Genomic DNA, 72089 nt, shown 5'->3' with positions numbered 1-72089 from the left:
GGAAAAAACGGGTGTTTTTCAAACCTTGGGTTGAACATTGCAGCATGAGGAGTTGATGGAGGGTATATATCTAATTAGGTTAATATTAGGTTTACTATGTAAATATTATTAGATTGAAGGGAATAGTTGTAATCTCATTTAATTTTATATAATTTTTTTTTAATAATAATTATGAGATGGAAGTCAAGATTTAATTGGTCAACACGAGTTAACATCCAGTCCAGGTACCAAGTCCTAATGTTGGACAAATGTTAGACCAAAACCTAGTATCGGACAAAACATGAGTACCAAAGTCTAGTTATCCCTATTTAAAAACTTCATTACATCTTTGAAAGCATATATCGTATTTTTGTGAGTTTTATGTATTTGGAAAAACCCTATGATTAATTTATGCAACGAGCATAAATAATAATATTAAAAAAATTATGTCTTAAAGTTTTGTATGTTTTTTCCTTAAAACTCAGACATGGTTTAAGAAAAATAAATTGAAAAAGTCATCAAAAAAGTTGATTCATTCATTAGTATATAACAAATAACATAATTAATTGTCGGATGAGATGTATAATATACAGTGTCAAAGAACCGCCAAACTATTTGCACGTAGGAAACAATAGTGTTGCCGACGTGTCACGCACGTGCCCACTACTTGTATAAGGTGATAATTGTTATCATCAATTGGATTATAGAATTTTTGGTTCTTTTTATTATAAGAATTGAGGAAAAAAACAGAGAACAAAAAAAAATCGAAACAGGAAAAGATGAGAGGATTAAGGTGTAAATGAAATGGTAAAACCGAAAACCGACCCATAAAACTATTTGCATCCCACCATAATTTTTCGCGCATCTTAATTTTCCGCCGCAAGCTGAATGTATCAAAACAAATCAAAAATCAAAAAAATAAAAAAATAATAATAATTTGCCGCACGTTTTTAGTTTTAACCGATTAGGAATGGTTATAAACGTTTTCTATGATAATTTAGGTACACAAACAACCAAAATAGACAATTGCATGAGTTCAGTCCACTAATAATCAAAATACATCGTTTCTCTGTTCAGTTAAATCGGACCATCACTCAATTAAACCGGGTGAAAGTCGGGCGAAGAAGACAACAACATTAGTCAGATACAACAACGCCAATTTTTATATGTTTATTACTAACGAATATAATTGTTGTTAATTTGTGACGACCAACAGTGGTTTATAACAAGAAACAGTTGTTTCACTCGGGATTTTTTTTCATTCGGCCCCACTGTTGCACTGGTCATCTGGTCACATCAGATTTTGGCACCACATTTGTTAGGTAGCATAAAGCGATATTTTTCTTTATTAAATCTTTATGCTAATTTTAGGGTAAACAGTATAGTAACTTCTTTTTTTTGAAAATAACCAGATATATTGAAAAAGAAGCAACTAATTTGTAGATTCAGACCCATTTGGAATCAACTCGTGATGAGTTGTTTGTCTGATGACTGGATCTGTATGATTAGTTTCTTCATCAAAGGAAACATAGTTGGAGTTCATATTACAGATCTCTTGAGCTTTCACAGAGTCAAAAGTTATTGTTGGAATTAAAAACAAAGGTACTTCAGTTAAGATCGTAAGTTGTTGAGATGATTTTCTTCCTTCTTTGGCTAGCTGTTCAGCTGCTTTGCTTGCCCTTCTATCCACAAAATGAAAACCTTCAAAAGAAATCAGCTTGTCTGCCAGCTTCTTAACTTCATCCAGAATTTCTATGCGTTGCCACTTGATTGAGTTATGTGTGCCTTGTAAATACTTGATGGTGTTTTGGTTGTATCCTTCTATTGCCATATTTTTTATATTGTTGATGATGGCCCATTGTGTGGTCTGTAACAGAGCTACAACTTCCGCTTCTTCTGCAGATTCAGTCCTGCAGCTTCCCATTCCTGCTGCCCTGAAGGTACCTGTCTAGTTGCGCAAGATAAAATCACAACCATCATTAGTATTAGCTGATTTCCATGAAGCATCACAATTCAGTTTATAAGAGTTTCTTGCTGGGAATATCCAATATGGTTGAAATTGAGGTTTATTATTGTGTTGCACTAAAGTAGAAGAAAGCAAAGAAGGATGCCAGTATTCATAATGTCTCATGATGTCCAGAGCTAGTTTTTCTGGGGTTCTGCATTCATAATTACTGATAACATATGTTCTTTGTTAGACATGTACAATGAATGGATTAAAGGAGACTTGAACTCCATATCCATGGCTTTGGCAACCACTAAATGCTGGTTCATATGGAAACAATATAGTAACTGGCAGACCAAAAACAGGTCTTCTATGGGATCATAAATCTGCATTTATCAGTCACAATTTTTGTCCCCATGTTTTTTATTTACTCTTTTTTAAAAAAAAGTTCTACAAATTCCAGTCATTTTTTCTTCAAATATATTTTTTTTTACAATTTCCCTTAATTTATCAATAGCTTAACTTCAATCTCACAACAATTTATACCAATTTCATCGAATTTGCATAAACTCTTAATCAAATCTACCTAATTACTATTAATTTGTACTTTATTTTTTGAGGATGACGAATTTAATGGAGCCTCACCAATTATATCTACTAATTAATCTAGTCTAATTTTGGGATCTCAATTTCAACAAAAAAAATTATTTCCACCTAATCTTTTACTCGACTCTTCAAGTTTCATTATAAATATTATTTTGTTCTTGTTCTGTTGCAGAAAAAAAAACCCAATCATTTGCATCATACCTAATCAAGACAAATTAGATTTAATTTAAGAAAAAACTTCGAAGAGAAAAGGTTAACATTTAAAAGTAAACTTTAATATTAACAAACAACAGTTTTTTAAAATTTGGTTAATTGATTTTTAGTACTTACATTTTGTCCAGAGTTGGTGTGTGGACTAACTTTTGTTATTAACATAAGTTAAAATTTAACCAAGTCAACATGGATCAACGTCAATTCCAAGTACCAACTCTTAATTAAGTTTGAAAAAAATTAGACCAAACACTAATTTCAAACAAAATGAAAGTACCAGGAATCAATTACAATCTTTGTGAAAAAGTTTGTTTGTTTTTATTTTTGCAAATTGGTAATATATTAAAAATAACTAACTTAAAGAGTTAGTAGCCTGATTACAAACGAAGTAGAGCCATCTAATATGGTAGGATCAAGAACCTGCCTAGCGTTAGATTTATCTACTGCAAGAGCACTGTTAATGCAAGAAAGAGGGGAAGAATCCCAATTTAAATTCCAACTGAAGTGTTAGCTTCCTTTGCTAAAAGTCTGCTACACTATTTGCCGATCTAGGTAAGAAAAAGAAACCTTAAATATTTGGACAGTCAACAGTTTCTTGTCTAGCTTCGTCCATGATAACTTGATTTTTCCAAGAGATGGATGATTGTTTTCCATTGAGATATTCAAAAATATTTGTGTTGTCTCTTTCAATACTAAAATTGGTGAGATGAAGCTCTTTTGCCCATTTCGTTATCTGAAACATCCCTATTCCCTCTTCTTCTTCTTCTTCTTCTTCTTCTTCTTCTTCTTCTTCCGGAGTTGCTTCACTAATTGGTCCTGCTCTTCATTGTTCAAAGTCACTTGCATCATCTCTAAGGATTAAACCAAAACCTAAGAACATGTTTAGTTCAAGGAATTGGATTCTTGGTAATCCAATTCCGGGGGAATGTCACCAATTCCTTGAACCAAACAGCCCAAATCAACTCCATGTAATTGAGAATTTTGATTCCTAGGAATCCAATTCCCCCCAAAATAATAGATTTCCATTGCATTGGTCTAGTAGTGCAATGAAATTGGATTCCAAGGTAAAAACAATAGTAATTGGATTACCTCAACCAAACACAAATTTATTGGATTTGAATTCAATTCCTAGAATTGGATTTCCCCATAATTGAATTCATAGAAATCCAATTCTTCGAACCAAACGAGGTGTAAGGGTTTACTAGGAGAAATCCAAGCTGCATCCACATTTATTTTATGAGGTTGTTTTTCAGGAAATTTCCATACTTCTTTATTTTTCTGAGTAAGACTTTCCTTATTCAGATTTTGAACTATATTCTTAGAACCATCCTGCCAAAACTAAATATGCCTCTGAATGTCTAAAGCTAATGGCTCAACTAGTCTGTGTTTTTCCAGGAAGGCTCTATTACATCTTTCTTTCCATGAGAACCAGATTTTAGTCAAAATGGTTTCTATGCTAATGAAACTGCTTGGTTCTTCTAACCAGGATTTATATGAAAGTGATATCATAATTAAAGGAGAACTACACTGGACTAGGTGCTAAAGCCCATATTGATTTGGAAAAATTACAACGAAAGAAACGGTGTTCTAGAGTCTCATCATCATCACAGCCAAAGATACATTTTGAGGAGAAATCCTTAAGAATCTTAACCAGTTTGATGTTAGTAGAAACTGCATTTTGTAGGCATTTCCATGTATGAATTTTTATTATCTAGGAGACATCTAAATTCCATAAGTGTTTCCAAAATTTATCAGACATATTAAGATTATTGGAATTGATTCTGTTTTCAGTCAATTTATCATAGTGAACACCCCTGAGTTAGTCAGAATCCATCTCAATCTATCAGAATTAGTTGAATTTACCTTACTCGGAGAGATCCTAACTTTACATATTTTTTCGGCAATATTCGAGTCAAACATAGAAGTGATCAAAAGAATGGTCCACTTTTTAGTAATTTGATCTGCGTGACCAATCACAAAGTGTTAAATGGTTGTTGTTATTTTCTTGTATTGTAACAAAGTTCTGCCTAGGTTTCGTATCCACTTATCCTCCCAAATACTTATACTTTTATTATCTCATACCTCCCAGATACTATTTTGTTCCACCAGAGCTATTCCTTTGCTAATACCTTTCCACATCCAAGAGCTGATTTGAGATGTTTTAGCCCAAAAAGAAGATTTTTTCCTAAAATATTTAGGTTTTAGTTGAGAAGCCCAGAGTGAGTTTGGTTCAGTTAGAAGACGCCAAGCTAGTTTAGCTGTCAGTGCTAGGTTACTGTTCGTGCACTTCTAAATCCCAATCCCACCTTTATGCATTGGTTTGCAAAGACAAATATAGGATTTAGGGTAGTATCCACTAGAATTGGTTTCTTTTCCCCACCAGAAGTCCTTTTGTATCACATAAATTTTATTAGCGATCTTTTTGGTAACACGAAACAACCTATTTGGAAATTCTCAATGCTTGTTAGGACTGATTTGTTTAGGACCATTTTAATAGTTTGTGGTACCTTACCTTTCCACCCTTGAGATCTATGTTTAATTTTATCCACTATTATTTCGAAAGTATTAATCTTGGTTTTTGTCTATAAAGAGTGGGGGTACCTTTAAGTCAATATTTTTTTTTTTTTTTTGGGAAGCTTGGACATCATTCTTTGGTGTTTTGCATGAACTTTCTTACCGAAAAAATTACCTGATTTATCGAAGTTGATAAGCTTCCCTGAAGCTTTACTAAAAATTTCAATAGTATTTAAAATGTTCTTACATTCATTTAAATTTGCTTTTATGAAAAGCAGGCAGTCATCTGCGAAAACGATGTCGGAAATGGGACTATTTTTAGGTGTTAATTTGACTGCATCTATTAGTTTTTTCAGATTCATAAGTAAAGAGAAGTCTGGAGAAAATCTCCATACAAATGATCTTCTTGTCTCAGGCCCTTTGTGGGTTTAAAATAATCCCCCGAAGATCCATTGCAATGGACGAGGTTGAGTTACATTGGTTAATGAGATTACAGAAATATGAATTAAAACCAAAGGCCTTCAGGGATGCTAGAAGAAAATCCCAATTGACCTTGTCAAAAGCTTTGGACATGTCGATTTTAATGCTAAACCTCATATTCTTGCTTTTTTGTTTTTGAAAGAATGGATAATCTCATGTGCTATCACAATGTTATTAGATATTTGTCTTTTGGAGAGGAAGACAACTTGGAATAGTGAGGTTATATTATCTAGGAGGAAAATCCCAATTGACCTTGTCAAAAGATTTGGACATGTCGATTTTTAATGCTAAACCTCATATTCTTGGTTTTTTGTTTTTGAAAGAATGGATAATCTCATGTGCTATCACAATGTTATTAGATATTTGTCTTTTGGAGAGGAAGACAACTTGGAATGGGGAGGTTATATTATCTAGGAGGATTTTATTCTATTAACTAGAATTTTTGCAATTAATTTATAAGTGGTGTTACCAAGCCCAATAGGTCTGAATTGAATAGGATTTTTAAGATGTCTAGTTTTTGGTATAAGAAATAGGAAAGTTTTGTTTATATATGGATGCATAGCTCCAAATTCAAAGAATTGTTGAATGATGAGGGTAACTTGGTCCCCCATAGTGTCCGAATTCTGTTTGAAAAACTTGTTCGAAATCCGTCTGGTCCTGGAGATTTATTTGGTTTTTTTAACATTCAAGATTTAATCTTTGGAGGGAGGAAGAATTGAAAAGGCGGGGGTACAACAACCTCAACCAATATTTCGATTATCAATCTGTATGGACTAACTCTAATATACTTTTAAGAGAATCAACTAGACAGTCAGACTCAATCTTAATAAAAAGTATATCAAGGAGTTAATATCTCTATCTCTCGATTTGATCTTTACTCAAGCAAATGGAAATATGCGAATCTTTATCAAATACTAGAGAGATAAACTTGGATGGTACCAAAGACCAATATCCAAGTGTCAATCAATGTAAATCAACAACCAAAGGTTGGATATTCTAATTGATTGATCTCAACGCACAACCTTGTGATATTTCAATTATATAACAAAATATAATGCGGAATAGAAATAACACAGACACCAGAAGTTTTGTTAACGAGGAAACCGCAAATCCAGAAAAACCCCTGGACCTAGTCCAGATTGAACACCACACTGTATTAAGCCGCTACAGACACTAGCCTACTACAAACTAACTTCAGTCTGGACTGTAGTTGAACCCCAATCAATCTCACACTGATTCAAGGTACAGTTGTGCTCCTTACGTCTCTAATACCAGCAGGATACTACGCACTTGATTCCCTTAGCTAATCTCACCCACAACTAAGAGTTGCTACGACCCAAAGTCGAAGACTTGATAGCCAAATCTGTCTCACACAGAAAAGTCTATAGGATTGAATAAATCTGTCTCCCACAAAAATACCCAAGATTTTTTGTTCCGTCTTTTGATAAATCAAGGTGAACAGGAACTAATTGATAACCATGACTTATATTCCCTAAGAATAACCTATTATTATCAATCACCTCACAATAATCTAAATCGTATGGTAGCGAAACTAGATAATGTGGAATCACAAACGATGAGACGAAGATATTTGTGATTTCTTTTTATCTTGCCCTATAGGAGATATAATCTCAAGTCAATTATTCAATTGAACTCCTACGATAGAAAATGGCAAGATCAGATCGATCAACTACAAGAAATTAGTTTCGTCTGGCTTCACAATCCCAATGAAGTCTTTCGGTCGTTAACCGACAGGGTCTCGAGAAGAAACCTACGGTTAAAGGAGAATCGAATCTAGCAAAACCGATCACACAGGAGGTGTGGGGATTAGTTTTTCCAGTTGCTAGATATCTCCTTTATATAGTTTTCAAATCAGGGTTTGCACTCCAAGTTACCTTGGTAAAAAAGCATTCAATATTCACCGTTAGATGAAAAACCTGATTTCTCCAAGCTAATATCTTTCAACCGTTGGATCGAAACTTAGCTTGTCACACACAAATGAAATGTATTCATTTAGGTTTGACTAACCGTACCTAAACGTGTACACTTAGTTGGTTCATAAATAGCTAACCAATGGTTAGCCATATGAGCACTTTCATATTAACCATATTCATATTTCTCATAACTAGTTCAAATGACTCATAAGAACTAGTTCAAGAGTTGTTCAATTGCTCAGGTCTTTATTCATAGACACAATTAAAACAAAATCGGTTTCATTTGAATCAATTCATGAACAATATAACCACGGTTTGCGAAGATTGCATTCCTTATAAATTATTGTTTAAGTTCATGAACAACCGATTTGAGAATTAACCAGCTCGGGTATGCGTACGGGTATGCGTACCTTAGCTACCGGATTTGAGTTTACAAACTCAACAAAAAATTTCGGTTCGAGAACTTTCGTGGGTACGCGTACGGGTATGCGTACCTAAGGTGACTGGTTTACTAGTTTGCAAACTTACAAACTCAACAAAATTTTTGGTATGAAAACTTCTGCAGGTACGCGTACTCAACCTGTCTCCTTCACCAATACCGTATGCACACATATGCATGCACTTGGTCTCCGACACATGGATTTATACACTAATGTGCGAACACACTATATATGCTTATATCCATAGTTGGTAATCTCAACTCTACATTTCAATCATTGAAACATTCTTCTATAATGTTATAACAATCGTTATTCACGACTATCATCATCAAAGCTATTTTCAAGATTGAAACATCTTCATGACTTGCGTCACGGGTAAAGATGAAAATGGTTAAAGCAAAAGCTCACTAACACATATTTCGAGAAAAAGATATGCGAGTAAACTCGGCTCGAAATAGAAAATGTGTATGTATGAAAACTATCATACTTATACGACTTTGTCTCAAGAGTAGGAGATAGAATATACTTTTGAGTGACAGAAAAGTTCAAGTCTCTACATACCTTTTTGTCGGATGAAGTTCCACTTATTCCTCGAGTAGTTTTTCGTCTTCGTAAGATGATCGCCATGGAGTCTGGAGCTCAACTGCACTTAACTATCCTAGACCGAGACTTAGTCATAAGTAAACTAGAAATCAAGACATATAGTTTTGATCACTAATATTGACAAACATGCTTGATATAGCAACGCATGCGAGTTCGACCGAGCAATGCTCTAACAAGAATCGATTTAGCATTTTCAGTATCAGTCTCACTAGAGTGAATGGAATTGAAGAGTTGATCATGATGAGAGCTATCAATTGTGCCAGCAGAAAATAAGTTTTGAAAATAATCATTTAGGATGACATGAATTTATTTATTGTTAAAAGTTACATCATCATTACTATCTTTTGGGCATTCTATAGCATTTCACTTCATTCTCTTTAGAGTTACAGTATGAAAGTATTTTCTGTTTTTTTCGCCTAGAGCTACGATATTGTCCCTAGGTTGTTGTTTAACTATTACTTCTTATGTGTCATAAACTTTTTCAAGTTGAGTTAGTTTATCCTGTAGTCGTTCCTCTTTTTTGTAAAGATGTTGAGATGCATTAATATTTTCAATCTTTCTAAGTAACTTTTTTATCTGTTTTGATGGAAGACCAATTTTTTTTCCAGTCTTGTAAATTTATCCCTAGTGTTTGAAAATTTAAAACTAAAGAATCTACAGGGTTATCCCTTATAATGTGGTTCCAAGATTCTCTGATTACTTGGACACAAGAAAGTTCCTTCTGCCAAGTATCATAAAATTTGAAAGTCCAATTTGTATTTTGGAAACTATTATCTAAAGACAAAGAAATAGGGTAATGATCAGAGCCCACAACCACTAAATGAGTGAGGTTGGATTTAGGATATTGCAGATTCCAATCTGCATTAGAAAAAGCTTTATCTAGTCTTTCTTAAATATTTCCTGCTCATTGTCTGTTCATCAAATAAGCTCTCTGGAAAATATTGTTATAATATTCACCAGTATTTTCTTTTATTAAAGGATAAGCCTCCCTGTTTTCTGGATTGGTCAAAAATGATATTTATGTCTCATATTAGAACCTAAGGAGATTTAGTCATATAAACATGTTCTGATATTTTTTTCTAAGAAGTCCCAAGCAATGTTCCTGTTGGAAGGGTATGAACTTCCATAGAAACATGTTAGGATCCATTGTTTGGCTTCGAAATTTGTTTGGACAATGATATTTTATCATGTTAATGTTTCATTGTATTATTTCAAAATGAAAACCGTCGCGACCCAAGCTATAGCTAGTCTTCTTGCTAGACCTATCGGGTCTACAATATGAACGTTGAGGCAAGAAGCTAAAATAGATTTTACTAAGAGCCTTTGGGACTTAGTTTTAGAGAGAAATAGAATTTCATATTTCTCAATCTCTATAATCTATTTTAGATGATTTTGTGTGAAAGGGCTACCACACCCTGGCACATTCCATGCTATCAATTTCATTTTTTACAGTTAAAAGTATAGAAAAAAAACAAATAAGCCCAAGAACAAGCAGGTTATACTAATGAACTAAAGCATACAAAGGAAGCAGCAAAGTAGGATAATATGAGCGAATGACTACAAATTAATTTAGATACTAAGAAATGGACCCGAATGGATGAGAAAGTAACCATTTTTAGTGGTCTATGATGTTTAGAAGGGGGAACTATGTTGTGATGATTAATGTGTTAACCCCGAAAGTAATCAATGCTTAAATTGTAGCTAAACTAAATGTTGAATTGAGATTAATACTATAATTTAACAACTAAATGTTGCAGTAAGGGGATTAAGTAATAAAATAAAGAAAATTAAGATTAAGGAGAAGGAGAAGGAGAAGGATAAGAATACCCGTGTCGCATCCTTCTGCATCGATTGAGGAGATAGAGAGAAGACAGGGGTAGATAGGGTTCTTTTCCTTTGTTATGTTCTTTCAAATTTGACTCATACTAATCTGTTGAGAGAGTTGATCCAATTTCATTTGAGATGGAGAGACGTTTCTCGGAAGAGGAAAAGAGATCGAAATCCGCTATGGAAATTTTAAAAGCGGGTTCAGAAAACAAATTGGGAGAGTTGAAAACTTTAAAGTTTTATCTTGAAATTGGGGTAGAGACGGTAGGGTTTGAAGATTTGATTAATGAAGAAATTTATGAGATTGAATGAGGCAATTCAAAAGATTCTATGGCATTTTCATAAGAAGAAATTGGGGATAAATTGGCATGAACAGGGGAAAAAGAGTCGGTTCAAACTTGAATTGGATTGATAATATCTTGAAGAAGACCTGATTCAAGAGTAGACTCACTGGTTCTGATTGTTTCGATGACTCGATACGTTTCCGAATTAACTGAATGATTGGACTCAGATACTGATTGAGTAGATAAGTTGAAATTTTCAGGTATATTGAATGAGAATGTACGCTTCCCTAATATTGAGTAAGAAACCAGAGGCATATCAGAATTTAAATCCTCTGAGTGATTTGGGTTCGAGATATTCTCCATTTCTTCATAGATAACATGATTATCTACAGGTAGGTCTTGTGCCGGGAAAAGAGTATGAAAAGTTTCAGAAACTCCGGAAGAGCAAGAAAGGCTTCAACAGACTCAGTTTTTCCATGATGGTTGCATTTTTCCTAAGGAGTCCAGATTTGAACATGTATATCATTCAGAAAGAAGAGATCATCACTCGGGAATGGAGAGTCAACAGAGATCTCATAGATATCCTTTAGAGGCATGTGTTGAAGAATCGCACAACAATCTTTTTTGTTCCCAAACCTAAGACAGTGGTCACATAATGGAAGGTTAAGGTAATTGATGAATAGCTCTGTAACTGGGTATATCTTCCTACCTTCACTAAAAGTTTATCAACCAGAGGATTTTTAATACTGACCCAAACTAACACTCTCGGGAAGAAATCGGGGAAGGATGAATTACTACCAACATAGACTTTTCTCGTCGAACTTAGTTTTGTTGTTATTAAACCTATCATCTCAATGCTTCTATGTTCTTATTTTGCATTTAGAATACAAGTCCAAATGAAAATTTCCTACACTGAATCATGCTTTATAAAAAAAGTTAAAATCAATAAAAGGTCATTCTATTTTTTTCGAATTAATAAAAATGTTACTAAAATTACGAATATTTTTTAATTTCTTATAGAATGAAAAAGAAAGAAAAACTTTTAACTTTTTTTCTAAAATTTATTTTAACTACTTTGCTTTACTAATATCTTATTTGACTCTGGGTCGCGCATGTTTCTTCATCAGCCCCTAACAGTGGCAGCGGCCCACTAGTGAAAGTAAATGTTTCCGGTTACCGGTTACCAGTTACCAGTTACAAATCCTTTGGGTAAAATCTAGGTCGATCCTACGCTAAAAGTAGATCATATTAAAGAAGTAGATTGCATGCGAAGCTCATAGTGCTGTTCTCATTTTAGTGAAAAAGCCATCCTGCAGTCCACCTGCAAACCTATACTACAGTTGTTACATAGTAGCTATACAGCAATTCTGCAAAAGGGATATCTCAACCGACTGACCATGTCTTGGCTGATCATCAATTACTCTGAGTATCTGTATATCTACATTCGTCCTAGATATTTATGAAATTAATGCTACCATTACTAAACCATGTCAACTTTGGTTAGATGTTATAAATGTAGGAGCTAAGTATATCAGAGAGAGGCAAGCTAGATGACCAATTGAAATGACTGATACATAGATCGATCCAAATTATGAAAGAGGGATAGCTAATGAATATTACCTCCGGCCGTATCATCATTATAGCTTAGTTAATTAGATGCATATCAAGTCATCATCAACACCACCAATATTTAGAGGAGCTTTTCTCCGTACTATGTTTACGTCAGTGAGACACTACTTAAATCTGCGCACACTCAACCCATATCTATCCATGTAAATGTAGTTTTGACTACAAAAGGTGATTCTTTGTAGTAATATTTAAGTCATCACATCAACCTGGATTTGTTAGCTCGTAATTATTCGGCAGGCACGTACGTACAAATACGAATACCATAGATGAATTAATTAAGTATTCAAGTGGGAATTAATATGTGAACTAGCTGAAAATCGATAACGAGGGAGGGATGGATTTCACAGTGTTGGTGGAATTTGTAATATTACTGGTTTCAAATGCTTCGTGTCGGCACATCTTCTTATAGTTCCTACCTTTTTCCATGGCCAGACAGATACTAACTACTATTTATTATTCTTTCAAATGGTTAATGTGGCACGTCGTCTAATGGGAAGATTGTTGCCTTCACAGCAGAATTTTCCCTTCAAATTTTAAAACCATATAACTACAAGTTCGTGGAGGCCCCTCACTTGTTTTTATGATCGGTAAGTAATAACGTGATGATGACAAGTCTTGAATTCAGATCGGTTACGTTACTGTTATGTTAGAAGGACATTTGATCACTTACCTATTTGACTAATTATTTTCAGTCGAAGAAATTCCATTAGATGACTTAAAATGTATACTGCTTATAAGTTTATGGTGATTACGTTAGCTATACTGTTAGTTGAGACCAGAATTATTGATCAACTTAGTTTGCATCCAAATATTCTTGTATATTGATCCTTATTTAGTGTTTCCGTTTCGGAAAATGGGTCATTTGTCCAAATATTTTTAAATCACGGTTCAAATGGACGAGTAAAAAATAGTTTGGGTGAAATGACCAATAAAAAATAGCAAGATGAAACCGGATTCTTCTTAGCTTAAAATTTAAAAATAGCAAGGATGAAACTGGATACATCCTGTGTAAATTAAAAATAAGAAAAAATATTTGGAAATGGGCACGATGAAACTGGTTACATCCTGCCTATTTTTATATTTTTGTCCATTTAAACAGTATCAAAATCTAACTGTCCATTTCACCCAGGAATTGTTGATTTTGATCTTTTTAACCAATTTTATGTTTCCCTTTCCCCTTTCTCTTATTAATAGTGTTTAAGCATGTTGTAATTAGGAGGAGTGTAAACACCTGCATTTCAGTAGCACACTTGCCCACTCTAAGCAATCACGTAATGGTGCACATATAATAACACCAAATAATATCAAATTCAATATAACAATTAAGAAGAAATAAAACAAGTAATAAATTTCGCATTTCTTCCATTGTAGTAGGGCTTAAATAGAAAGGTAGATGTAAGATCCACCAAATATTAGTTCATCGCAGATGCGATATTGCTAATAAATGCTTCCAGATATCCTAAAACAGACACTTCCTTGAGAACCTTACGTAAACAAGAACTGATTATAGTAAAAAAAAACACGACATAAAATGCAAAAGATAAAATTAACTACACCAACATCATCACATCAACCAAAACATGCGTGCAAATGTTACAGGTCGATACACCCATCCTTCCAAGTTTCAATCTCGCCGTCACACCTCGGGCAACCAAATTTTCTTACATCTGTAATTATTCCCAAATTAAATCCAATTAGTACAACACACGCATTAGCAAAGTGAAAAGAAAATAACCACAGAATAACTATTTTTATTTTAACTTTGCATGCATACTAACTTGTAATGCATTTATGCCGGATCATCTAAGACCGATAAAAGCTACCAAATCAAGAACAAATTAACCATGACTCCTTCCAAAATGAGAAAACACTATACTTCGCATTTCATAGTCCATTACAGATTCTCTTCTCCATTTTGAATATCAGGTAATAACTAGTGAATCAATGGATGAAAAGTGAATAATGGATGAAAAGTGAATATTGTTAAAAATATTATATAAAAAAAGAGACCGTGAAAAACACGTTTCACCTTTTTGTTTAAAAAAAGTGAATGCAAACGCTAAATCTCTCTAGTTTAACAAGTAACAATGAAACTAGCCAGGTCACAGAAATAAAAACCTTATGTTTATCGTGTTCGGTTTTCATATGAGCTGGTATTCATGAAAAAATGCGCACCAGATAATAGGAAGCGCCGGGTTGAAGAGATTGAAGGGTGAAACCCCATTCATTAGTGAACACAGGCTGACCCGAGGAATGGATTAGAACAGCGTCGTAACCAAATGCTTGTCTAACATTAAGTGGGCCCATTGATACCTCGAACTCAATGTCATTTATGAATACCGTCGATTTAGCCACAATACACGGACCTATATCACCTGATTCGCCAATGCCTCCTCCTCCTAGATAAAATTCACACGTAAGAATTGAAACTTTTATGAAAGTATCTAATCAAGAATTGCAGCCATGCAAGTATTCCTAGCAACACACGTACAGTGTCGACTATATGGAATAATAAATATATATTGTTGCTTTTCAATTGTAACGTTTCCTTAAATTAATCTAACTATGTATATCCATATAACAAACCTTATCAAAACTCAAAAGCATAATCAAATAGATGTGTTTTCAATGTCATTAATCACATTCTAATTGATCCAAAATTATGGTGCATACATCAAGAAGTGAAAGCATGAAAGCTCCGTATATAGGAATATAATGGTACGTTGCCAAGCATTCTTAGTACGTGTTGTTATATGCAGATGATCCATAATTCCATACCATCCGAAGGTCGAGTGATATATTATAATTACCATTGATCTGTGATGACAAGCAAATATTTGAAAAAGTAGAAGAAAAACATAAAGCAAATACCTTGTATATCATGGATCAAAGTAGAACCAGTTGTTGTTGATGTAATTGTGGAAGACGGTATGGTGTCAATAACGGTGGAAGGAATACTTGTTTTAGTAATACTAGTAGTAGTGTAGCTCAACTTTTTCCAGTCCTTCAATTTGTCAACTGCTTCGTCTTTCTTTAGAGTTGATCCATGATGCAACAGTTCACCAAGTAAAAGACTGGAACAATGCCCAATTCCCTGGTGATGATTCTGACTAGGATATTGGATAACATTCGGCAACTCCGAAAAACAAAACCCTTGAGTAAAACCAGTACTACTAATACCGGACTGTTGCACCGGCATTGTTGCGGAGAAAAAGAACGGATCAGGAGATGACGATATTAGTTCTCCTTGAGTAGTTTGAAAATATGTTTGATTAACAGAATCCGTTGGAGAATTCAAAGCATCCACAAAATTAACACCTGTTGTACCCATCGCAGCAATGTTTTTCTTGTTATTGCTAGTTTTCTTCGGAGAAGCTTTCTCGGAAGAAGAAGACGAGGAAGAAGATGGTGCCGTTAGGGTTTTAGGTGAGGGTTGATGATAAATATTATTAATTGATGATGATTTTGTACTGTGTCTTTGTTTGTGTTTGCTTCTGGATTTTCTGTTTTGGAACCAGTAAAACACATTAGCATCAGCAACTTGGCCATATTCTTGTAACTGAGCTCTGATTTTTCTGATCTCATCTCTTGGTGGGTTAACCATTCCGGCGTTGAATATGGCTTCAAGTATGCGTATTTGCTCTGGTTTAGGGTTCCAACGAGGCTTTGGCTCGAGAGTTCTCTCTTCATTTCCTGCAGGAGCTACAAAACCAAACTGGTATTAATTAGTTAATTGTAAATAGGCTTTTTGAAGCAAGCTAGGTAAATGAAAAAAAAAAGACTACTTCCTTTCAAACTTGATTCCTAGTTAACTAGGGTTTATGTATATATGTAATGAAACTTATGAATATTAACATAAAATATCACGAGAAACTAAGCAAGCGAATTCCACCTGATGGAGTGTATGAAGGTCTCTGGCAGGATGACATAAGAGATGATGGATTGATTTCATGTTGCCACTGAGGATGAGAATCACAAGGCTTGGATTTAAACATACTTGGCCAGTGTCTGTTAGATGATGCCATGACGGAGAAAAGCTGATACTGATGTAATATTTAAAGAAGGTTTAATTTATAGATTTGAGAGAAGGAGAAGAGTGAACCAAACAAAATGTGTGATTTGCTTTTGATTGTTCTAGTTAGCAGAAGCAAGCTAGTAGCCAATAATCAGATGAAGATAAACTTATAGGGTTTGTCTCTGAAACCTCAAGGTAGCAGTCAGAACACTTCTTCTCTCTTCTTATAGCCAGCCTTCTCACCTACCCCTGTACATGTTTGTTCAGTTCAATTGAATATATTAATAACACAATCATTCCCATCTCCCGAAGAAATTAGACCAAAAATAAAATAAAATCATAAATAAATAAATCCCACTACGGTGCAACAAAGATCTCATCTGAGAAGAGGAGAGAACGCGATGATGATGCTGATGAAAAATATATATTGATGATATACAAATGAAAAAGAAAAGTGTATCATCATGCATATGGAGTATTGAATTCCTTACACTTTGGCATTAAATCATAAACACTTTAGCCCATTACTCATAGTACAACTTAATTCCCCTGCATGCCAAGTTTGAAACCCATTGAAAACAACTCATGCTTGTGTTTTATTAGAATCCTATCATCATAATCATCATAGAAGGATAGATTCACAACAGAGAGAGAGAGGGGGATAGAGAGATGTGAACTGTGCAGAGAGCAGAGAGCAGAGAAGATTAAAAGCTTTTAAAAGGATGGGCTGTTTTGGTTATTTTTGAATTTATCTCTATTTTCTATAGAGAGGATTCGTTTTCTCTTCTCATTTGGTTTTATTTGCAGAGAGTATTAATGGGAGCTATAGGGTGAAGAGAGCTATTAAGTGCTAAAAAGATTATTCTAATGGTAGAGGTTGTTGCAGGAATAAATAGGGGGTGTAGTGTAGTACTAGTATATAGATTAGTCAACAGTGCTTTCGAAGTCAAGAGAAAAGTTAGGGTTTGAGTTGAAAGTGGCGGTGTAGTTGTACTGGTGTGTAGTAATTGCAACATTTGGGTTATTTTAGGCATGGGAGTTTGGATTGACTCGAGGGTTCTTTTTTCCAATACTTAACATAATCTCATCCCAATCCTGTGGAGAAAAGTTTCACCCAAAGTAAGAACTAATTAGTCAAATACTACTTAACTGAAAATATTCAATTAAGTGTTTCAATGAATAGTTAAGACTTATTGGTCATTTTGTAATCAGAAAGAATAATGGTTGGAATGGGAAGGATGTTTTTTAGCCTCTCATAATCAAGGTCATTCCCGAAGTATGTACTACTACCTAAGATAATGTAATGTGCTACAGTTTCATAAAACATGATTTCATATGGATGATGTTTAATTTAATTATCGATAATACTGATTATTATTAGTCGATTAAAGTAAGTTGTGGTTGTTATGCTACCTTTTTTTTTATAAGCAGTCGCTATGCTACTTACTAGTTACTACCGCTATATGTTTAAGGTGAAAAAAACAGTGGTTAAGAGAGAAATGTTTACTTAGTGCTGCATCAGCTAAGCCTAAGTTGTTGCTAACACTCTATTGTTAATTCTCTCCATCTAAGTTGTACTAGACTAAGTACTGGCCAATAACATGTCATACCAAAAAAAGTAAATAAAAAAGGGAACAAGATGATTTTTTATGCACAAAAATGTTCAACATTACAAATATATGAAAAAGCCGTCTAAATAAATTAGATTCTTTTTGTTTCAATACATACATGAAAATAGGTCTGAGATTTTAGTACTTGAACTTGAGAAGAAATTTATGGAAGCAGAAATCTAAACAAAGAAACTGAAAGGGCTAGAGTGAGAGTTATAGGTATGGAATTTAGTGAATAATGTGTAACAAATATTTACTTCACCTTACACACTTTACTTTATTCGTTTAACAGTAATAGTGTAGTACATCATTTATAAGAGATTAGATTTTATTTTATTTTTAAAAGAAATAAGGTCAAAGAAAATGTGGTTGGAGATGTTTGGAGAAGGTGCACGCCCATCAGTTTTGGCAGAGTGAGGCTGTTCAGTTTTTCACTTTGAGTTTGGACTTTGTCACTTTGAAGTGTTACATTCTTGGAGTTGGAGATGACCAAAGCAGCTAGCTGCAAATAAACTGTCTTTCTCTCTATATAACTCATGCAACGAAAATGGTTCTACAACTTCCCACACACACACACACAGAGAGAGAGCGGGGGGGGGGGGGGGGGGGGGGGGGGGGGGGGGGGGGGGGGGGGAGGAGGTTTTGGGATTAATGTTGAAGCTACGTGGTGTCGGTGCAAATCCGACATGCAAAACTCAAAGCCCTTATCTCGTGTGTGCAATCTCACCGGTCACTCAATTCTTTAAATTCACTTTGTCCACCCCATCTCCTGCGACTCCTTTATTGCTACTTCTCTCTTTCTCTCTCTCTCCAAAAGTCTTAGATCATTGGTTCTCCCAAGTTTTGTGATCTTTTAGAACTCAAACAGGAGTACGTTTAGTTTTTGGGCAAGTGACCGTGGGTTCACGACACGAGTCACAATAATTTACTTAGGTGTAAAGAGACATCATTCGGATATTGTAGTTTAAGGCTTTAAGCAATCCTCACATGGAGTGTATGTAATTCTATGCATGTCCAAAACCTGAAGCTACAATGGACTACGGAGGAGTAGGGTGGGATGTATTGATACGTCGATTGGATCTATCAAATGATTGTAAACCATCAAATCTATCAGTAACATTTACAGTATATAGCTTTTTAACTATCTAATCCATCAAATATATATGTATATAACAGGTTATAGCCACTTTTGATGAAATAACTATGTAACTTCTGGATGATAATAGTAGTACAAGAAAAGCATGGGATATGAAGTGTTTGAATAGGTAAAACAGACTGATAAAACATCCATCTTGTCTCCATATATGGTTATGGTTATATGACCATCTAATGACATTTGATGGAGTTGATAATTCATCAGTGGTACACTAATAATGGGACATTCTATAGCACTGTCTCTTCTTTTTATTTCCTGCGCGACATTGTGAAGTGATTTGTCAATGAGCCTCATTATATGGTTGTAGTTTTCCTTACAAAATGAGTCAAGTGACAGGTAATACTTTTTTCACACCCATTTCCTCAAGTAATCTTACTGACAACTCCAGTACATCAAAATGCCATCCGTGGTGTATGAATGTTGATCCAGTGCCTTCTAGTTTGGTTGCAGTTTTTTTACCACTCCCCAATTTCTGTCTCCATCTTTTGACCAAGTGCTTTAAAACATTTCAAATATGGTGTGGTATAAAGAAATTTTTACCATGGTCTGTTGAAGAATATGGTGTGGTATCACCCGATATGTATCTGTTGACAATGATTCAAGGTCTTAAGTTTGTTTCTATCTCCATGTATCGACTTTTTATCGGCTGATACGGACTGCATGTAGCGCAGCTGTATCGATCTATATACTAGTTTTCTTTTCTTTCTTTTTCTCTTCTTCAATCTTTTTATACGAGTCGATACATACAAATACCACCCCATGCTGATTGTTTAGGAGTACAGAGGGCATGTGAATTTTAGGGTTTGCATATGTAATAATTACCAATTTGCAAAGGTATGGATTGCTAATTGTTTTCAACATTCACTTCTTTTCTATTACTAATGGAATAATTTCTTCGAAACTTGATCGTTTAATCAGCTTTATTCCACGAGGGATGATCCATAGACAATCTTATATGTATACTATTTATAATCTTATATGTATACTATTTATACAAGATTGAATTAATTTTTATAAGAGTCTAAATGATAATGAATTTGTATGTTCCTCTTATTATATTCTGAATTTCTACCGAAAATGAGCACAATATGATACAGCAAGCCTCACCATTTACCGATTTTAATTTTGACCATTAATTTTTAATGGTTAATTTTCAAAATGGTAGATGGTGATGTTATATGTCTAGGATTGTGCTTATTTCTTGTGGGAATCTAGAGTTTTATAAGAGAAACATATCGGCAAAATGTTGGGCTCAAATTCATTTTCATTTTGATTCTTAAAATAATACGGTTCAATCTTGTCTGAACAGCATACATATAAGATTGTTCATGGATCCTCCTCTTTAACCTATCAATCATACGTGAAAGTGTTTTCGAACAATACTGATACCTACCTGGTATAGCCACCCATGAACCTTGCTCTTTTAAGCCATTCACTTTTCTATGCTGACTTTTATGTCTTATATATCAGCACTCATTGACCACGAGTGACACCTGCCCAAAATCTATATCTAGGAATTACCAATAGGTACCATTATAGTGTTTTTAGTTAGTGGCAGGTCCACCCATTAAAGCCCACTAATCAGAGGTCCATAATTAAAAGAAAACATGAAAATGGACCAAATTTTTTAAGCCCAGGTCCTGTACACGTGCGGGACCAAAGATGTGTATTTCAAAAATTCCTAAAATAACCTTCACCTAACAAATAACATTTTAAGTTTTCTATATTCTATCAAAAAAATTCAGATCGGTTTTCTTCTCTCCTTTCTCTTTCTTCTGCTGTTGTTGGTGCTGGTGAATTTAGACGTAGGGTTTCTGAAGGTCGCCCTCTTTTTGCAGGTATGTTATCTAATCTTTTCTATAATGTTTGTTTTTGTTTTCTGTTATGCTTTCAACTGAATCATAAAGATTAGATCGATTTCATGATTCTGGTAACTCGATTATAATGATGTTCTCTATGTTAGTGATTTCTGTGATTTACATTGTTTATATTTCTATTTGTGAATTGCTTTTTTTGTTTTTGTTTTTATAAATCTTCTTTGTGATTGTTCGATTCTGTTGTTTCTCATAGATTCTTAAAAAAAGTGAGAGATCTATGCTTTCGATTTCATTATCTTTCTGTTTTCGCTTCAAAATCAGGCTTGTTTATACTTTCAGATCGTATTATCCAGCAGTACATATACGGAATACTCATAGAGCTCGGTCGTTTTTGTTCTTTTTTTATGAATCTTGTTCATATTTATCTGTTATTTGGTTAGATTATCATGTTTTTAATGATTTTAGCTATCGATTTTATTATTTTTCTGTTTTCGATTTGTTTGTACTTTCAGATCGTATTATCCATCAGTACATATATGGAATACTCATAGAAACTGCTCTTAGATTCTGGTTCTTTCATAGATCTCTCATTTTTTTAGTTTGATCCATCAGTACGTATGTGAAATACCGTATTATGTGCTTCGATTCTATTGTTTCTCATAGATTCTTAATTATTCTTGTCATGAAGTTGATTTGTAGTTCATGAAACTGCAGTACATATATGACATACTCATAGAAACTTCTCTTAGATTTTGTTTCTTTCATAGATCTCTCACTTTTTTAGTTTGATCCATCATTACATATGTGAAATACCGCATTATGTGCTTCGATTCTGATGTTTCTCATAGATCCTTAATTATTCTTGTCATGCAGTTGATTTGTAGTTCATGAATCTGCAGTACATATATGGCATACTCATAGAAACTGCTCTTAGATTCTGTTTCTTTCATAGATCTCTCACCTTTTTTAGTTTGATCCATCATTACATATGTCAAATACCATATTATGTGCTTAGATTCTGCTATTTCTGATAGATCCTTAATTATTCTTGTCATGCAGTTTGATTTGTAGTTCATGAATCTGCAGTACATATATGGCATACTCATAGAAACTGCTCCTAGATTCTATTTTTTCATAGATCTCTCACTTGTTTTAGTATTGATCCATCAGTACATATGTGAAATACTGTGTATTAATACTGTTACATCTTTGTCACATTTACAGGTTCAAAACATGTCTGATGCTGAGTGATCCAATCCAAATACTTACTCATATGCATACATCTATTATAAGCATCATCATTTTGCCTTCCTTCTGGCAACCAGGCTATGTAATGCTGGTATAAATTGATAGTCCCGACAGTTCCTTCATAAATGCCTTTCTACATGGATCAGAGAGTGCACCAGCTCATTGTATACTGATGTCTACTTTCCGAATGATTCATACACAGGTTTGTACTCGCCATTTTCTTTGTGCTTTCTCTTTGTGTTTTCATGAATCTTCAGTACATATGTCACATACTGATAGGAAGTGCTCTTTGTTATGTTTGATTCAGTACGTATATGAAATACTGAAATAAATGATCTTTGTTACGTTTGATTCAGTACTGGAATTGGATATGGAGATGATCTGGAGCTGCAGTTCAGAACTTATTGCAAGAAATGACAGATTTTGAATGATAGGAACAAGAGTTGCTATTGGTTCAGATTTGCAAGCTTGTGAAATTGGTGGTGGTCTTGATAAAGTTACAAATTGGTTGTGATGTGTGTTTGAAAGAAGGTGTGCTGAAAATGGATTTGGAGGAACATAGAAGGTTGGGTTGCTGATGTAAACTGAAGATACATATGAGATAGAGGAGGAATTGTATGTGGTGATTACTGTGAACAAAATCAGTGGATGAGATGTTCGTCTCAATGGGTTTATGAAGATGGTAGTGTTGTGTAAACAGGGAAGAAGAACAAGTCTGTGTTGCAGCTGAATTGAAATGACAATGGTGTTGATGTAGCTGTTGCAGTTGTGGTTTAAGCTAAGAAGATTGTGATGCAGCAAGAGAGAAGATTACTGAGAAATAAAATAGTAGAAGTACTCAAATTTGTAAACAGTGTAGCAGATATGTACTCAAATTTGTAAACAGTGTAGCAGATATGTACTCAAATCTATGGTCCTTTATATGTTTTAATTAAATTTGGACCTCCAGATAAATAAAATCCTGATTTGGTAGAAGTATGTTATTTCACACGTACTTAAACAGTGGGGTATATTAGTCATTTCCATGTTTTCAAATAACTTTGGACCTTAGGATAAAAGTAAAATCCAGTTGGACCCTACTATAAATAACCTTATGGGCTTAGGACCAAACAAGAAATTTTCCAATCTATATACATTCAATTGTTAAGTTTAGATTCAGAACCACGAAAATACTACTAATTGTTTTCACCCATATAAAACAAATTTTCTTTCTTTCATAAGTTTTGTAACAAATTCGTATTTACTCGTGTAGGAATGAAGGCACGCTCTTCTTAGCTTGTACAGCTTCTTTCTCGCCACCCTCATCACTTACTCTGACACTCTTAGACTCTTAGTGAACATTTGCAGTCACACAAACTGTCTTTAAAATACAACCAAGAAAAGAAAAAAAATCCAAACCAGTCTAGCTATTGAATGAATGCTTTAAATTGAGATCCACTCATCTGTTTTGGCTTACTTTTGCATCTTACTCTTCAAAGAATATGACAATGTATTTCTCTATCTTGATCTCTCTTCATAATTCTAGAGAGAGAGAGAGAGTGATGGGGAAGAGTGGAGTCAGAAGCAGAAGTGCAGAACTCACTCAAAAAATGGAAGAGAGAGGCAGAAACAGAAAGAAAGCGGGGAATACGATCACATCAGAAAGTCTCCAGAACTTGATGTTGATTCCCCCCACACGTACGGGTTCGTAGAAGCTAGTAGCTACAGAAAAAAAAACACACTTAGGTTTCATTTTCACTTGTTCGCTCATGCAGATCAATCAGTATGAATCACACACACTTCCTCCAAAAAGTGTGCATCTCCTACTGTTTACTATTGCTCACACGGCTGCTCTAATTCGACAGTTTTGCACTTCTACTACAGGATTTTTGCCCTCTACCAGCAACCAAGTTCCTTCCTCCAAAACTTATACACCAAGCCTATGTGTCATCCCGTTATTGGCCACTAAAGTTGAACACCTGGACAGGAGACCTATTGGTGTATAAGCTGGGGGTTTGAGGGTTAGACCAGCAATATATAACCCATCAAATATTTGGATATCCAACTTGAAACCCTCGTGGAGGTGACTACTGTTCAGCCGCCAGCATCAGTCACCTAACTAAGTTTTAAATACATTGACAATGAAGACTTGCCCAGTGTATTTTGTGTTTGATCAAAATCAATTGTATTTACCATCATGCATATTTAAGTGAATTACACAGGTAACCAACCTAAAATCAACAGTAGGTCAGTTTTTTTGTGTGTGCTCTCAAGGCAATGCCAGATAAATTACAAAATGGTAACTGAGCAAAGCTCTACAAGACTTTTTCAGGTTAAGTTCTACAAGACGCTTTTAATTGAGAAATCCACCAAATGGGCAAAGTGGAGGGGTTTGAGGTGGAAATCGTGGGTTAGAGAGAAAATTTTCACCCAACCTTTTCTCATCTCCTGGTGAAAACAATTATACAATATGAAAGAATCTTTTAAAGCAGAATTTTACAACCAGACAGACCACAGGCAACACCGCAACAAAGCCTCTTCCAGCCGGGCAACAAAACTAGGTCTAGTAGTGGTTACATCTCAACACATTCCCTCAGCCAAGAGTAGCACCTTTTCTAGCAAGACAATCTGCTGAATCGAATCGGAAGGAGAGACTGACAAATGAAACTCCACCTATCAGAAAATCCAAGGTAACTTCCCTCTCATGAAGCCATGAATAATAGCCTTCGAATCTGACTGTATAATGATCCTGTGCTTGCGGGTCTTAACTGCCCTTTCCACACTCAACCGGTAGACTAGTGCAACCGTAGGGTGAAAATTCTGTCAACCAGTGGTAAACAGTATACTAGTCTCTGGAGTGTGGTAGAATTTTCACCAGTTTAGTGGGAAAACTCCACCATTTACAACTTGTCCCTAAAGAAAAGGTTAACTTTAGATTTTGTCTTTGTAGACTTGTTGTATGTATGAATGCCAACATAACCTTCCCCCACCTTTAATGCATTGATATATATTTTGAAACAGCCTTCAAACACATTCAACTCTTTTGCCTAATATCCTTCCAATAATGATATTCAATACCACTGCAACACTCCTTGAATAGTTGAATATGACATGAAATTAAAAGTAAGAAACCCTAGATAAGGGGTAAAGTATTATTGTTAGTATGATTTAATAAGGCACATGGACTACAATAAATGTGACTACTTCACATTTTGTGCAAATACATGTTGAGTGGTAGGTATGTGTGTTCTTGGTAGCTTGAAATGCGCTTACAACAGTTTTCCTGCTGAGTTAAATGCAAACGTGCATCCTATTTAATACCCCAACATGCTTCCTTGAATGCAATTCGTAAAAATAATTTTAGCTTCACATGCAGGCATGCAGCCACTTGCTTTAAATTTTGTCAAATCCCATACATAAACTAACTTCAAATATAAACAAAGAAAAAGATAAGTTTTTCTTTAGTTTTGTCGCAGAAAATTTGAAATATTAGAGAGGATTAGAATTAATTGGAATGTCTTTTGTAATCTTAACCCATCACTTTTTTTAGAAACCCTAATTATTATTATTCCTTTAAACTTGAACACTAAAAAAAGGGAAACTAAACTTAATGCAAAGAATCTATACTGTGGAGGTAACTTGAGTGTCTTAATTTACAAAGAAGACCTGAAAAACGAATCCTACAGCTTGTCTTTTCAAGCCCACTGGACAAGGGGCAAACAATGCATGCTAATCAGATACAGCATAATGTGCACCAATGTTTCTCAGCGTCTAGTCTAATCACTGGACACGGTAGCTGGCCAATTTTAAACATGATTCCTTGTAAGATTAGCCTGTCAGTTTATGACTTTCGATTAACTTCTTCCCTAATCCTATAACTTGAAAAACAGAAACTAACAGAAGAAACCATGCCCGAGTTACATTGGAAGACAAAAAAGTTTCAAAATCCTAAGAATGTTTCATCTTATCCTATTGTATCGAAGAGATCTAATAATCTTCTGTGCATAATACCTTAAGTCATATAGATGTAGTCGACTCACCATTTCACCAAACCAACAAGTTGTACAGATGTAGTTGGCTCCCCATATAACCAAGCCTACGGGTTGCACAAACTTTAAGTTGACTCAGATTTTTCTAGTTCATAATTTTGAACGGTAAAAGGCCCACAGAAAAATTTCAATGACCTCTGAATGTTCAAACAGGTCAGAACTTAGTTGTAGCAACTAGGTGACATAAACATGCATCCATTGATATCTCAATGCAATTTTCAGCTTTTATCGTCTCCCATAAGACATATTCAGTCAGACCAGTGCCACAGAGGTTTCTTTTCTTTTTTCCATCTAAATTCTAAGAACCCAAAATTCTACTAAGCATAATGTCTCCTTTCAATAAAAAGATCTATGTATAGATTAATCAAGCAAGAATAACTCTCTTGTTTTATTGTGTTTATTTCTTCTATAAAACATCAAAACTCAGCATCAGTGTCATTATTGTACTCTTCTAATACAACACTATTTTGTGCTTTTCTAATTTTATGTGTTTGACAGTAAAAAATGTCAAAACTTTTTGTATACAATGTTACAACTATAACCAATAGCCAACTGAAGTGGGAATAAATATGAAATCGGCACAAAGAGGTTATAAAGGCATATACTAACCAAAACATAATGATGGATTCAGCAGTCTCGATCAAAACTCTTTGGTCCTATTCCTCATTATTTTACGTTTGTTCGCATCCAAGTATCTCTTCCTCAATCTAATTGCTTTGGGTGTCACCTGTGGACCGCCACAAATCACATTAGATGCATGCTTTACAATTTTACATTGGAATTTTATGATAAAATTTAACATCCAAAATTCAAATATTAAAGAAGAAAACTAACCTCGATGAGCTCATCAGCCGCAACATAACCAATTGCTTCTTCAAGTGTAATCTGCAATTAAGGTTCTCAGTTTTAATACAGATACAGTCATTGACTGATGAATTGTAATGGCACACAAAGTAGTTGTTTCAGGGAATAATACATATAGAGGCTAAAGTGACAGGCTTGATAAACAAAAAAACGCAGGGCTTTTGTTTAAAGAAAACATACCAGACGAGGTGGAGACAACTTCACATTCTCATCCTTCCCAGCAGAGCGAATGTTATTTAATTCTTTCGCTCGGACAGGATTGACCTTTTGCACGGCAATCACTTCTATGGTTAGTAAAGTATTGCTTCTCTTTTTTATTTTTTCACTCATAAAAAATAACCTATATATAGAATTATAGGTACTTACATCAAGATCCGTGTCTCGTGAGTGTTCTCCAACAATCATGCCATCATACGCATCCATGCCAGGGTTTACAAATAGAGTTCCACGAGCTTCCAAACTCATGAGTGCATGTGCTGTGACGGGTCCATACCCCATTGACACCTGTAAGACGCAGCACATGAAGGTTAACCATGTATGATGCAATGGGAGGAAAAGTGCAAGAGCACAGCCTAGCCATGTATGATGCAATGGGGGGGAAATGCAAGAGCGCAACTTCCTATATGAGCTTCAAGGATAACCAGTCAAAGCAAAATACTTTGCATATTAGTTGGAACAATTTCCATTCAGTGTTTCTAATTTCAAACTTCGGCTCCCAGCAGATTATTGAATATTAATTTAATCCGGCACATTTGAAAGATTACAAGAAAGACCAAAAAAAAGGAGCAGCATACCAATACTCCTTTCCTGACGTTTCCCAATGCACCACGGTACTTCTCATATGCTGAGAAAACATTAAGACAACAATTGGTAATTCATTAAAGACCAAAACAATGTGTCTGTTGAAAATAAATCAGGCATATGTGAATATTCATCCAACTAAGGTACACAGAATAGTTTAACGAATCAAGCATACCAAGAAAAGCTCGATGCATAAATCCAGTGCCTCGTGTATCACTACTGAACACACTCCTATAGCCAACCAGGCCCCTGCGAGTATATAGGAAAGAAAATTTGATTACCTCAAAAAATAAATGAAGTGATTACATCACCATTGATGCCAATACTTCTGCTCCATCTGGTAATATATATATGACACTATTGTACCATTATCCATTAAAGTACAATTTCTTTGCAGCTTTGCTTCATTAGACAAGAACTGAAAGCTTTCCTTGTGAATTAAAAGAGTTTGCAATCTCATTTGAAGACGGAAGATCGCTTGTCCACAATAAACATGTGTTTTCCATGTGCATATCTTTTCATGACTGCATTTACTCCCCATGAAATGAACCGATATAAAGTACTTACACAGAATGGGAAAGCGCAAAATAAGGTATAAGTCAAAGGAGACAGAACATATATAACAAGTCACAAACCTCGACGGACATGTCAACGACATTCTAGTCCTGCCAACATGTCCTGGAACTGGACCCATGTCAAGAACCTCAGCACGTCTATGTGATAAAGCTTCCATTACAAGACCAACATGTTCTTCATTTATCTGAATATACATGTTGATTCAGAGATCTGCATGCATGTTAAGGAAGAAAAAATATAAGTCAACTGGATGCCCATACCTCAATTGTGACTTCTTCTAGTGGCTCAAGCCTCTGACCATTCTCAGTTTTATACCTAATTTCAAAGAACAAAAGCCAAAATTAGGACCCACAGAATCTACTAAATAATGAACATGCAAATGAAAGTCCACCCTGTACAAAAGCTATACCAACCGCCCTGGAAAATGTTAACAGTTTATACAGCATTTACATCCGTTGACAAACATGTTATAAACAATAAAAAGATAAAAAAAAATGTTACCAACACTATGTTATAGAACTCACATAACTTTAGGCGGTGAAACAGAGAGCTCAAAACCTTCTCGCCTCATATTCTCAATTAATATACCTATGTTTAAAAAAATTATCTTGTTAGTATGGTTAGGAAGAATCTAAGCTTTGAAAAGAAATGAAGCAGTTTATAGATTTTAAGTGTGAGTAGCAAAAGGGCGGCCTCTAGAAAAGCTGGAGATGCTGGGACTAACTACAAGGTCGAAGGAATGAGAAAGAGACCTAGTTGAAGTTCACCCCTTCCTTGCACTTCATATGACTCTCCCAATGCTGGAAGAACATTGATGGCAAGGTTTGTCTCTGCTTCTGCCATGAGACGGTCACCAATTTTTCCTCCAGTTAACTGTAAATTTATAGGTATTAGGAAATAATACATGAAACCATATAATGCAAGACATTTAGAATTGAAAGTTGTTATTGTCAGATAAACCTATATACAAATGCCAAATGCCAAAGCACATGAGGTAAGACCCTAAAATAGGGTATCAAGAAGGTAGGAACCATTGGTGAACAATATTGTAGGAACTAAACATGGGAGACAGTAGGCTATGTATGCATTCGTATTTGTGAACGTAAGCAACCATAGAACCTGGGAGTTTATTTGGCTCATGCTGGCTATAAAATGAGGTTCGGGACATTAAGATCTAAACCTAAGAATATATGAATGCACAGAAGATGTAACCAAAAAATGAGAGATTGACAAAAATAATTTAGAATCTATCTATAACATAAAAACAAAGGAAAGTGAAGGGGTTTCTTCTTACATGGGTGCCATCACGACCTGCCAAAGGTGAGTCATTGACTCCAAAAGTCATGGAAATTGTTGGGGGATCCAACTCCACAGTAGGTAGAGCAGTCATAACCTGGAGTTTGTTCATGAGACGTGTTAGAAAGAAACCAGATGGCAATGATAACTCCAACACTAAAATATTGTGTCGACAGTATACTAAAAACGAAAAATCTATAATCAAAAAGCAGGCAATACACTTCTTCAGGATATGTATACATCATGGACGACGTTTGAAGAGCTAATGGGAGGAACGACAGTTCATCAAAAAAGAAAAAGAGGGTGGGGGTGGGGTGGGGGTTTGAAAAGAATTCGCCACAAAACCAAATGATAACAACATGGTAGAACAATATTCATAATATGAAAGCTCGAAGAAGCATACCAGCAAAAAGTGTGAAAACAAGTAAAGGGAGAGTAAGAAAAAGGTTGTGAGCATGCTTAAAACGAACCTCCACACTTGCCACACTGTGGCCGATTGATGGAGTTGCCAACCCAGTCATAGAGACTATGTCACCAGCCCCTGCACCATCAACCAAAACCATGGCTGTTCCTTTCTTCTTCATAAGTTTTGTTACCTAATAATTTAGTTTCTTTAGATAAGCGTCAGCGAGAAAGGTTGTCTTTAAAGAGAAATATTCAAAGGTCGGATAAAGAAGTATTTAAGACCACCATGAACTAGCTATGTATAACAATGACAAACCTTTCCTTCCTCAAATTTCTCAACTCCGGAGTCTGTGATACGAAGCCCGTGTACTCTATCTCCGACATGAAGGACTCCTGAGGTGACACGCCCAGTCAATATTCGGCCAAGATAATCGTCTTTCTCCATCATGGAAACCTACAATGAACAGGCGGTCATTTTAACTACTGCTGGCAATTTTATTCTATGTTGATTGTCTCTCTAAAGGAATAACGAGGTGAATACAGAAGGATGGTAGAAAATCCGCTAATGCAGATGAGAAAAAATAGTAACAGAAGTGCATTCTTATTGTTTGGGTATTAGGCTTTGGGTAGATGAACAAGATGCAACTAAAAATACTCAAGCTATGTGGATAATGAACAAGGAAACCAGAGCAAACACCCAAAAGAATACCTCATCAATGGAAATCAATGTCTCTAAACAGATGCAGGCAAATAACGAATATCCATGCCAGTTAAAGAAAAGGCATCGACTAAATTAAATGTGTAGGAATTATGACCAGTGAAATATAGATACAAATGGGTACTGCAATCACTGTTCATAATGAGTATATATAATATTCGGAAGTCACCTTAAATTGAATATTATCACATACAAAATATAAAAACAGGGCCCAACCACTCTCCCCCCGTTTGTAGTTTAGAGTCTCTGGATTGCTGGGAACGGAAGCAAAGTTTGGGATAATCCTATGATGAAGGCAAGGCTATTTTATTAAACTGCTCAGTTAGAGAACCTAGTTAAAACTATTTACAATCTTTGTTTCGTATTCACCGAAACACCAGCTGTATCCAGTAAATAGCAACTAGACATGATATGTTCAGGCACAGAGAAAAATGAAAACCGCATACACAGTAAATGCAATTAAATGATCGTGGAAGAATTGAATGCCAAGACATTCTCGCTAAATAGGAATACCCACCAGCATCTGGAAAGGTGTGTCAAGGTTTGCTTTTGGGGCAAGAACATGTTTCACGACGGCATCGAGCAATTGTGACATATTTTTTGAATCTGCAGCAGGCTCCTTGGTGAATGTCGAAGAAGCCCATCCATGCTTAGCGGAAGCGTAGAGAACAGGGAAATCCAGTTGTTCCTCTGTGAAATGAAAAGATAGAAAAATAACCGACTCAATTAAAACTCTCACATAACAAAGAAGCATAAAAATCTACCCAAACTTGGTAAAAGTTTCAAGTCCCAATCATTACCAGTAGCACCAAGGTTTGCAAAAAGATCAAACACTAGGCTCTCCACTTCATCACATCTCTCCTCCGTAACTGCACATTCGAAAATCATGAGCACCTAAGCATTATAAGAGTACATGAAATCTGAAATGAGGAAGTTGAGCAATTATGTTTGCATTAACTGCACTGTTAACTTTTGTTGGTAAAACTATGTAATTCAAATTCCTAGTTCAGTTTCAAAGTAAGTTTCTCCATATATCCGGATTGCATGTAAGGGACCTTATTACTGAAAAAGAAATAAGAAAAGAAGAGAAACGGATTTAATTTACCAAACATACAGCAGGCTACAGAAACCAGAGAATGATGATAATGTACAATGTCAGAAATTATAAAAAACGAGTGGATGATATACAGCATACTAGTACATAATTTCAAGAAGAAAAAGGAGTAACTACAGATATAGAACCACTAAATTGAAACGAAAAGAAGAAATATATAGTTAACCAAGTATGAACAGGATGGGTAAATACAAGATAATAAATTGATTTCTATGTATAATAACATATGCTTCTTTTCAATGAACTTGATTGGATTCTTTAAGAATAATCCATGTGGAGAGAGGAGCTCGACTTTCCAAAATGCAAATATGAAGAGTAAAATAGTATCAAAAGAAAGCAGTACCTGAAGGTCTATCTACTTTGTTCAGGAGGAGAAGTGGACGAAGTCCGTATTTTAGAGCTTTTGCAAGAACAAACTTTGTTTGTGCAAGGGGACCTTCGCCGGCATCTACCACTAATATTGCTCCCTCAACCATGCCAACAACCCGTTCAACCTATACCCCGATGAAAATGTTGCACCAAGTTAAGAAGAAAAAGAAGAAGATCAATCTCACCTGCATTAAATAGAATGCAATCTGATCTGAGATATTCAAAGTAAGAAATGCAAAAGAACGACATACTTCACCACCAAAATCTGCATGTCCAGGAGTATCAACCATGTTGAGCTCATTTCCCTTCCAAGAAATGGACGTAACCTGCAAAAATAAGAAGATACATCAGTATCTCTGGTCTAAAGAAACCAATCCAGCATAAGAACAGTACTTATCTCCTTCTCTTCAAAGTTTTAACATAGCACATTGAGAAGCTTAAACATTTATTTACAGGTGAGGTGAAATCTCATCTAAAGTAATAAGTATAATAATTTGTATTTGCCACTTACTCCTAAAAGCATGTCCAGATAATGCAATTTACGTTAAAGAAACTCTCAAACATTCAATTTTAATGAATTATGGAGTTATGTTAAGGTATGTCTGTAGTGTGCAACACTGCAAATTCATAGAAAGTGGAAAACTGATATGTCAAACAGACGCGAAGGAGTCTCTTTTCCAGACATTACAAGACCTAAAAGCTGAAATCAAACAAAAATTCCAACTGGTTAAGCTAATCTGATATCAAACCCAATATCATTATCGAATGGTGGACCAAAGTGCAAGAGGAATCTGTTCTCAAACCACTACCTTAGCCTTTTACTCTACCAGAATCCAGGGGTTTACCACCTTGAAACATTACTTATTTCATCATAAAGTCGCTAAAAACGCAAAAACATGTGAATTGAAGCACTTACAAAACGCAGAAAACTTAATCCTTCTGAAGAATTTCCATAAAAATATAGTGCACACATTTCATGAGACTAAGATTTTGATCTTTCCTCGAAAAAATTGAAAACCCTAAACCCTTTATAACCAGAAAAAGAAACAAAAAAACATAATTTTTGAAAAATTGAAAAAGTAAATTTCTTATTAGTGATTAAAAAGAGAAATTAATACCTTCGAAGAGATGGTAATACCACGTTCCCGTTCAAGACTAATATTATCAAGAGCCCGTTCATGAGGAATATCAGCACCGCACTGTCTAAGAAGCCTATCCATGAGAGTTGTTTTACCATGATCAACATGAGCAATCACTGCTACGTTACGAATATTATTAGGGTTTATAACATTTACATGTGCATCTACTGTAGAAGCTGGTGATGCTGCTGCTGATGCTGAAAACTGACGACTAAAATTTGGGATTCTTTGAAGTACTGATGTTTTGAGAGGATGTTGAAATGATCGAGAAGAAGAAGAGACAGATCTTTTGGTTGTGGAATAAAGAGAACGAAGAAGCCATGGATTCGCCATTTCTTGATAGAAATGGCTCTACTTTCGCTACTTCTCAAGTTAGCCAAGACCTAGTTTGTTTAACAGAAACCCAAAATTAAACTGTGACAAGTTAAAAACATAACGTAACATACACTTCTCTTACACCCGAATATTGTCCTCCGCATTTCTTCCAGCACCCCAGATCCTAGTTAGTAAGTTCGCGAATGAGCGAATTTTTCCGTATCACGAATTTTACCGTCTTATTCGCGTACGTTTGCAACTTCGAACCCAAGTCGCGTATTATGTGGCATTCCCGGATTTTTCGCGAATCGTTCACGAATTTTACGTATCCCGAATGATACGTCCGCTTAATTCGCCATAAATTCTTTAGCTTTTACTTTTCAAAGACTCCATTTTTTGGGCTTTACTGCCTCCCGAGCATACACGACCGAATATTAGACGTGTTGTAATTTTTATAAAACAAAAACGACTGAAGAGATTTGAAGGTGAAGGTGAGAGAGATCTCAAACTCACTAACCAAGCATCTAAACCACCATACGACGTCCTTTTGGATAACTAATGTTGTATATATTATTAATATCATCATATTGAGTTTATTTTTCCTTAAATAACTCACACATATGCATAAAAATTGGTCTATGACCTTATAAATACAAATTATTTGTTATATATAGATACCGAATTTTCAGAGCCGAACTCACATTTATAAATCGAATTATACACGTACGTATGCCGTTCCGAATTAATGACGAATCACGTCCCGTTGACCGAATTTTGGACCGAATCTGGATTTTACAAAACCGTATAATACTCGTACGTTTGCCGTTCCGTACGTTTGCCGAATCCCGAATTGTTAACTAGGCCCCAGATAAGTTATCTTTGAAAGAAAAATTTAAGGAACTTGGAATCACAGCCATCTTTTTATGCTGTATTTAATTTCATTCAATTGCTCGGTGTTACTTTGGGTTTAGTCATTGCCTACTTTATTGGATCCATTCATTTTCATTGGATTGAGCATTTCAAATTTACAGTAGACCATTTCTCACAATTATGAAATATAAACATCAATACAACAAAATTTATAGTAGTACATTACTTTAGTCTAGAGGGAATAAGGGAATGAGTACATTTTACATTTGGAGGTAGCAATTGTTGGAAATATATGTTTTAAAACAAAATTAATTTTCATTTATTATTTTTGTTAAATTTGTTTTTGTTAATCTTAATGATCTTCATAAAAGAAATTTATTTCTGTTATTAATCCTTTGACCGTTTTATTTAGAGGAAGTTAATGGTATTAATTGTGATAATAAAGTGTCATTAACTATTGAATTTCTTTAGTACAAAAATCAGATTTTGGTAGGAAAATAATGTGAGAATTTTTCTTTAATTGTTTTGGAGTTTTAAAGAATAATAAGATTTTTGAGAGAAAGAAACTAGTGTATGATCATCACTTGTTTTCTACAAGTTTGATTTTGAGCAAGAATAGAAGTGTACAAGTATCACATACTCTCAAAGTGCAACAGTGATTGTGAAAGAGACTTACTCGGCAGTTTCATCCTGGGGACGACGCGACATGGAAGAACTGCTTGCACAATCTTGGGCAGAGCCGCGAAACGTCTTAAAGAGAGCGACCTGGTCGTGACTCAGCCATAACAATTTTGTATTTGTTTGGTTTATGATTGTTTTGCAGGCTATTTTCAGCAATTGTTCCAACAATTTTAAGACGATTTATTCTGCCATGGATATCAAAAGAAAACGATTGTTGAAATGCGATAAGTATCTCTGTTTTAATTTGTTTTATAGAATTATATGAATGGTATAATTTTTCTTTAACAATTTAATATGATGCTTGAAAATTTTAGGTTACTAGATACCTAAAGTTCAATTTTATTTGTGATTTTGATGGATTAGGGTTGTCATATGGATAATAGTTTTCATCGTGAATACCTAACATAGAAAAATGTTATTGATGATAAACAAATGTTTTTTAACATGATGTAGACTTTTATTTTTATCTCATACACGAAAATGAATTGGGTCTAGAAATTTTAACCATATATATTAGACATCATTAGGATCATCCATGTCAAATTTCAGAATTTTTGGAGCCCGAAAAATATTTTTAAAATATTTTAGAAAACTGCATAACGTATCTGAAAAATTCTGACGGACAGAAATTTAGTTATGATTGAATTCTTTTTCCTAATCTTTCTGTAGATAATTCGAATTCGTGTAACATGAAAAATATTATATAGATCAGGAATTTATCTTGAAACCCCATTTTGAAATTTTCCATTTGAATTTTTATTTTGAGAGATGTGGTGATTTCAAAATCGTTGTTTGTCTAAAAATATGAGATGTGATGCTTGAGTTTAGAGATGTAAGAACTTAGAATAAAAAATAATGTTTTATTTTATTACTTTACTTTTGTTTTTGGAATGAAAATATAAGATCATTATTGGAAATCAAACTAGTGCGCGACAAATGTTTGATAAAATGCTTAGTAGAAAGTTATAATCTATGACGTTATAACTATAAAACTTTACTTTGTTTGATACTTGGAGTTCTAATTTTTATTTGATTTTTAAGTACTTACATAAGTGCATACCTTACTTATTTTGGGTTACAAATGCTCACATTTAAATGATTGTGACATGTGATAATTTCACTTACTTGAGCAAGTTTTTTGTTTCCCAATGAAAACAAAATTTGCGAGTAAATACTAGAGATTAATCGACGTAAGGAGCAATGGTTTGCTGATTTCTTTGTTGGTGTGGAAAGAATGGACGTTGGTTTATGACCAGTTGAGATTTCAAAGCAAATGAGGTATGTTTGATGTACAATTTGTAGCTATTGTTAGGGCTGCACAAAACCGAACCAGAACCGAAAACCGAAACCGAAACCGAAGATTTTAAACCGAACCGAAACCATATTGCTATGGTTTATTAATGGTTGTCAGTTTCAGATAACCAAAAGTATTGGTTTCGGTTTAGGTTTTATCTCAAAACTGAACCAAAAACCAATTGGTTAACCGATTAATAGTGACCATAGCAGAATGAATCTTTTCACACTGATGAATTGTAGTTAATGAATGGTTAGGACTCTTAGGAGGATTATTCGAGTTAAAGCCTTTTGCTGTCATTTTAGTTGCTCGTCATTTATTCCTCTGATATGTTGCCAGTAAACTTTTCTGCCGCTTGTAGTATTGGGTGTACTGTTTGTGTAAACTATAAAGCACTGGCACATTATTGTTTATAAATCATTCGGTTAACCAAAAATCGTATGGTTTTTAACAAAACCGAGTAGAAACCGAAACCAATGAAACCGAATATGTTATATGGTTTCATTGGTTTTCATTATTGGAAAACCGAGTACTTTGATTTCGGTTTAGGTTTTGCCGAAAACCGATAAAAACCGAACCATGTGCAGCCCTAGCTATTGTAGTGATCAAATAGTTGCATTCTACATTGAGAATGAACTTCAATGTTAGAATGAGTTGTACGGAAACTATATATCGAGAATTATTGTTTATGAAAATAAATGAGTGACTCATACAAGTTTGGAACTTATGAGATAGAACTTGATACCAAACCAAAACCGAAAGAATAAGAAACCTAGTCAAAATAAATATGAATACCAAATCTCACCAAGAAATGAACATAATTTTAATTATGAAGTTATTTGCTACGCTTGCATTAAACCAAGTCTTACGACACAGCATTGCAAGAATATCAAATATTATTAACAATGTTTTTCAAGTTAAGTTGATGTGAATTGTGGATACGGTGAGAGGTCGGTATATATTGGTGTTTTACACCATGTTTGTTTTGATAGGTTATGGTTCAAAAGTTGAACGGAATCGTTCGAAAGAAAGTGGTGCTGAGTTATACTCACATCTCTAGGATTCTTGGTATTGGTATGGTCTGAAAAGTTTGCTTCCGATAGAACTATCTTGTTAAAGATGTTCATACCATCAAAATGAGAAAGAATCTAGTTTCCGCCTATCTTGTTTTTAACAAGATTGAGATTAAGATTTTTGTTGAACTTGATCATTGCACTACTAGAATAAATATGTTATCAATGGAATGTTTGAACCAAATATTGTATTATTTATCTGATATGACTGAAGCTTTGAAGTGCTTGAAATATGTGATTTTATCTTGCTTCTATGAAATTTTTTGAGTTAGTGAGCATGCTGCGTTTTCCTCTAAAATTTCTTAGAATTTTTAAGTGACATGTATCAAATTTCATCCAAGTCTTCAAAGCATGTAAACTCCCAATCTTACTAGTTTACAAAAGCATCAGATAAAATAATATGTTTGATAATTTTATAAGATTTTTTTGGTGTTTCACGAAGTCTAACTTGGTGACTAAAATTGATCTTTTGAGTAGTGAATAATGAAATGATATCTTCATGAAAAATGTTTGTTTGGTCGTCCTCTATATTGTGCCAAAAGGATTTTGAAATTGGATAATTAATTTATTAATAATGAGCAAGAACACATAACACGTCAAATATGAATTTAGAGAAATTATTTGCGATTAAAAAAATTATTTCTAATTTTTGTATGAATGAGGAAACTTTCTAGTTTTTGAATTGGTATTAAACACCAAAATATAACGTCTACCGTAGTCTATAGAAATTTTTGAATGAACGTGGCTAGAAATGCAATTTGCATAAGCAACTTCTCAATTTTATATTTTGGTGTTGATTTGAAGTTTCCTTTGGTCGAGAAATAGTGGGGGTACTCTACCCTATGTATGTTTGATTGCTAAACTTAGATTAAAGAGCTAGCTAGAAATGGAGATCACAAGATCATTAAGAATTGATGTGTAAGTAGTAAGACTAAAACAAACTTTAGTCATAATTATTATCTTGTTTGAAATACTTAGCTCCTCATAATTTTAATTTTTGGAAAAAGGTTTTAAGAACCGAATATTTTAATTTGAAAAATAAAGAAAGGGTAATTAATTTCAATACTTGCTTTCATGTCGCTTGATTTACATTCTTGATTGGTGATGTTGTTTCTACGATGCGTTATTTGTTATGTATCATATATAGAAAAATATATGGAATGTATAAAAGATGAGAATCTATGTATACCAAGCATGAAAAATTGTGTAGTTTCTACAAGAACAAAATGGATATAAGTTAGATAAGTCATCATCATATATATTCTGAAGCAAACTTTGAAACAATTGAATGAGACAAAATTAATTTTTTGATTAGTTTGAAGAATTTTAGAATTTTTGAAAATGAAATGCATAACGCTCGTTGTTGTATATGCATAAGTGATTTGTGGAATTTAAATTCTAACTTATATGATGTTAATGAAAATCAGAACATGCTTAGTTTACTACTTGACATGAAATACTCGAGGGAAGATAGTGTATATGCTTGAATTGAATTTGTTCTTCTCTTGAATATATTTAATACAATGGAAAGAAATAGAAATATATATAATTTAACTTAAACTAGTTTTCACTCATTTGATTTAGTGCCAATTGTTTTGAGATTTTGTGTGATTGCACTAGAAATTGAGTATGATAGCATGGCATTGCTTCTTGCTACGTGATAGACTATATGTATATTACTTCTGTAGTGGGGGTTACATATATGCAGATTTACTAATAATCCATGTATGGATAATTAGTAAAACATTGAGAAGGTTATGAGGTGTCTGAAAAGAACCTTAAACCTAGAAATACACTATCTAAAAATGTTCACCGCAATCCTTTAAGGATATTATTGCGATGCTGATTGAGATATCCTTTCAAATGAATCATCTAAGGGATGGAGTGATTCAGTCCTCTATTAGATAGAGGAAGAACAGACATATTAATCCAATGCGATAGTACCGCGGCTATTGCAAGAGTTGAGAACCGTTAATTACAACGGTAGAGTCGACATATAAGGTGATAGAAAGCATTTTTTATGCTATGAGAGTGGATTATATATGGTCTAAAAAGAGTTATCGTTGATCCTTTGACGAAAGGATTAATAACTATGAGAGTGGATTATATATGGTCTAAAAAGAGTTATCGTTGATCCTTTGACGAAAGGATTAATAAGAAGGTGTGAATACATCTTACGAGATGATGTTGATTCCCATTGAGAATTGAGTCATTTGTGATGGATACCCACCTAGAAATAGGTTCAAAGTGATTAACGATTCACAAATGATATGGACTTAGTTGTTCGTGATTGACACCCAACTATAACTCAAGATTTCAGAAGTAGGTTCAAAAGGTAATCCCTACCTATGAATGGAAATCCCAAAATGTAGGTTCAAATGGGACTAAGTCACGGATAATATGTAGACACAGAATCATGCTTTTGAGAATTCATCCCACGCATGATATCCTGAAGCGAGTTAAGGTTGAGTTTTTGTTTCTAAAACTCTTAATGATGTCTATATCTCTATTTAGAACGGGGTACTTAGCTACAAGAGTACTCTTGATAGACTCACCTATATGAATGTGAAAGTGTGGCCGCTTTCTATGAGAATATGGGCAGTTCTCTAGATCATTAATTAAACCGGGATTCAAGCACAGGGCCGTAATGTGCTGGCTTTAGAGTTTACACTAGCATAGTTTTGTGTGTGTTAGACAATCTTCTTATCTCCTAGAGTTCAAAGACTTACGTTCACTCTATGGTTAGATTTTTTGAGAGCCTAACACTATGTAAAAGTTCAAAATCGAAAGATACCTTTACTTATGCACATCACTATATAGATCTTGCTCAATGTTTTAAAAATATAAGTGGGGGATTGTTGGAAATATATGTTTTAAAACAAAATTAATTTTCATTTATTATTTTTGTTAAATTTATTTTTGTTAATCTTAATGATCTTCATAAAAGAAATTTATTTCTGTTATTAATCCTTTGACCGTTTTATTTAGAGGAAGTTAATGGTATTAATTGTGATAATAAAGTGTCATTAACTATTGAATTTCTTTAGTACAAAAGTCAGATTTTGGTAGGAAATAATGTGAGAATTTTTCTTTAATTGTTTTGGAGTTTTAAAGAAAAATAAGATTTTTGAGAGAAAGAAACTAGTGTGTGATCATCGTTTGTTTTCTACAAGTTTGATTTTGAGCAAGAATAGAAGTGTACAAGTATCACATACTCTCAAAGTGCAAGAGTGATTGTGAAAGAGACTTACTCGGCTGTTTTATCCTGGGGACGACGTGACATGGAAGAACTGCTTGCACAATCTTGGGCAGAGCCGCAAAACGTCTTAAAGAAAACGACCTGATCGTGACTCAGCCATAACAATTTTGTATTTGTTTGGTTTATGATTGTTTTGCAGGCTATTTTCAGCAATTATTCCAACAACAATACGTGTATATAGATACATAAAAAGCCATAACTAAAGAAAAATGACAAGTACTAATGCCGTAGAAATCGACAACAAATGTAATAGTACGTTTTTTGCATCATTAGGTAGAGTAATCGAGAGAGACGAAGAACCTTAGTAGGGACATTAAAATAGTAAGTGTGTTGTAAAAATATAAATCGACTTGAGGATTATGACAACTTCTATTCATAGAAATACACATGATCTTGATTTCTTTTGCCGTTTCTTTTGTTTAGGAGGCCATAAAACAACTTTGATTGCAGCATCAAATACAGTCTTCACATTCTGTAAACACACCAAAAGCAGCAAAGAAAGAGTTCCTTTAATCCCCCAATTATGCATTTCATTTGAACTGAGAACACATATTCTGGAAATTTTGCAGATATAACCACTACGTTTCCAGTGGCTTTATTGTTTACAAGTACTGGTACATTCATACCTGTTGAGTTTTGGAGCTACATTCGATATACATGGCTGCGCCGATCGCCTTCTTCAAATCCTCGCCCTATCCAAAAATCACAATATACAGTAAATAAAAGAAACCACAAAAACTCTGATTGGTTTTGTTGGATAAGCATATACCTGAGCACTTGATATTGGTGTTGCAACAGGATGGTCAATCAGAAACTGCTTATCCTCCCTCAAATCTGGCCATCAAAAAGCTTGAGATTAGAATTTGGGTATTCAAAATTAAATCTTATATACACAAAATTGAAGTAAGACATCTTATCTTACCAAGCTTAGTCCCAACTAGTACAATCGGAACTGTTGGTGCATAGTGCCTAAGTTCAGGGATCCACTGTGGGTTTCACAAAACAATCACAGGAGGTGTGTTAAAATATGGTGATCATCATTAAAAGATTAAAAAGGAGAAGAAAAATGAGCAACCTTTTTGGCAATATTTTCATAGCTCGCTTTGCTGATAAGAGAGAAAGCCAATAGAAACACATCAGCTCCTCTGTAACTTAAAGGCCTTAATCTGTTGTAATCCTCCTGCCCTGTTTTAATACACCAAATACAGCTTCATTAAAAAACAAATTCAAGCTCAATTTTGTACAAATTTCATTACATTGTAAAACTCCGTGCAGCTTAAGGTTGTTGTTTGGATGGAATTATAAGTAAACTCAAATTCCACCTCAATTTCAAATTATGCAGTTACAACAATCCATGCATTAACTTACCTGCAGTATCCCATAACCCAAGATTAACAGTACTCCCATCTACCACGACATTAGCACTGAAATTGTCAAACACGGTTGGAACATAGTCCTGCATATGTATACCAAAAACCCGAAAATATTATGGTTCCATAACATGTTATAATGAGTACTTATTTTCCTAATTGAACATCATGCATATGGATCCTACCGTCGGAAACGTGTTACTTGTGTATGAAATGAGCATACAAGTTTTTCCAACGGCCCCGTCCCCGACCGTCACACACTTGATGAATCTCGCTGTAGTCATTTTTCTAGCTTCTCGTTTTGTGATCCTGTCCTTCTTCTTAACAAAGCCTTATAATGTTTGTCACCTATACCATCTTTTCTATTGAGTGCTTAAAAACATGTCATAAAGAAAAGGATGATATTTTGTTATTTAAATTTGGTGAAGTGGTAATGAGTTTGAAATTTGAAAAGAAGTGGGGGGAGGAGAGGGGTAGCTTTTAACAACCTGTAGTATACATACACCCACTTTAGCTGCTGTACCCATTCATCTTTACAATGATTATCCGTTGTAGCTTTCTGTTTCTTTAAATGCAAGTCCAAAACCCCCCAAAAACCAAAACAAACAAATTAAAAGGGGGAGGGAGAGGGAAAAGGAAAAGTGATGGAAAATTTGCTGGTTAGGTAAGAGAGTTAGTTGGTTAAGTGCGTGAGAAGGGAGAAGTTGAATGATGGAAAAAAGAAAGGTAGAGATTGTTTGCTTAATTAACTAAACCATAATGATGGGTATATAATTAGTATAAATAAATTGACAATACACCAAAAACACTAATAAGAGTGTGTACATGAATATGCGGCACGAACCAGTATAACTAACAAATAATTTCAGGTAAAAAGAGCGACGTCATTTTAAATAGGGCCTGGCCTGATAGGCTAGCTCCACTTGCAGGCAACAAAGGTGCGCGGGCAACAAAAAGCCTTGTCATTAAAGATAAAAGAAGATAAGCTAGATTATATTATTTATATAAATTTGAGGGGTTGAAAATGACTTGTATAAATAGTTGAACTTTAATAGAAATTTTTTTCCTTTCTTTCGTTATATCTCTCTTTCGTCTTTTCGGGTCCTGGTCTCCTTTTTTTTCTTTCCCCCAACAAGCCATCATATGCTAGTCTACTAACTCACATCATCAGTGGATTTGTATTTTTATTTAAAAACAAAATAATATTTTTTTACCACTTCAATTATTTTCTCAAGACTACAAATTTTTTCCATGACCACCTTTGGTTATTGATTTTTCTTTTCATTTTAACTTCTATTTTTCTATTTATCTAGTAATTATCTTTTTATAAATCAAAATTACACACTAATTACGGGTTGGTTCAAAAACTTCGTCGCGACCTTCGACCGCCTCGCACATTAGTGGCATTCTAGCCATATCCAAGAAAATATCCTGGATGTCCCGGTACAGGGGCCAAAAAAATAGTTAGTTCATTCTGGGGCAAATTCTTTTCAGAAGCCGCCTTGTTCGTAGAAATACAGTTTTTGTAACAATTAAAAATCTATTGTCTAGTTGTACAACCAAATAAGATCTGATTGATCAAATGTAAACAATAAATTGAAGTATTAAAAGTAAAGAAAGAATGGGGTGAGAGATATCGAGGTATTGACACCAGATCTAACGTGGTTCGGCATACTCAGCCCACGTCTACGGGTTAATAGTTTTATCATGTGAGTGGAAGACTCCATTAATTAGGAGCTCCAAAAAAGTGAGAAGTTACAGATGAAGTCGAAGAAAAAGAAAAATCCCCCTCTCAACCCTAATATCTTTCCTTCTAAAAGGAAAGAGTTCAAAACATTTACGATATTAACCTTAGCATAATATGTAAGTTGTCTAGGAATGGTTATAGTGTATGATGTTGCAGTGTAGTATATTATTTTGGTCCCTATCATGCGCCGCGTATTTGCAGTTACAGTTTGCCCCTTTTCATAAGGTTTGTTTGAAGAACAATCTGTAAGAAAAAATCTTCATGCCTTACTCATATTGTGCTTTGGTGATTGATGTTGCTAATGCTTTGCGCTTAGTCTAGCTAGGTCTGATGCAGTTATCATCTTGTTGATGCTTCTTGACAATGGTTTGGTGCCTCTTGTTCTTAGATCATGTGGATCGTGTGCTACTGCCTCTGATGGTGGTATTTACCTTACCTTGCCATGTTAAGAGATTGATCCTGAAATATCCATGAAGTACAAAGTTTTGATACAAATTCTTACAAGCACGCGTTAGTATGGATAAAATGGGTTTATAAAGACCAAATGGATAAAGCAAGAGAGTTTGGAACTTAAATAAAAGGTTTTACTGAGAGTTTGAAACCATTTTAGACGAAAGTTCAGATCCAAAAGATATGAGTACTTAGCTTTTTTGCGAGGTCTGGATGGACATGGAATGAAAAGTGGTCTCATTCGTTTTGCGATGTGCGTGGAAGACTTCATTGCGGCTTTATCATCTAAGTAAGTGCGGCATGAGGGTTGCAATGATGGTAGAGAGAGATCTTTATTTTGTTGTGCAGCTTAGAAATATGAGAGTGTTACAGCGTACATAACATTCAGCTACTGATGTCTACGGATCTTTGTGCACTGAAGACTTGGTTATGTTTCTGAAACAAGGAGAGACAATATTGCTCAGTGACTAGAAATATGCAATCATAACTTGACCTATAGGTGGTTCGAGTTTGTCTCTATTTAATGAATTTGTCTTTGAATCCACAAAGAATTTTGATTGTGACCTCAGTAGTTCAAAGAATTTTGATTGTGCTGAAGGTTGGAAGTCGATGAGCTCCACAAAGAGAGTGACAAGTTACTGAGGCTGATCGTGTTGGTCACGACTAGCATGACTGTGCTAGCATGCCTTAGCTCCTAGGTGTGCTGTTTTTGGTTCCGGACTAATTCTGAAACAAGGAAAAACACCACTGCACATTGATTCAAATGAGTGTTGAATTGGTTTAAACTTGACCTTTAGATGACTTGTGTTATTTGCCTTTGCAAGAAAATCTAGAATTTTAAAATCCCACTAGAAACAATTGGGAAACATATTATATAATAAGTATATTAAACAATAATGGTTTAATAATTTAGCAGTCTAAAGATCAAGAATTGGAATAAAAAATATTAACGTTGGAGTAGCAAAATGATACCAAAAACCATGACAGAAAAATTCTAGAAAATAAATCCACATGCACTAATCAACTTCATGAATTGCATGATATTTACACTTACCTTTCACCTTGGGCTATAAGAAGAGTAAGAAATTCATGAATTTTTTATTGTTGTGGTTCGAGATAAATCAATCTAAGAAATGATAATCCTAACAATAAATGACTTGAGAAAAAAGAGTCTTTTGGCACAAATAATGAAGGTGTGCTTTCTAGAGTACTTATTGCTCGTCGACACTACTATACTTTTTGTGCAAAGCCAAGTAAGATATTTTAATGTATCAGTCCATTATTTTTATGAAATGGATCATACAATAATCATGCTTCTTCACTTCATCGAATACGTTCGACTCATCAATGGTCTTCAAATATCTCGTAGATGTAAATTCATATATGAGCTATAAAACTTTATGTTAACTTCTTGCCTAGAAAATATTAACAACATAACATGTACTCTTGTCCGCTTGAAAGATGGAACGTAGAATCGTAAAACCAGTGGAATTTTGTTCTGAAACACTTGCCGTAGATATTCGATATTGGGTTGGAGAAAAGCAGTAACTATTTATCCGCAGAACGGCTATCTGCAACTTGAGTTCCAACATGCGACTTTCATAGTCGTTTGATCTCTTCTGAATGTGTGCGTTGGTGATGCTAGTCAATAGACCAACTAACATCAAAGGATCACTTTGTTAAAATTGAAGGGTGTTAGATCATAGCTCGGTCGACCTCGCATGCGTTGCTATCTCAAGCATGTTTGTCAATGTTAGTGATCAAAACTATAAGTCTTGATTTCTAGCCTAAATAGCTAAGTCTCGGACTAGGATAGAAAAGTGTAGTTGAGCTCAAGGACTTCATGGAGATTCATCATACAACGACAAAGATCTATACAAGGAACCGTGGAACTTCATCGACAAAAAGGTATGTGGAGACTTGAACTTATCTATCACTCAAAAGTTTATCTCTTCTATCTCCTACTTCTTATGAGATAAAAGTCGTATGCTATATAGACTAGATCATATACATTTGACATTTCAAGTTGAGCATTCATTGCTTATCTTTTATCTCGCAATCGTGTGTTGGTAAAGCGTTTCGCTTTGATCAAGTTTATCTTCACCTAGTGACGAAAGTCATGAAAAGTTTCAATCACTTTGAGAATTGCTCTGACGTGAATCGGTCTGTGAATAACGGCTACATAGCCTCCTCTGAGAATGTCTCAATGATTGAAATGAGAGTTTAGATTACATAACCATGTATTCCTTGAACCGAATTTTTCGAACTTTGTTGATCAAGAGAAATCGGGAGGATTGTGGAATTGGCATGCCAAGTCCGCGAACTATCGGAAGTTCTCGACCGAGAATTTCTGCTGGGATTTTCCAAAACTCGTTTGTGTGCTAACTCCGCGAACCCAGTCCGCGAACTGGCGGAATTTCTCTTTCCGAGAATTTCTGCTGAGTTTGGAAAACTCAACCGGTTTACTTAAGTCCGCGAACTTTTTTGTGAACTTAAGAGGTTATGATCTAAAGATGTGCTCTGAACATGAAACATTAAATTACCAAGGAATGCTTTATGCAAACTGTGGATATAATGTTCATGAGCCGATTCAATCGAATCGAATCATCTGTGCTTCAATTATGTCTTGTGTAGTTACATAAGATCTCATAGAAATTGAACAACTCTTTAACTAGTTCATTTGAGTCAATTGAACTAGTTATGGTGAAGAAGAACAAGGTTAATATGAAATGCTCATATGGTTAACCTTTTGGGTTACTATGTTGAACCAACATACACGTACACGTTTGGGCATGGTTTTCACGAACCCAGTAGACGTCTACCCAAGTGTGTATGACAAGCTAAGTTTTCGATCTAACGTTTGATAAATATTAGCTTGAATCTAAATCAGTTTTTCATCTAACTGTGAATAAGGATTGCTTTGTAACTAAGGCAAAACCCTAATTTGAAGGCTATATAAAGGAGACATCTAGCATTGTGCAAAACTAATCCCCACACGTGTGTGTGCTACTAGTGCGCCCGCTAGAGTCGATCTCCATTAACCTTTGATTTTCTTCTATAAAATCAGGTTAACGACTTAATGACTTAATTGGGATTGTGAATCCAGACCGATACTACTTTTATCCTAGTTGTGTGATCTGATCTTGCATCTTCTATCGTACGAGTATAGTCGATTGATTGGATTTAGATCGTGAGAGTTCTCCGATAGGCAAGATAAAGAAGTCACAAACATCTTCGTCTCACTGTTTGTGATTCCTCGACAATCCGCTTGTGTAGTCAGGAAGGATTGTAGAGAGGTGATTGATTAATCTAGGTTGTTCTTCGGGAATATAAAACCGGATTATCAATTGGTTCCTGTTACCTTGATTTTATATCTAAAGACGAAACAAAACCTAGGGTTTATCTGTGGAAGACAGATTTATCCTTTTATAGACTTTTCTGTGTGAGACAGATCTGTTTATTATCAAGTATGTGATTTTGGGTTACAACAACTCTTGGTTGTGGGTGAGATCAGCTAAGGGAATCAAGTGCGCAGTATCCTGCTGGGATCAGAGGCGTAGGAGTACAACTGTACCTTGGATCGGTGGGAGACTGATTAGGGTTCAACTATAGTCCAGTCCGAAGTTAGCTTGGAGTAGCCTAGTGTCTGTAGAAGCTTAATACATTGTGTATTCAATCCGGACTAGGTCCCGAGGTTTTTCTGCATTTGCGGTTTCCTCGTTAACAAAATTACTGGTGTCTGTGTTATTTCTTTTCGCATTATATTTTATATAATTGAAATAATACAGGTTGTGCGTTCGTGATCATCAATTGGAAATCCAACCTTTGGTTGTTGATTGATATTGATTGATCCTTGGACATTGGTCTTTGGTACCGTCCAAGTATTCCTTGTATTTGATAAAGACTCGCTATTGTTTTTAGCTTGAGTGAAAATCAAATCAAGAGAGAGATATTAACTCCTTGAGATACTTTTATCTAGATGAGTCTGACTGTCTAGTTGATTCTCTAGCAAAGTATTTCGGAGTTAGTCCATACAGATTTCTAATCGAAATATTGGGTGGTGTTGTTAGACCCCCGCTTTTTCAATTGGTATCAGAGCAAGCAAACACATTAAAGACCTTATAAGTCTGTATTTGTAAGCAATCTGACTCTATGTACAGTAGCGCTATCTCAATAAATGCACCACCAGATCCAGGGATTTCAGAATTCTCTTCCATGAATGATTTAATTAAATTTGTAGAAGAAATTTTATCTAAACCTCCACCAGGTTTAAAATCCCTTGAAGTGTTTTCAGGGCTTGAAAAGAAGCTTGAGAGCTTATCTCTTGATGTTGAGTTATACCTCCAGAAAGAGCAAGAATCTCTTGACAGGCTAAATCAAGTTATGATGAATAATATTTATATTTATATTGAGGTTGATATTGATATTGATATTGATTTACTAATCAGTGAGACCAATGCTTCTCCTCTGCGTAATCCAATTAGTTGTAACAAACTAAACGAATTACAAGAGGAGTTTAAATCTCAGTCATCTGAGTGTATCACCTCAAAGCATGAATTGATTCGTTGCTCAATTCCTGATACTTCATATCAAGATAGTAGTATTACCTTCTTTTATGAAGAAGCTAGGATGTCTCTGTTTATCAAAAGAGTTTCCCCTCGCAGTATTAAAAACTATCTGCAGAAACTGTTTTTTATAAGTTAGAAATCAATAAATCAGAAACACAAATCATTTTGGGTTCTCTTGAAGTTCTTTGATAGACTTATAAAAACAGTTCCTTGGGTGTTTCTCAACACTACAAGATGTAAGAGTTTCCGGAAAGAAACTCTCTCTTGGTGCCATGGTGAGAAAGACAATGTTCATGTCAACACAACTTGTTTGTTTTGAAAGTGCATCCTCACCAAGGAATGCCCTGTTACGGTAAAGGAAGCACGAGAACTGGGGCACACAAATTGTGTTCAGTAAGGCTGTAGAATTCGATTGAATTCTTATAAAAAGTATGTCTATAAACTTGTGCATTATTTGTGTTTTTACTTGCTTAAGTACTTATTATGATCCATGTACCTTTCTTATCGTTCATTTCTGCCTAACTTGATATGTGTTTGAGGTTCTTATATGTTTAGGTTTGAAAATAGTTGTTCGGGATGTTTGGACTTCATGGTACACATTCCATGGATGCATACCATCATTTAAAATCAAAATCCAGGGGTTTAAGTTCGCAAACCCAGTCTGCAAACTTTTTTTGTCATGAAAATTCGTTTGCAAACCCATATGCATACTTGACGTCGATATTCGGTAAACTTGTGTTGGTCGTAACTTCTTCGTACGAACTCGGAATGAACTCATTCTTTTTGCATTCTCTTACTCTTTGAATTCGCTTCAAAATGGAGATGAGAATTATTGATTTTGGATGAGTTAAGATTGGTATTTGTCCTGTCTCTTGTTTTTGAGTGTTTTGCTCCATTTCGTCGCACTTGTTCCACTTCTCTTGGACTTGGGCACTTGGATTCTTGGAGTAATACTCTTGTAAGATAATTTGTAGCTTTTACTAGAATGTTGTTGGTGAATCACAAAGAAGGAAGTTCAAGAATGGAAATTACTACGCATTGCTATGGGATTCTTGAATGTTCACAATCATCCTTTGTGAACTATGGTGCATGGTCGTTCGCGACTTTGTATGTTCTTCTTTGTGAAAATATTTTTATACGCCTTTGGTAGATATTCTTGGTTTAAATCCAGGCGGAAAAGATTGATTCTACCCTCTAAGGACAAATCATCTTATATGTGCATTACGAGTTTGTCTTGATTCCTAGGAAACTTCTTATGAGAATTTATTCTTGTTTTTGAGAAGGATTACTAGAGTTTGGAATAGCCATTATTGTGATTACACATAGCTATATCCAACTTTTTCATCTTCATGTTTTTTAGGTTTATTGGTTTATAAATTCTAAAAATATTTGGAGGATGATGTTTATTGCAGTATTTTAATGGTTTGTGATATTGCAATATTTTTATGGGATATATATTTTTTACGTCCGTAAATTTGAAGGTCCCATATTGCTGTCAAAAGTAAAGTCGTTCATGAATCGGTATTCTTATTGATGAAAGGACGAATGGACTTTTGACATATACAAAAGTTAAGCCTATGTAATCATTAATTTGATGGAAAATAAGATAAAATCTTTTGTTCAACAAGGATAAAGTCTATTATGTCGTTATGATGGAAAATAGAATAGATCCTTATATGTTATCCACGGTATTGATCTTCATTGATCCATTTTATTATGTTTTACCGTGAAGGCTCCATTGCATGTCTTATGTTGAGCACCTTACAACTAAGTCGATTTACGTTGGCTTTGTTGGTTTTCCATAAGATGCTATATGTCGAGCATTAGGAACTAAATTAATCAACTAGTTTGGTTATTTAGTTAGTACTCCATAAGTCTTCTTTCTTATGTTGAGTACATGTACGGTTAAGGTTGTCATATTCTATGATGAACTTAGTCGGGGTTCCATAAGTTCTCTTATGTTGACCCCAAAATAATTAAATTGATTACTTCGGTGATTAGTTTGGTTATTTGTATTCCAATTAGATTAATTATAGGTTCTCTTTTAATTAATCTAGTTGAAGTTTTCATATATTCCACAGATTCTTGTGTTGAGTATATGAAAGGATACACTATCATGTTCTTTGGTTAATGTAGTCATATATTCTGTAAGGTTTTCCTTATGTTGAGTATTTGAACGGTTAAGGTAGTCATCTCCGTGTGATTGACTTAGTCGTAGCTCCGTGAGTTTACTTATGTTGAGCACTATCAATTAAATTGATCACTTTTGTGGTTTGATTTAGTTGCGTATTCCAATTGAATTAATCATGGGTTTACTTGTGATTAATTTGGTTGAGATTTGGATATAGAAAATCATTCTTATGGTTTTTGGTGTCCAATAAAAAATCCTTCTTTTCTTTCGAAATTAAGGTCGCTCTTGTTGTTCTCTCGGGAATGACATCAAATGGGGGAGAGTTCTTTTAAACTTGTGCTTAATGGTAATATCTTGCGGGGAGTGCGGCTGTGGAATTTTATAGGGGTTATCTTGTATCTTAAAACTCCTTGATGAATGTTGTTAGCTTCGGCTATTAGATTGCATCTAAATTAAGTTGGTATGTATTTTTCTTTTGGTAATGAAATGTCCCTTGTGGAAATTTCATTATGATCCCATTCTTGTACCTTTGCCAATTTTATAGACAAAAGCGGGGAGAAATATTGTAGTTCACACTACAAATACATATGGTTTTCGAATCATTGTGTAAGGGGGAGTGGTTTTCATGATCGAGATGGAGTATTGACTAAGGAGGAGTGATACATATCACCGTAGTATTATTGTTAAAGTCGTGATACAATTGGACTTTGATGTTATATAATAATACTATGACACTGTATAATAATGATCGAGAATCTCGATTTCTCTCATTGTTATAGCTACGGATCTTTAACAACGATGGTGCTAAACTTACAACCTTTGGGATCATTGGAGTACTTGGAAGGACGAAGATTTCAAGGAACATTAAAGATTAGACTATGAAATATGAGCCACTAAAGTTTATTTTTTTTGTATTCCATATGTATTAATAGTTTTGTCACTAAAATTGACAAAGGGGGAGATTGTTAGAGCATAGCTCGGTCGAAATCGCATGCGTTGCTATCTCAAGCAAGTTTGTCAATGTTAGTGATCAAAACTATAAGTCTTGATTTCTAGCCTACATAGCTAAGTCTCGGACTAGGATAGAAAAGTGTAGTTGAGCTCAAGGACTTCATGGAGATTCATCATACAACGACGAATATCTATACAAGGAACCGTGGAACTTCATCAACAAAAATATATGTGGAGACTTGAACTTATCTATCACTCAAAAGTCTATCTCTTCTATCTCCTACTTCTTATGAGACAAAAGTCGTATGCTATATAGACTAGATCATACACATTTGACATTTCGAGCTGAGCATTCATTGCTTATCTTTTATCTCGAAATCGTGTGTTGGTAAAGCGTTTCGCTTTGATCAAGTTTATCTTCACCTAGTGACGAAAGTCATGAAAAGATTCAATCACTTTGAGAATTGCTCTGACGGGAATCGCTCTGTGAATAACGGCTACATAGCGTCCTCTGAGAATGTCTCAATGATTGAAATGAGAGTTTAGATTACATAACCATGTATTCCTTGAACCGAAGTTTTCGAACTTTGTTGATCAAGAGAAATTGGGAGGATTGTGGAATTGGCTTGCCAAGTCCGCGAACTGTCGGAAGTTCTCGACCGAGAATTTCTGCTGGGATTTTCCAAAACTCATTTGTGTGCTAAGTCCGCGAACTCAGTCTGCGGACTGGCGTAAGTTCTCTTTCCGAGAATTTCTGCTGAGTTTGGAAAACTCAACCGGTTTACTTAAGTCCGCGAACTTGTTTGTGAACTTAAGAGGTTATGATCTAAAGATGTGCTCTGAACATGAAACATTAAATTACTAAGGAATGCTTTATGCAAAACATGGCTATAATGTTCATGAGCCGATTCAATCGAATCGAATCATCTTTGTTTCAATTGTGTCTTTGTAGTTACATAAGATCTCATAGCAATTGAACAACTATTTAACTAGATCATTTGAATCAATTGAACTAGTTATGGTGAAGAAGAACAAGGTTAATATGAAATGCTCATATGGTTAACCTTTTTGGTTACTATGTTGAACCAACATACACGTACACATTTGGGCATGGTTTTCACGAACCCAGTAAACGTCTACCCAAGTGTGTGTGACAAGCTAAGTTTTAGATCTAACGGTTGAGAAATATTATCTTGAATCTAAATCAGGTTTTCATCTAACGGTGAATAAGGATTGCTTTGTAACTAAGGCAAAACTATGATTTGAAGGCTATATAAAGGATACATCTAGCATTGTGCAAAACTAATCCCCACACGTCTGTGTGCTACTAGTGCGCCCGCTAGAGTCGATCTCCATTAACCTTTGATTTTCTTCTCTAAAATCAGGTTAACGACTTAAAGACTTCATTGGGATTGTGAAGCCAGACCGATACTACTTTTATCTTAGTTGTGTGATCTGATCTTGCATCTTCTATCGTACGAGTACAATCGATTGATTGGCTTGAGATCGTGAGAGATCTCCGATAGGCAAGATAAAGAAGTCACAAACATCTTCGTCTCACTGTTTGTGATTCCTCGACAACTCGCTTGTGTAGTCAGGAAGGATTGTAGAGAGGTGATTGATTAATCTAGGTTGTTCTTCGGGAATATAAGACCGGATTATCAATTGGTTCATGTTCACCTTGATTTCATATCAAAAGACGGAACAAAACCTAGGGTTTATCTGTGGGAGACAAATTTATCCTTTTATAGACTTTTCTGTATGAGACAGATCTGTTTATTATCAAGTCTGTGATTTTGGGTTACAGCAACTCTTGGTTGTGGGTGAGATCAGCTAAGGGAATCAAGTGCGCAGTATCCTGCTGGGAACAGAGGCGTAGGAGTACAACTGTACCTTGGATCGGTGGGAGACTGATTGGGGTTCAACTATAATCCAGTCCTAAGTTAGCTTGGAGTAGGCTAGTGTCTGTAGCGGCTTAATACAGTGTGTATTCAATCTGGACTAGGTCCCGGGGTTTTTCTTCATTTGCGGTTTCCTCATTAACAAAATTACTGGTGTCTGTGTTATTTCTTTTCCGCAATATATTTTATATAATTGAAATGATACAGGTTGTGCGTTCGTGATCATCAATTGGAAATCCAACCTTTGGTTGTTGATTGATATTGATTGATCCTTGGACATTGGTCTTTGGTACCGTCCAAGTATTCCTTGTATTTGATAAAGACTCGTTATTGTTTTTAGCTTGAGTAAAAATCAAATCAAGAGAGAGTTATTAACTCCTTGAGATACTTTTATCTAGATTGAGTCTGACTGTCTAGTTGATTCTCCAGCAAAATATTTCGGAGTTAGTCCATACAGATTGCTAATCGAAATATTGGGTGGTGTTGTTAGACCCCCGCTTTTTCAAAGGGAAAATATCATGCGCTAAACACATCCAATATATTAGTTTCAACGACCACTACTTGGAACCCCGCGAACCAATTAAAGAACATTTTTCTTAAAATATTATCCCATTACAAATACAAATTTATCAAAAAATCTTTTCTTTTGGAATTTTTTTGTGGGAATAGTTATATTTAAAAGAAGAAAAAGAATAATGGGGGCGGTGGTGGGGGGGGGGGACATTAATCCAAAAGCCTCCTACAAATGTTTTTTATATTTTAGAATCTCAACAAAAATCTATTTATATATATCAAAAACCTGACACTTCTCATTTCCAAATGTAAGAAAATTAATTAAGCAAATTATATAGAAAGCATATACGTCATAATGGAAACAGTTGATATTACTCCAAAGATTATCAAGTGATGGTTATGGATGACTAATTATTTGTATTTCGTGACTACAATATCCATGTTTTATTTTAACTATATCTCTCTTTTCTTACCTAAAAGAATACCATAAAAAGCATTAACATTCTCCACTACTATTCACCAACACACACCACCCTAGATGAATCACTGATACAGGTGTATCCCTACTCTTCTTAGGAACTTAGTAAACGTTAAACTAAGTTGAGGGAAGAATTATATATTAGGAAGGAAACCTAATTTGGGCAGAATTCCTAGTTAGGAAGAGTTTTGCTTTAGGCAACACTCTTAGTTTAGGAAATAGATTCCTAATAGAAGACCTGGTAGGCTGAGTACGATGAAGTCTATAAATAGGGTGGTTTGGTTGTTAACTGAACACACACAGACCTAGAAAAAGCTTGTTGAGAAATTCATGTGTTATTGTCAAAGACAAACTTTAGCAAACAGTTTAGGGTTAACTACTGTTTAGAGAGATTGTGAGCGTAACAAAGAGAGAATCGTAAATCGTTTTCTTATTCATAATCTAGAGAAGATATATTTCTTCGAATTACTACTTTGTGTTCTGTTTTCTAAGTTTCTGTCTATTATTATCCTGAATTCCGCCTCTATAATAATAGTTACAAAGGTATAGAAATCATACGTACCAAGTTGGGAAAAGGTAGCTGCGCTGCAAACGGACATGAAGTCAATTCAAGTCACCCTTAAGGAATTGGATGAATGTATTCGTTCGCATACGCCCAAATCAAAGACGAAGAAGAAGATTATATCTTCAAGTGAAGTTTCGGAAGAAGAAGAAGAAGATAAGGACAAAAAGAAGAAAAATGAGATTCTTAAAAGTCATACTTCAACTAAACTTCATGGTAAGAATCTGAAAATTGATTTCCGTGTTGATATTCCACTTTATGATGGAAGTGTTGACAAAGAAAAATTGGATGATTGGATTGAACGTCTAGAGACGTATTTTTCTTTCTTAGAATATGGTTCAAAAGAGAAAATTGCTTTCGCGGCATTGAAGCTACAAAGGCATGCTCTAACATGGTAGAAAGCTTATAAAAGACAAAACCAAGGTAAAGTAGCATTGCCGTGGAAAAGATTAAAGGAAGTTGTAAGGAAACAGTTTTATCTTGTTGGCTACCTTGAAGAGAGATGGTTCAAGTGGTACAACTTGAAGCAATCCTACAACCAAACCGTGCAAGAATATACTTCAGAATTTCAGAATCAAGCTATGGTTTTGGATTTAAAAAATATGACTCAAAGGGAAATACTAAGGGAAAATCTGGAGGTACCACTGTGAAAGGAGGTGAAAGGAGCAAAGAAGATGGGAAGTCTAGTGACAAGGAAGGTTTAACTTGCACCCATTGCAAACAAACGGGTCATGTTACCGACAAGTGTTGGGTAAAGAACCATCATCTAAAACCCAAGGGGTTGCAGAGAAAAGAAGCCAAGAAGGCAACCCTAATCGCGCAAACTCCAAAAGAAGTCTAAGGACTAACTGAACCCAACTCAAAGATCATTCTTATTACAGGGGTAAAGGAAAGACCTTTAAAAGATGATCCTAGGGAGCGACTCTTCATAATGAAGATGCAAGTCAAAACATCGATAGTTGATGTTGTTATTGACCCGGGAAGTCAGAAAAATTTACTTTCAAATTCTTTGGTGCAGAAGTTAGGATTGAAGACTTTCAAACATCCAAAACCATACCCTTTGGGATGGATTCAAAAAGAATGAGGCTTACAAGTTATACAGCAGTACACGTTCAAATTTGCTCTAGATGAGTCATACATTGGCGAAGTTACATGCGACGTAGTTCCCTTGGATGTCTATCAGGTTGTGTTAGGTAGTCCTTACCTATGGGATAGAGATGCAACTCTACACAGGAGGGAACAAAAGTATACCTTTACCAAATATGGGGAAAGTTTTGTGATTCGGGCTATAGATTCTCCTCTTGAGGGAGAAAGCTTGGTCACATCCACCCAGGCTAAGCGGTTGGTGAATTCTAGCACAAAGTTCATTCTCCTCATGATATGTTCTCTTGAGGAGAAGCCGAGTAGAGTTTGTTTAGCATCCTTGGCTGGACAACAAGAAGGCGACCTAGAAAGGTTAAAGTTGAAATACAAGGATTTATTTTCTGATGTCACAGGGTTACCGCCAGAGAGGAGTGTGGAGCATGAAATTATGTTGATCGGAGAGAGTTCTCTTCCTAATGTAGGTCTTTATCGCACATCCGTAGAGATGATGAGATCAAGAAACAAGTCCAAGAACTTCTATAATTAGGAACGAGAGTTCCAAGTGCTTCACCTTGTGGATCAGCGGTATTGTTGGTGCCAAAGAAAGATGGAGGATGGCATATCTTTATTGATTATAGAGCATTGAACAAGATCACTATCAAGAATCGTTACCCTTTACCTAGGATAAATGACATGATGGATCGGTTGGAAAAAACTCGAGTATTTACAAAGTTAGATTTCAAATTCGGATACCACCAAGTGAGAGTCCAAGAAGATGATACATGGAAGACTGCCTTCAAAACCAAACAAGGCTTGTTTGAATGGTTGGTGATGCCTTTTGTTTTGTGTAATGCTCCAGCGATGTTTATGCGTTTGATGAATGATTTGTTACGACCTTTTATGGAAGATTTTTTGATTGTTTACTTGGATGATATCCTAACGTACAACAGAATTTGGGAAGAGCATCTCGTTCACGTTGAGAAGGTGTTTAAAGTGTTACATGAAGGCCAGCTTAAATTGAACGGAAAGAAGTGTGAGTTTGGAAAGGAGGAGTTGGTGCATCTCGGATTCATTGTTGCTGGTGGACAACGGAAGATTGATCCAAGGAAGGTTGAAGTGATCACTACGCTAGTACTGCAACTGAAATCATGATTTTCTTAGGGGCTTGCACATATTTGGGTAAGTTTATCCGGCATTTTTCGACTGTTGCAGGACCATTACATGGTTTGACGGGAGCTAAGGCAAAGTTTGAATAGCAGCAAACCCATGAAGACGCTTTTCAGTTACTAAAAAGGAACATTTCAGAAGCACCGATGTTGGAATTTTCTAACTTACATCATACTTTTGAAGTTGAGACCGTCGCTTCTAACTATGCAATGACAGGAGTGTTGTTGCAAGATGGTAAACCAGTAGAGTACTATTCAGAATTGTTTGCATTTGCTACTAAGAACTACGCACCTTATGACAAAGGATTTTATGCTTTTTATCAATGTATCAATCATTGGCGAGTGTATCTCTTAGCTAAAGAAGTAGTGGTACATTTAGATCATAAACCATTGGAGTATCTACACGCACAGACGAAACTACAACAGGTCCCGCACATGAAGTGGATGTCTTACTTGATTACTTTCAAAATTCTCATTAAGTACAAGAAGGGAGTAACAAACAAGTTGACAGATATATTGTCTCGTCCACCAGTCTGAGCATTAATGGTGGCCATGATAATTCAGCCGATTGTTCCTCAAGAGTAATGCAGAGTCATGCACATTTAGAAAAGACTTAAAGAAGGTGTTATAAGGTGTAAAGAGTGGTTTGAAATGCGAATTTAAACCCCGGGATGGATTGTTATACAAGGGTCAGTTACTTTGCATTCCAGAAGATGGGGATCTGAGAGAGGCACACACATCCCGAGTTGCTGGACACTTTGGGATGAATAAGACTCTTCTTAACCTTCATCGTTATGTCTTTTGGCCAAAAATGCTAGATGATGTGGCTAAGTTAGTAAGAGGATGTAAGTTGTGTAGCACATCTAAACCTTCCAACAGGAAACGTGGGTTATATCTACCATTACCAGTACCATCAAGGCCTTGGGAGATTATTTCTATGGATTTTCTTGGTTGGTTACCAAAGACCAAGTTTGGTTATGATTACTTGTTTGTTGTGGTCGACCGGTTCAGCAAGATGATTGCATTAATTTCATGTACAAAGACGGTAACGGGAGCCGGTGTAGCGAAGCTCTTCTTTGAGCATGTGTGGAAGCATTTTGGTTTACCTACTTCGATTATTTCTGATAGGGATAGTCGATTCCTTAGTCATTTTTGGAATTCTTTATGGAAGATGATGAACACTAGGTTGAAGAAAAGTACATCTTTTCATTCGCAGACAGACGGACACACAGAAGTGATCAACATGACTATGGTTCACCTGTTAAGGGGATATAATTCCAAGCATCCTAAAACTTGGTATGAGAGTTTACCATATCTACAGTTTGCTTTCAATAGAGCAGTTCACAGTTCTTCGGGAAAATATCCTTTCGAGACGTGTTATGGTTACTTACCACGTAGCCCTTTCGATCTAGTATTTTCTAGTGACACCTCAACGGGGGGAAGAAAGGAAGTGAACGACAAAAGGAACAAAAATTCTTGGAGAAGATATCTCAGATTCACACGACTGTTGAAGCACAATTAAAGAAGTCACAAGCCAATTACAAAGCAAAACATGAAAAACATCTTGTGCCTTGTAATTTCGGTATTGGTGACTTGGTATGGTTAAAATTGGTACTTGGTATGGTTAAAATTAGGTAAGGAACGACTGGAGGGGGGAGGTAAGAAGTTGAAGCCATTGAGATATGAACCGTTTCGTATTCTCGATCAGATTAGTGACAATGCTTTTTGTATGGATTTACCACCTTATCTAGGAATGTACTCAGTTATAAATCTGAATACCTGAAGTTGTTTGAACCTCCATTACTAGATGATGACGGCGACGACACTATGATCTTACCACGAGTATAAGACTTATGGTTTGATAGAGAGGAACCACTCAAGGAAGACTGCATATTGGAACGAATACTAACCAAAACACGACAAGGAGATAAATAAGCTTTTCTAATTGGATGTAAAGTTCAAGTTCCTAGCAAGGCCAAGTGGTTTCACAAGGTAAAGGTACTCTCGAGTTCCCTAACCTTCATTTTTAACTTTCACGGGAGTTTAAATTCTTAAAAGGGGGACCCACGGTACATGTGTATCCCTACTCCTCTTAGGAACTTAGTAAACCTTAAACTAAGTTGAGAGAATAATTCTATATTAGGAAGGAAACCTAATTTGGGCAGAATTCCTACTTAGGAAGAGTTTTGTTTTAGAAAACACCCTTAGTTTAGGAAATAGATTCTTAACAGAAAACCTGGTCGGCTGAGTACGATGAAGTCTATAAATAGGGAGGGTTGGTTGTTAACTAAACACACATAGACCTAGAGAAATCTTGTAGACAAATTCATGTGTTATTGTCAAAGCCAAGCTTTAGCAAACAGTTTAAGGTTAACTATTGTTTAGAGAGACTGTGAGCGTAACGAAGAGAGAATTATAAATTGTTTTCTTGTTCATAATCTAGAGAAGATATATTTCTTCGAATTACTACTTTGTATTATGTTTTCTAAGTTTCTATTTATTATTATCCTGAATTCCGCCTCTATAATAATAGTTACCAAGGTATAAAGATCATACATACCAATCACTTACACTCACCACTTCTCCCACCAAGAGTAGAGTTAGGAATCTAGCTACGGATAGGCAAAAAAAAATCATGTTAAAAAGATAGTAAAAATGAGGTTTAGAGCATGTATTATCGGGAAAAAAAGGCTTGGTAATTAACCAGCCCATCAAGAACGCCTACACTTTCCATGAGCTGGCTCCGCCCCACTCTTCCGCCACCACCAATTAACGTTATCACTTTTGATCAAAAAAATATAAAACAAAAAGTTAACGTTATCACCTCCTCCACTGCCGACCAATATCCACCACCACTACATCAAGATATTTGACGAATTGGACACTCGAGGCGTCCGACGTGTAATGAATTAAACGTTCAAGTCATCAAATTCTCAATTTTATCGGTTTCAAACCAAAATAAATCCTTTAATAACGATTCCTAATCTCCGATCTGTTCAAAATCCAACAAAAATAAAAACTAGATAAAAACCTCCTATCTCTCCAATGTCTAAAGCGCTATCTTCATGCTCTGAAAAGCCGTTTTCACCAAATCCAATTCTTGGGTTAGCCTTGCAATCTTTGCTTCTGCTTCCACAAATGACAACAACGTCGCTGGAATGAGTCACACTTTCTGCTTGGATCTTCAATTCTCTGACGAAACCACTACACATTTAAGTCATAATGCTCAGCAGTATTCAAATTGTACTCCCAATCAAAGAGTACACCTGCAGTAATGATGTCTCTGGCTTCAGTACACATATCATTGATGACACGGGAATGATGAAACCACCAACTAGTTCGTGGTGGAAAGAGCTCACTCGATAGAGGATCAAAGACTACGTCGATTACCATAGTTTCAGTTCTTTTGGTCTCTGGAGCAACTCCAACTGCGGTTTCGGCATCAACAACGTCTTAGGAACAACATCCTCATGACCGTCTTCATCAGTATTATCCATTCTCTACAACCTAAGTCTGGAGGTGTTACTCAATGGATCAGACTTCTCCAAACACAAAGGATTCATATCAAGTCAAAGTCATCCCAAAGCTTCCATGATGGATGAGCACAAGTCAAAGTCTTCTACAAGATGTTATCACAACCTCTACAAATGGGATGCGACACACTTCAGGACATTGATACAAAAAAAAAATATCGATGGGTGACGAATGGGACAATGCTTCCTTAACGAAAGTTGTATGTCTATGTCTATTCTATAACATACCAAAAGGGCGCATAAATCGAACATACAAGCTGAGAGATATGACCTCTACACTCAGATCTATATAATCCGAAAATTCATACTAGATTACAAGTTACGAATTTGCACGCATTATAGACTGACCTACAACTACAAACTGAATGATTCCTTTTGAATATGATACCTTATTATCTTAGATTCAAAAGTTGGGGTCAAATGCCGAATTCCGATATCTTATGAAGTTTCCACAACATCCAGAATGAACGATGTGCAGACAGAAATTTCTGCACGAAATTCATAGCACTCACATTTGATCGACATCCACCTAGGTATTTCCACCAAGTCCTCAAGCCTCGATATTTTTACCTTTCTATAAATAAGAAAGAATAAAGGTAAGAACCCACCAGTACTTGGGATTGCCATTCTACCGTCCATGACTAGTCACGGTAAAGAGTCATGCGACCTGGTCACTCCCTAATCAAAGTTAATCATTTAACATACGTGATATTGCACGTCCCTCCATGATGGTTCTAGAAGTTTCAAAGAGGATATTTTCATGAATGGAAAATTCACGAACACAAGACTCATGCACCTATCATAAAAGTCATAGCATATGTAGATTGATAACATCAAGTCTCTTCATAAAGCATTCGAGATATGAGCAAATGGTCTAAAAACCTAAAAAGGACGTTATGCAACAAGCTCGTCTGACGCAATTTTACATTGTCCTTCACAAAGTGACGAGCTGGGAGAATTTTTTGAAAAATATAGATATGGGTCATATGTAATTGTCTTCATATGGATGTCCTATATAACATATCCAAAATTCACAGTAATTGGATGAACAAGCTAAGAGATGTGGGAAAAACACGATACTATATGACAATTGAAAAGTCCCTAAAAACTTCCGAAAAGTTTATTTTTCATCAATTTCGACCACTAAACATGCTCAAAACTCAAAAATATTCTTTGAAACATCTAGAATTTCCTAGGCATCAAAAAATTGGGGTAGATCATCAAAAACGGACGTTGTATGAATATTCTACACGATTTTCAACAAATACCTAATTTCTGAATTTTCTGATGACGAATTATGACAAAATTCCTCATTCACCCACATGAATCTTCATCCATTCAACCATTAAGTGAAAATTTCATGTAGCTATTAAGATTATGAAGACTTATTTGGGTGCTCCACAAACCATTTGGGGAGCTAGAGCAACAACAAAAGAAATTTCACTGCAATTGGTGATTCATAATTTTTGCTTCGAAGACCAACCACTTGGTGGAACAAGGATTTACTATTTCGAGCAACAGGCCCATGAGTGCTAGACAAACCAAATTGGTCCTTCCGTCATCCAACTCAGTCGTGCTTCATCAATTTATGCTCTCCAGATGATGCTTTGTCATATTGCCAGGATCTTCATTCAAATCATTACTCGTATGTGACATTAGTGGAGCGAGTCGAGGTTCTGGTAACATTTCCAACGACTAATTTCAATTACTTATTTCGTTTATAATTAGTAAAATCACTTGAAGTGCTTACTTCGGAACATGACTGTCCCTCACTAAGCAGGGGACTAATATTGATGATGGATTTTTGACGAATGTTAAAATTTAAAATTATTATTTCATAAATTTCTGATCTAGCTCCATACGAATATATGAAATTTAAATTCTATGATTTAGGCATAAAAGCTTATGTTTCGATGATCTCTGATTGATCATGTAGCATCTTCAGAGCATGGATACGTAATTAATGAAGTCTCGCAGCTGAGATTTCAATATTTCGCGTATTTCATCATTTTATACTTTGCAATTACAGTATCCACTTTTGTATAGAATCGAGAAGGATTAGACGGCTCCTGAATTGACCACTAGTATAGAGCGATAACATCTTCAGGATGTCACAATGTTCCTCGACTATACGGAATAAATGTTCAGAACGAGTATGACATTTCTACCATCTCATACCTCGATTCTCGAATAAATATAATGCTCATATACAGATTGTGTGCTAGTATAGATCCATCAATTAATTAATTCTAATGCAGTATTCATCAATTGAATTCCTATAAAATATTCTATTTTCATCATAATATTTGATTACTTTAATTCACGGATTTTTTCAGTTGAATTCCGTGGATTAATAATAAATATTCACCTTTCAGGCATATGGGCCACCACCGAGTAAGCCCCAAGTAAATGGTGCGGGTTTACTTGGTTATAATGCTCAGACGACCAGCCAAAAGCATGGACAAACGAGAATATAGAAAGTTCACCAAAAGAGGAAAGGAAGAGAGAGAAAATAAATAAAATAATATAAAAAAGGGTTTTAGCGGGACCGGGGGACCATGGCCAGACACACCTTTTTTTTATTATTTTATTATTATTTTCTTAATTAAGGACTCCCTCATTCAAGCAAACTCCTGATTTTCCATATCTTTGTCAAATATTGCTCAATACACCATATTGGAAATTTTTTTTGATGGGGGCATTTTTTGATGAGGGCATGGAGGACAAATAAGGTGTTGACACATGTTTTTCCTCCCAACAAATTTTGTTTCCAAAAATATAAAAGAAATGTATTTTTGGAGAAAATATTGTTTATCTTAATTGTTTATATTTAATGTTCGGTATTTTTGGAAGCATGACTTATGAAAACAATTAATATGAATGACACATGTTAACATCTCATTTGTTCCACATGCCCCCGTCAAAAAACGCCCCCATCAAAAAAATTCTCCACCATATGGTTAATTACTCAAGTGGTCCCACGACCATTAGGTCTTTATGTCGTATAGTATATTAAAATAATAATATTTTAATATTTCTAAATGCTGGACGTTTAAGCAAAAATCCTACTTTCTCATTCAAGCAAAATTGAGAGTTTCAGTCAAGATCAAATTTTTCTGAAAACACAAAATAGTGCTCAAATGTCCAACGAAAAATACCAAAATTCTCAGGAATGGACGGTCGTCGATATGGTGGCCCGTGCACCACCATGGTCGGACTTGGATGGTCCACTTGGTCACCATGGTCGGCCGGTCCCATCATTTCTTTCATGTTTCCATTAGTCTAATAGTTGGATTATCCTCCATACACACCGCCCAGTCGGTGTCTCCACCCATATTGGACAAACCTTCATAACCTGGATCCAAGGCTTCCTAAAATTAGGGTTTCAGGATTGATGAAAATATGATCGAGTATGATCATCAATAGTTCTCATATTGATCCAGCTATCAATATTTTAATTAATATTTAATGTTCGATCTTGCTACCCACATTTTTGTTGCTTGACTGTACAAAAAGTAACATGTCATTGGTCGATCCCCCATTATTTCATTGGACGACCATCTGCTTGGCCAATCATCCAATATTTACCAATATTTTAATTTCTACTTTATCATTCGAGGACTCATGACATGCGGATCGAGGATGAGTATTCTATAATAACTCAACATTATTTGATTTCTTGTCAAATACTTAACATATCATAATACACGGTCAATGATCGATCCAACGATCTCATCAAACCGACGTTCATAAATCCAAAGCATTCGAGTATCATTCTGCCTCGGCTGGCACAATAATATGTCACAATTCATCAGACTCGAGTTCTAAGCATCATTGTTGTCCAAGTAGACAATGTATACTTAGTCCATCATAATGATGAGTCACGGAGCATGTCACTTTCAACAATTATGCTTGACTCATCAAATCTAAGACTCATGGTCTATCCAAGTCAACAATTGACCAACTGAATACACATCTACTTTGTAGATTTCACATGAGGCATCAATCATGTCACATTGGGGGATATTCACCAGGGTTTTAGTCTGGCGGCCTACAACATGTGTGATGTAACAGTATGTCCACGATGAAAAATGCGAGTAAGTTATGCTGGATGTTGAAGGAATACATTAAGTAGTGGATGGACAATCAACCAAGTCTTCCACGCAAGGTGGAACTGGTTCAACCACGATTTCCCACTTCCCCACTCTTCTACTCTTATTTAGCCGTCATCACTTGCTGGAGATCAATGTGCTAACTATTTATGCAATCCTATGACTTAAGAACATAACTCAATTCAAGTAATCGAGCTTAACTGATCAGAACTTACCATAATCCACTTTACGACAGTCTATCAAATACACAGAACCCTCCAACACGGAGAACTTAACAGATACACGATCCATCAATTATCATTGATCTAAAAAATTCTCAGCTACACTCATACAGATCGACCTTCATCCCTCGTTGTGACCGAATTGACTCTGAAACGGTCATTTTCTTTGTTTAGGCCAGAGTCTTACATATTGATCTCTCGAATTCAAGTATTCCCATGCAGTACATTTGGTAAAGGTTTAGATAATTTGCTTAATTGACAATCCTCCTATGGCACAACTCTCCACTTTTACTCAAAAACCAGCAAATCTTTTTACCCATCAACGATAGTTTACAAGGATATCTTATCGATCATTTGAAATGGTATTGATCTTCTTCACCTCCTTATTTTAGTGACCCGGCGGAACCAAAATATTAAATTATGTCGGCTGTAACAAAATTACACCACCTGAACTCATATGTCTCGAGAATAATTATGTAGGTATTAATAGTGTTCAGATCCTTGTTGATTTAGTCCGCTTTAAGAATAGTCTGAAAAGATTGAAACTCAAAATAGACTCAGCAATACACGTCACATTGTATAATCTTACTATTTAATAACATAAAGAAAATCTAATTTACCCACTTAAAATATTATATTCTAAAACATTGACTATTTCCAATGGCAACCCATATATTCACTCACATAAGATGTAGTCTTAGTTCTTCAAAATTTCTAAAAATTCTATGTAGTATCCTAATTCGGCGGGTAGCGTTCACCAAATGGAACACTGAGGCTTTTCAGCACAATTGTCTCCAGAGTTGGTAAAAATTAATGTAGCTAAGCATGCTCAGTGAGACTAATTCAGGGATGGATTACTTACTGGAAAGCTTCTACTGGATTACCGCAACAGCGCCTAATGAGAACCTCACACTTTCATATAACCGAAGTGTCTAAGTGATGACAGTATCGGTGGAGGATTAATCCATTACAAATGTTATCAGTGCCACTGACTGGTTACCTATCGAGGGTGAAAGAGTATGCTAGACGGTTTGTGTCTGGCACTGGTCTCATGAATGGCAAGGAAAGTCAGAATCCGAGCTTGATATATTCTGGAGCCAAGGACGGCTCCGATATAAGGTGGTGGTATGATAGTTACATGGTTCGGCAGGTAGGGTTCGCCGAATGAAATATAGGTAATGATTTGTCTTTTTATAATACCGAGAACTTTGCAGCACAATTGGCTTCAAAGTTGGCAAAAACCTCTATAATTGACCATGCTCAGGAGAGAGTAATTCAGGGATGAGTGACCTCCTAGGAAGCTAACTACTGGATACCGCAGGCGGTGCCCATTGAAAACCCAATACTATCGGATAACCACAATGGCTAAGTAGGGAAAGTATCGGTGGAGGGTCATGTCATTACATTCTATGACATTAACTTTCCAAATGTGAGGTTATTCGCTGCAAAAAAAAATAATGAAACCACGGTTAGCTAGTAAGTCAAATGGTTGATCGCTTAACCTAATAACGATAAACTTCGTTATCCATCATCGTAGAACAAAAATAATGTTAAACCATTTATTAACAATACGTGAGACGATCTGAAATAAATCTTTGAGCACCACCGCTCATCAATACTTGCTACCACCACTATGGCCCACTTATATAATTGTTAGCCAATTTAACTGAGTTTGGTACTGCTTTTTTTTTTTCAAAAAGTACTTTGAAAACATGTTCATAATAATATATTTCATCTTGGTTTTGGTAAATAATATTTTTCGTCTTGGTGTTTTGTTCATAATAATATCGTCCACCCTAATTTCATATTTTATTTTTCTTTTTTATTCCTTTTTTATTTCATAAATGATAAAAATTACCCTTAAATCTATTTATCCCCAATTTTTATTCTCCATATTTTATTCTTTAAAGATAATTATATTTTATTTTTAAACTATATTTTATACTATACCATTTCAGCAAAAGATTCTTTAGTTTACAAACAATAAAAAGAAGTACAATATATAACTATTAATTTTTAAAAAGTTGTTAAGAAAAATAATGCTTTTTAATAATAATAATAATAATTAGTTAACTTTTGTAGTATCGATTAGGTTAAAGCAAGAGATACAGATAAAAAAAGAGAAAGAGAAGAACTTCTTATTGGTAAAAGAGGTATCAAAGATTACATAATACAATGTTCTTTATATATAGGAAAGGAAAAACCTAGTCATCTAATGGACCACACATCCATGGGTCATAGGACCTATAACACTCCCCCTTGTGAGGCTCAATAACAAAGCTTTATACATAATACTTAACATATAGTGCTTTGAATGTATTTCTTCAAATGTAGTCCTCTTCTTGATGACTTGTGCCGAAATCAATCTCCTCATTAACACTTTGACAAAGAAAAAACCCAGTGGGATAAAACCTTGGTACAACTCTTCACATGTAGTACTTCACATGTTGCCTCGTAATTTACATGTAGTTCATCACATGCAATACGATCTTTAAAGACCGACAAGTCTAAGTTAATTGACTCGTTAAAACTTCGTCAGGAAAACCCAGAGGGACAAAACCTAAACTAAAGAAAACGAGTACAATGTTAAGAAAACTTACAACATAGTTGGACACGAATATGTTGCCTCATTAAAACCTTGACAAGGAAAACCCAGTGGGACAAAATCTTGACGAAGGGAAAAGAGTACAACGTGACAGATGCAAGTAAAGGTGATCCGTTGCAGATGATCACTTTGCTCCGTTGAAGTTGATTAGTTGCTTCACAACTCTTAAGGCAGAAAATCCTCGTGCGAAAGGCAATATCCTTAGCTGGGAAATTATATTCCAGGTGTTTGTTGTTGTCTCATTAAAAACCGTGTCGAGTAACAAAACCCTGTAGGAAAAAGCAACCCCGGTGAAGGAGAATAGTGCAACACACCATTAGATGCTCCCCCTGATTTCAAACAATTTTTATTAGTCTAATGCAATCAAAAGGAGTTTATCACACTTTACTTTGGTGACTTGGATGTTTATAAGACCCTGTTGTTGATTCTGGAAGTTACGTTGCTTAACATACTATCACGTTTCATTTCTTTGGTTTAGATATTTTTAGTAATATCAATGCGATCTTTATGTCTTCAACGTTCAACATACTTGATGTTTTTTTAGTGTTGTCTCGCTAAAAACCTTTTCGAGTAACAAAACCCTTTGGGAAAAACTATTCTCGATCGAAGGGAAAAAGAGTACAACACATCTTCAATTTCGAAGTAAAATATGTCGACATCATATCATTGGATCCCCCCTGATGTCGGCATCTCCCCCTGATTACTTTCAGAGTTGTTCCAGACAATTCATTTAGTCATGTACTTTTTTAAACTGAATATCGGTAATGACTTAGAAAATAGTCTATCATATCTCCCCCTGATTACTTTCGTTGGAGAAGAGATTATTGTTCCTTTATAATCAACAACCTTTGGATTGCACTTTTGTTAGCATTCATTTTATGTCTTTGCATGGATAAAACAAATTTATGTCAATGGTTACTTTTAGGCACATGATTACATTCACTATACCATTCCAATGACGTTGTGTTGGCGCTGAGCTATATCTAGCTAACAAGTTCATTGAGGATGTAACATTTTTTCGAGTACATTATGGTAAGTACAATAATGCGTCTATTATACTTAGATAAGGAAAGTTCATCTCCCGACCCAACTTCATCATCTTCCTTTAGACGAATTGGTCATTTATGTACATTTGAAACTCGACTAATCATGGGAGTGCTAGAAGCATGCACGTCCTTGTTAAATTGCCTGAAAATGGACATATGCAAACTGGTGGAATAATATACCACAAGCTCGGTCTTCTAGTTTCGAACATAGATAAGATCGAGATTTCCCAGGATTTTCATCTCAAATTCAGATTTTAAATAGCTTGTAAGATCTCTTATTCCATTAAGAGTACTTATCATGTCCATACGGTCGACATAGATAGCTATAATTTTGAATCAGGAACTTATTTAACACGCATGGCACGAAACCTTACTTGTGTATCCCTTCCCAATCAAATAGTCACTTAGACGGGTATACCACATCCGCCTGATTGTTTAAATCAATAAGTGAGTGTTCCAGTGTAACTGCAAACACTCTCCGTGGTTTAGAGTCATTCGACTTGGGAAGCAAAAGGCCATCATGCACTTTTGCAAATATCTTTGAGTCTAAATCTCCAGGGATATAACCACATATACTATGTTTCAAGTTCTTTTGAAACTACCAAGCAAACAAATTAACTGAACATTATGATGTTCAAATGAGTAAGCGATCCAGGGGTTTGTGAGAAACCTCGCGCCACAAGGTGATTCTTTATACTTTAAGACCTCATTCTTCTCACTACACTTTGTGAAAAATAACCACATATGTCCCACAGGCTTTACACTAGGTTGGTTAGCACTACCACACCAAATACCCGTATATTTGTCAAAGAACTAAGTTCTACCTGGATTGCGTAGGCCAAATATGCTATTTATTTGAAATTAATCAAAATAAAGCATGGTTCGATCTCATTGTGCTCTTTTCTGGAGCAACTATTTATGGATTATATCATCATTGTGCACGCATGATCCTTTCATTGACTCATATGCATTCTCATAATCTGTTAGGATTTCATTGTTCTCTAGCATTATTTAAAACTTCGGAGCGTCCTCCAGTTTGATTCATTGACATATTCATAGACAATCTTATGAGATGATTTCTGGTGATATAAATAAGTTGTGTCTTACTCACCTACTTCCTTTCTAGGTGAGGATTGATCGAACCAAGTGGTCTCTCCAACTTCCTTTATGGAGCCACGGCCTCAACCACACTTCCACTGAGTGTAGTTGCAACACCTAGTCTATGGTGTATATCCCGTATTGAGGATTTGTAACTTTTCATGTAGGTTTGCATCTGGTATGTGTGATCTCATCACTTTAGCAACATCAGTGTACGTTCTGAAAATCGAATATTCTTTATCACTTCGCATTTACATTTGTGGAGTACCAGAATCAATATGACACACAGTGGGAACACACCACGACAATTTACGTCTTTCCATTAGAAAATACTTTTTCTTATCTCCCCCTAACGACGGGAAGACTGTCTCATTAAAGTGATAACCCGCAAATCTAACGTTAAGAGATCTCCTGCCAAAAGTTTTAAAATGCGGATAATTGTTGGGAACTCATTTCCAACATAACTACTTAACAGTTTCGAAGACCCATCATAGTACGATGTGGAATTGTAATGGTACATATATAGTGCAACCAAAAATGCGTAAGAACACGAATGTCAGGCTTAAATTCAGTTACCAACTGGTACGCAGAAAAGGTTGACTAATATTGGGTTCTAAAAACGAATTAAGTAAGATGCGTGTAATATTGCATATCCCCAAAGCAATAAAATATAGGTTAGTACGCATAACCTATTCCTTAGGCACCATCTGTAACCTTTGATGGTAGCCTCTGTGAGACCATTGGGTATAAGATGCTCTATATTGATCTTATTAAACATGCAATACTCATCAAGTCCTTTTGATGTAAACTCCCTAGCATTAATAAGAGTGGTGAGCCTTTGCACTTTGTATTGTGTAATATGTGTTAGGAGTTTTTAAACGCAAATTTCTTGGGAACTATAACTAGTCCATAATGTCAAAATATTTACCAGAGCCATAAGTCACTTTAATGGTCTGCATTCTGCATGAATATTTTCTAAATTTCACCTTGTTATCTTTGTAATATGGATTGTTTACCTTTTGCATCTTAGGATGGTCTCGATCCTGTTTTACTGAAGACTTTGTAAAATGAGTGATATGCTCTCTTACTTAAAAGCATAATGGGAGGGAGGAGGGGGTTGTGCATCTGGTACTTTAGAAAACACTTATTGAGAGATATGATGTTACTTCGCATTATGTCAATCTTTTTCCCGTTGTCTCGTCCACTCAAACACAACGATGTACGTATGAGTCCTTTCAAAACGAAACATCATGTCACAAACAAAGTGCCTTTATGGTTATGTCAACGTATGTATGAGTCAATTTCCAACATTTCATCGTCGGAGTCAATATTGATTCAATAATCCAAATTAATAATATAGTGATTTACATTTCACTAAATTGACTCATTCGTCTCTCTAAAGTATGTTTCCTTCCAAATACATTAGTTACTATAAAAGATGCAATCAATTACATT

The 72089-nt window shown here is 35.2% G+C and overlaps 3 protein-coding genes across 3 annotated transcripts; all 3 read right to left on the bottom strand.

The window, feature by feature from the left end:
- Positions 1-14608: 14608 nt before the first annotated feature.
- LOC113353902 (WUSCHEL-related homeobox 9-like) lies at positions 14609-16588 on the bottom strand. The gene is made up of 3 exons (XM_026597375.1): positions 16344-16588; positions 15323-16153; positions 14609-14850 (listed from the first exon to the last, which is right to left on the bottom strand). Exons 1-3 carry the CDS (start codon positions 16474-16476, stop codon positions 14609-14611), a joined length of 1206 nt encoding a protein of 401 aa, XP_026453160.1. The 5' UTR covers positions 16477-16588.
- Positions 16589-26659: 10071 nt separating this feature from the next.
- On the bottom strand, positions 26660-33984 carry LOC113307704 (GTP-binding protein TypA/BipA homolog). The gene is made up of 18 exons (XM_026556152.1): positions 33587-33984; positions 32720-32794; positions 32443-32593; positions 31786-31854; positions 31503-31675; positions 30584-30721; positions 30333-30458; positions 29861-29959; positions 29319-29439; positions 29091-29154; positions 28827-28881; positions 28626-28750; positions 28166-28239; positions 27984-28033; positions 27556-27693; positions 27370-27453; positions 27160-27210; positions 26660-27052 (listed from the first exon to the last, which is right to left on the bottom strand). Exons 1-18 carry the CDS (start codon positions 33938-33940, stop codon positions 26966-26968), a joined length of 2034 nt encoding a protein of 677 aa, XP_026411937.1. The 5' UTR covers positions 33941-33984; the 3' UTR covers positions 26660-26965.
- A 7268-nt stretch (positions 33985-41252) lies between these two features.
- Positions 41253-42951, bottom strand: LOC113334010 (rac-like GTP-binding protein RAC2). The gene is made up of 7 exons (XM_026580364.1): positions 42655-42951; positions 42468-42555; positions 42175-42284; positions 42022-42085; positions 41869-41933; positions 41726-41791; positions 41253-41571 (listed from the first exon to the last, which is right to left on the bottom strand). The coding sequence occupies exons 1-7, from the start codon at positions 42751-42753 to the stop codon at positions 41473-41475; spliced, it is 591 nt and encodes a 196-aa protein (XP_026436149.1). The 5' UTR covers positions 42754-42951; the 3' UTR covers positions 41253-41472.
- Positions 42952-72089: the final 29138 nt, after the last annotated feature.

This window comes from Papaver somniferum, chromosome 1 (genome assembly GCF_003573695.1).
Source record: "Papaver somniferum cultivar HN1 chromosome 1, ASM357369v1, whole genome shotgun sequence".
Classification (NCBI taxonomy): Eukaryota; Viridiplantae; Streptophyta; class Magnoliopsida; order Ranunculales; family Papaveraceae; genus Papaver; species Papaver somniferum.
This window is presented reverse-complemented; position numbering and strand designations above follow the sequence as displayed.

Excerpts from the sequence above, each read along its gene's own strand:
- LOC113307704 (XM_026556152.1), bottom strand. The coding sequence starts at position 33,940 with ATGGCGAATCCATGGCTTCTTCGTTCTCTTTATTCCACAACCAAAAGA. Across the intron at positions 31,855-32,442 it reads CAAAGTAGATAGACCTTCAG|TTACGGAGGAGAGATGTGAT; the intron begins GTACTGCTTTCT and ends TCGAATGTGCAG. Across the intron at positions 27,454-27,555 it reads CACGAGACACGGATCTTGAT|GTCAATCCTGTCCGAGCGAA; the intron begins GTAAGTACCTAT and ends GCCGTGCAAAAG.
- LOC113353902 (XM_026597375.1), bottom strand. The coding sequence starts at position 16,476 with ATGGCATCATCTAACAGACACTGGCCAAGTATGTTTAAATCCAAGCCT. Across the intron at positions 16,154-16,343 it reads ACCTTCATACACTCCATCAG|CTCCTGCAGGAAATGAAGAG; the intron begins GTGGAATTCGCT and ends TTGGTTTTGTAG. Across the intron at positions 14,851-15,322 it reads TTTGATCCATGATATACAAG|GAGGAGGAGGCATTGGCGAA; the intron begins GTATTTGCTTTA and ends AATTTTATCTAG.
- LOC113334010 (XM_026580364.1), bottom strand. The coding sequence starts at position 42,753 with ATGACTACAGCGAGATTCATCAAGTGTGTGACGGTCGGGGACGGGGCC. Across the intron at positions 41,934-42,021 it reads ACTAGTTGGGACTAAGCTTG|ATTTGAGGGAGGATAAGCAG; the intron begins GTAAGATAAGAT and ends TTTGATGGCCAG. Across the intron at positions 41,572-41,725 it reads GTAGCTCCAAAACTCAACAG|AATGTGAAGACTGTATTTGA; the intron begins GTATGAATGTAC and ends GTGTGTTTACAG.